Here is a 63,404-nt window from a genome sequence, read left to right on the forward strand (position 1 = left end):
TGGGAATCCCGGTTGGGGTTCGCAGGGTGAGTCCATTTCATGGTCAGCAGCGAGACCAGAAGCCCCAGCTGCAGTTGAAGAACCAGAAGATACAGTTCAAGAGAAGGGGAGGCCCCGTGGATTCGGGCTCTTCAAGGGAGGCGTCGCCTGCGTCGACTGATAGCTTCCCATTTGATGTTTATGAGAGAAAGAGGCCGAGGACGGCCAGGGAAATGAACATGAATATGAATATGAATATGAACTCGAATTTGAATTCGAACCCGGCAGTGAGAGATGGGGGAAGGGAAAAGAAGGGGTGGGGGAGTGCAGTTAAGGAGTTGACGCAGGCGATATTGAAGTTTGGGGAGGCTTACGAGCAGGCGGAGAGCTCAAAGTTGCAGCAGGTGGTGGAGATGGAGAAGCAGAGGATGAAGTTTGCCAAGGATTTGGAGCTGCAGAGGATGCAGTTCTTCATGAAGACACAGTTGGAGATTTCTCAGCTCAAGCATGGGAGAAGAGGAGGTGGGATTGGGAATGCCAGTAATCATCATAGTAACAACAATAACAATAATAGTGATAGCAGCAACTAAGGTTTTAGAACTGGCTCATTGGGGTTTGGTTTCTTTCTGTGATCTTAATGGTAGAAAAGAAAAGAAGGAAAAGAAATCCATGTTGGAGATAGTTGTATCATAACTCGAGGATCCAAATGTATTTGTCTCTTAACCCCAAATTTAATCACCATTTGATCGCCTCCTCTCCTTTTTTTTTTTCTTTTTTTTTTTTTTTTGCTAAACATTTTGAGTTTGTGAGATTAGTAGACGCTGACAGTAACTGCTTTGTGAGACACGATCTGCTTTCGCATATGCACTAATCTTTTTTGTATTATTCTTAGAATTTTTCTTAAGCAAATAAAATCTACCAACAAGAATCCGTTTTTTTTCACAAGGGTTGTTTAGTTGAGGGATTCGTATTCTGATTCGAATCATGGTTTATGGTTCGCTACAGTATTTTCTCTCACAAAAAATACATATAAATCGAAAATAGTTTTAATCTCATGATTCTAATACATGAACTAAACGTCTCTAAGTTTTTTCATTTTAGAGCTTTCTTTCACAAAAATTTAAATTTAACATTCTTACTGCAATGTTTTCCTCTATAAATTCACTTTTTAACTAAATTTTCTATCTCAAATAGTAAAAAAGAACAGCCTCAAGGCTTAAGCAAATAAAAGGTGGAATCTTAGAATTTTCTTAACGCTGCCTTCATGGACACGAAGCTTTGCTATACATGGAATCTAAACGAAGCCACTGGAAATTCTGAGACATAAATTTGCACTTAAAGCAGAGAATTTATCCGTCCGTCACTTTAGTAGTGCTGCCATCTTCTCCAAAATTCAAGTGTATGGATTCTTGTCGGGTAAGGGTACAGTTTACTATAAGCTAGAAGTAGAAATCTGCCTCGAAATCTATGTTCGTTTGAAATCTAACGCAAAGAATCACATCTCTTTCGGAAAGAAATTACATATAGAAAACTTTTGGAGAACCCACAGAAAGTAGCGTAATTCGATCGTTGAAATTGAAAAAAAACATCGATCGAATCTTTTGGCAATGAAGTTAACTTAAGCTATTACTTTATCAATTGGCTGTCTCTTTGTTGAACAACTCGAGCTTGAATCTGATGTTTTCGAAATGAAAAGTGTTGGGGACTAAAATCCGGACCAATTATGATTGAGTATTACTTCTCAATAAGTAAAGGTGGTCTATAAAGCAAGAAAAACAAAGGCTATGAATTCTTTATTCTTACTTCTTTACATTTGGTTACACACATTTGATTTTAATTCAAACTTTCAAACACTAATAACATAGATAGGTATCAGAACTTTCTTGCATTGAAAGCATCAAACCAGAAGATTTATCTGGAACTTAAGCAAATCATAATAAGTCACTTCCGCACAAGTCACAAGTCTAGCTAGTAGCTAGAATATAGAAAAGAAAAATAAAATGTGATCATCAGCGTAAAGCAAACTACACAATGCAAAAAAGCGCAGAGGGGAAAAAAAAAAAAAAAAAAAAAAAAAAAAGAAAAAGGTCACAGTCCCCAGCTCTGAAAAATCCAAGTTGAGTGATTTGGAATGTTGGAGAAGAGACGGCGAAATCATGATTTCTTGGTAGCAACTCAACAGACAACAGGGTCATGTTCTATCCTTTCGCTTGGACTGGCTACAATTTTCCATTCAATCGTATTATTTTGGATTTGATACTAATTTAAATTTTAATATTTGTGTATTAATTGATGTAGTATATGAATTTTTATTTTTATATTGATAAATGTTTAAAATATTGACATGTCAATTAATAATAAAATATTGTATTTATTAATAAAAAAATATGACAATATTCATGTTACATCAGTTAATACATAAAAATTTAAATTTAAATTGGTGTCTCTAACATTATTCTTTTAAATTTTTAAAAAAGCCTGTTAGCTTAACAAAATTGGAAGTTATCTAAAGTACACCTTATAGATCTAGCTAGAACCATGATCCATTAACGACAAACGACAACATGAAATAGTTAGCATCATATTGACTAAGCAGCAGAGATTGCCGCAATCATGTGCATGATGCATCCAAGCACGAAAAATCGGTGGCCAATTTAGGTTGGGTTGGTTGGACACTCGTTCACCTCGTAAAAAGAGTTTAGAGTTCAAGTTGCCTCGACCGTGTTGGTACAATTGTCTAGAAAATAATAAAAAATAGGCTAATATGAAAAGCTTAAGAAAGTATACAGGTTAATTTTTAGTTACAGAAATTAATAGGTTATAGCTTGTCAAGTTATGGTTCATAACCAGATAAGTTATTGATAAACTTATTAAGTTATGGTTCATAGGCAGACAAGTTATGGACAATTATGGACAATAACTTGTCAAGTTATGGTTCATAACCATATAAGTTGTGGACGAAAACAGTAATTTAGCATATTTATTAACTTATGTAAACTATTGGTCTATTAATTTTAATTCATCTCAAATCTTGACTTATTTCTCTTTTTCTCCCCAATTGTTTTCAGGGTGTCAATGGGCCCGTAAAACGACCAGAGGTTATCTAGGTTAACCTTCTAGTTTTCTTAGGGTTCACGGATTTGAGTTTTTAATTCGAGTTGAAATGTGATATTTTTTTAGAGCTTTTAACTGTAGCAAAAAATGTTAGATGTGACATTTTTTGAGAGTTTTTAACTATAAAAATTTAAAATTGAAAACTCAAATCGATAAAATAAACGAGACTTTAATGAAAAAAGCACAAAAAATGGGTTTCGTTTCATGCAAAAAGTACAATTCAAAAGTGTTTGCCTTTTTTTTTTTTCATATAAAGTACTTATAACTCGAACTTGAATGTTAAGATTTACTGCTTATAGCAAGATGATTATGTCTTATCACTAGACTACATTATTGTGAGCAAAGTATCCGTTGATTTCTTACGCGTATATTCTGGACACGTTGTCATCTATGTATATAAAGATTCATCACCAAATGCGATGAACAATATTATTGCTTCTAAAATTGCTGCTGCTAGAGTTCACATGACGGCATACGACAGCCAATATTCTAGGACAATTATTTGAGCTACAAGAATATCAGTTCCAACTAGTCTATAGTTGGCTTTGAATTTTGGTTCAACACCAGAAAAAAAAAAAAAAGAAAAAAAAGAAAAAAGAGAAACAATGTGGGAATGGCTCTCCTAAGTCAAACACCATATTACCATGCATGTTCTCTCCACCTAGGCACCACTGACTCTTGAAATGGTGTGCCACTACTACCATCTCTGAATTCAAATCTAAAATCAAACCCCCCAAAAAAGAAAAAGAAAAAAAAAAGTCCAATCTTCATACGTATCTAGGACCCTTGATCTGAATGATTTGCAAGGCCCAACAAATCCCCACACTTGATGGCACGTGTGGAGCCCACACACCGGCCATTTGCGTTTGACTAAAGTGGCTGGTGTGGTGAGTGCTGTTGTACGCTATTACTCACATGCGTTTATCACACCTTTCCTTTTCTTCTTCTGGGTTAACCTCAAAATCATCCAAAAGGGGTCACTTTTCCCATATTTTATTTTCTGTAATAAATCCAATCAGATGGTAATTAAACTTGTAATCATAATAATATAATTGCACATTCTTTAGTTAAAAATGGGGTAAAACCTTATTAACCTGGGCTCCCCATGGGGGGGAAAAAAAAAAAACAAAAAAGAGTGAGATTTTGGTTGCTTGTACACGTGGCCTAATGATTCAAAAATGGCTCTCAAACTTTGATGGTGAAACGTGTCTAAGAGGTATTGGTGAGGCAAAATTTGGCAACAACCGGGGCGGGGCTGATCCTGATGATCACATGGGTCCACTCAAATATTGGGACTTGTTTGGACCACTGATAGCCAATAGGACTGAAAATGAAAGTTCAAAAACGTTACCCAACAATAGACAAAGTTGCAGGTCAATTTTGAGTGACACATAGCGAGGAGGAAAAAAAAAAAAAAAAAAATTGCACTCTTGTTGTTTTTGCACTAGTGGCTTCAGACATCAATACTAGTACTACCCACCAACAGGTAGTGTTGCGAAAATCAAATGGCTTTGGTTTATTGTTTCATCACAACATTTGAGAGGTACAAACCTGAGTGCTATAATTCAATATTACAACAGTAGATAAGGCGATCTGAGTCAGGTCACCATGACTTAAAATTTAAACGGCGTTAATGAGTACATGTGTTATTTATAACAACATATATTATAAACGTGTTGTATTCGAATTAAAATTTTATGATACGTTAAGTGAGTTGTGTTCAATGGTTTATAATATGATTGGTTAATAAATTACCACAAATACGACTTATCAACACGATTTTCATTTCTGATCATAAGGACAATAGACATCTAAAATCTTGCTTATAACTTAATTTTGAATTACTTTACTTTCATGCAGTAATGCAAGTTACTTATGGGATTTGGTAGATTCTACTTTTTCAGTATATTATTAGAAGCAATATGTCACAATCCGTAAATTCTTGTCCCATTTTAAGTGTTAAAGGGTTGCAAGAAGACTCTAGGATTCTCTAGAATGTTCTACTATTGTCTACCATATGGAATATTCTAGATAATTCTAGAGAAGTATAGACTTTAGGAGAACCTTAGAGTTCTCTAGAACCTTGTGAATGATTCTTAATAGAGTAGTCATTTGTGGAATACTCTAGAAACTTGTAGATATGTCCACCTTGTGTATAATTCTTTAGAGAGTTCTAGACTAGATAGTGGTCTATAGAATTCTAGAATGTTCATAGAAGGGTCCCCTTGGCCTATAAATAAGGGGAACCTCCTCATTTGTGGACTAAGTTCCAAAATAGCCTTGTAAAGTTCTCTTCTAGTAATACAATTTTACTTGTCTACTCTTTGTCTGCCTTCGTGAGTTTGAGTAAATTAGGCTTTCTTAGCATTTAAGTGAGTGCTAAGGCCGCACGTTTACTTACTTGAAGAGTAAGAGCGTGACAAGTGGTATCAGAGCCACGTTCTGGACATGGCAAAGAACACCAAGGATCAAGTGATTGGATCCGACACCACCAACGTGGAGTCATCGCAACAAGGACGGGGTCGTGAGGAGCAACGTGACCCCACCTCGCCAAAACTACGGGGGAAGTCTAAGGACTTAGTCTCTAGCTTTGAGGTACGCTTGACTCGAGTGGAGGAAAGCATGGGCGACTTAGGTGCACGCATGGAGAACCTAGACCAACGAGTGGAAGGTCTAGAGGCGGACTTTGCCGAAATCCATGAGGAGGTGCGTGAAGCCCTAACCAAGCTAGGAGAGTTCAACAGGGCAGACTTGCAGGCCCTTCGAGACGAGTTTATGGCGGAAGTGACCCGTTTGCGAGACGTCCACCAGAGGGAACTCAACAGCGTGCTTACTCAGTTGGAAGAAGCACGAGGCGATCTTGCCTTGTGCAAGAAGGCAGTGGTTATAGGCGCACCTACACCTGCCATGGAACCACGCCGAATTGATATTCCGAAGCCAAAAAGTTTCGCAGGTACGCGTAATGCTCGAGAGGTAGACAACTTCTTGTGGGGGCTAGAACAATACTTTGGTGCCGTGGGCATTTTAGAAGATGAGACCAAAGTCAAGACTGCAGCTTTGTACCTCACGGACACTGCCATGCTCTGGTGGCGCCGAAGGCAAGAGGACATAAGGAGAGGTACGTGTTCCATCACTACCTTTGATACTTTTAAGAGTGAACTCAAAAAGCAATTCTACCCTGAGAATGCCGAGGAGGAAGCTCGTGGCCGCCTCCGAAGGCTAAAGCACTCGGGCAGCATTCGAGACTATGTGAAGGAATTCACCAACCTTGTGCTCGAGATCCCTGATTTGTCTGACAAAGACTCCCTCTTCTTCTTTATGGACGGTCTGCAGCATTGGGCTAAGACCGAGCTTAGGCGTCGTGGAGCACAAGACTTGGCCACCGCCATTGCCATAGTCGAAAGCTTCACGGACTACATGAACCAAAAAGAGATGCCCAAGCCTAAAGACAAGAAAGGGGGCGCCAACAAAGGTGGGGGAGAGCACAATCGAAGCAACCGCTAGGAAGACAACCAAAGCCGAAATCAAAACTCGTCAAAGCCAAAAGATAAAGGCAAGCAAGGCGAGAATTTTGATCGGTCCGTCCCTAGGCGAGGTTGCTTCTTGTGCGGCAGTCCTCATTGGACAAGAGATTGCCCGAAGACAAAGGCCCTCAATGCCTTGACTGCCAATCTGGAGGAACAAAGGTCAAGTGATGGCAAGGAGGATGCTCAAGTTGGTTCTTTACAACTTCTTAACGTCATCCAAAGTACTCCGAAGATTCAAGCCAAGGGACTTTTATTCGTGGATGCCACTATCAACGGGAAGGATACAAGGGCCTTAATCGATACATGTGCATCTCATAACTTCATCTCCATTGAAGAAGCTAAGAGACTAGGCCTTAAGGTAGTTGGCGGGGCTGGTTCTATGAAAGCTGTCAACTCCATGGCCAAGCCAATACAAGGCATAGCTCGGGGCGTGAAGACTACCCTCGGTGCATGGGTAGGACACTTAGATCTGACTGTGGTACCCTTGGACGACTTCAAAGTGGTTCTTGGGATGGAGTTCCTCGACCAAGTAAAGGCCTTCCCCATTCCATTTGCCAACACCATGTGTATCTTGGATGGAGAGAAGACTTGCGTAGTACCAACGGTGAGATCTACCAAGTCCGATACAAAGGTGTTGTCCGCCATGCAATTCGAAAAGGGGGGACGAGGAGAGCTATTTAGCCATCCTTAAGGAGTATGACGATGAGGAATCATCTCCTCAATTAATCATGCCCAAGCAAGTTCGAGACGCCATTGACGAGTTCAAGGATGTCATGCCGGAGGAGTTGCCCAAAAGGCTACCACCAAGGAGGGAGGTTGATCATCAAATCGAGTTAGAGCCCGGAGCCAAACCACCGGCTATGAGTCCCTACCGCATGGCACCACCGGAGTTAGCAGAGTTAAGAAAACAACTAAAGGGTTTAATTGATGCAGGGTTCATTAGGCCCTCCAAAGCCCCATTCGGTGCGCCGATTCTCTTCCAAAAGAAGAAGGATGGTTCTCTTCGTATGTGCATCGACTACCGAGCTCTCAACAAGGTCACTATCAAGAACAAGTATCCCATCCCGTTAGTCGCGGATCTATTTGATCAACTTGGTCATGCTCGGTACTTCACCAAGTTGGATCTTCGCTCGGGGTACTATCAAGTTCGCATTGCCGAAGGTGACGAGCCCAAGACCGCATGTGTAACAAGGTATGGCTCTTACGAGTTCTTAGTCATGCCTTTCGGTCTCACAAACGCACCAGCTACTTTTTGCACATTAATGAACAAGCTTTTCCACCCTTATCTCGACCAATTTGTAGTGGTCTATTTGGATGATATTGTGATATATAGCCGAACCATGGAGGAACATGAGGAACACTTGAGGAAAGTGTTTCAAGTCTTAAGAGACAATGAGCTATATGCCAAGAAAGAGAAGTGTTCCTTTGCCCAAGAAGAAGTATTGTTCTTGGGTCATAAGATAAAAGGTGGAAAGCTCATGATGGAGAATACCAAGGTGCAAACCATCCAAGAATGGGAGCCACCCACCAAAGTGCACGAGTTAAGGTCCTTTCTCGGCCTTGTGAACTACTATCGCCGCTTCATCAAGGGCTATTCAGCCCGAGCGGTACCTTTGACGGATCTTCTTAAGAAAAATCGACCATGGGAATGGAGCACGGAGTGTCAACATGCCTTTGAAGACCTAAAGAAGGCAGTTTGTGAAGATCCAGTCCTTAGCTTGCCTGATAACTCCAAGCCATTCGAAGTCCACACCGACGCCTCGAACTTTGCTATTGGAGGAGTACTTATGCAAGATGGCCATCCAATTGCTTACGAGAGCCGCAAGCTTAATGACACGGAGCGCCGCTATACCGTTCAAGAGAAGGAAATGACGGCAATTATCCATTGCCTCAGGGTATGGCGACACTACCTCTTAGGCTCAAGGTTTGTCATTATGACGGACAATGTGGCTACAAGCTATTTTCAGACTCAGAAGAAGCTTAGTCCAAAGCAAGCTCGGTGGCAAGACTTTCTTGCGGAGTTCGATTACACCTTGGAGTATAAGCCGGGGAAAGCCAACGTGGTAGCCGATGCTTTAAGGCTACAAGTTATTTTCAGACTCAGAAGAAGCTCAGTCCAAAGCAAGCTCGGTGGCAAGACTTTCTTGCGGAGTTCGATTACACCTTGGAGTATAAGCCGGGGAAAGCCAACGTTGTAGCCGATGCCTTAAGCCGCAAAGTGGAGTTAGCATCTATCAGTCGAGTTGATAGTCCCTTTCTTGGTCGCATCAAGGATGGCTTACAACTGGATCCCCTAGCCAAAAGTCTTATAGCACTTGTGGAAGAAGGCAAAACAAGGCGCTTTTGGCTAATCGAAGGCTTACTGTACACAAAGGGGAGTCGCCTCTTTGTGCCGAAGTGGGGAAATCTTCGACGGGAGTTGATCAATGAGTGCCACGACTCTAAGTGGGCTGGTCATCCAGGTATGAAACGTACCCTTGCTTTGTTGAAAACCACTTACTATTGACCTCAGATGCGGGACGAAGTGGAGTCCTACGTGAGGACTTGTCTTGTGTGCCAACAAGACAAAATTGAACAACAAACACCTGCGGGTTTGCTCGAGCCATTACCAATCCCAGAGAGGCCTTGGGAAAGTGTTTCCATGGACTTCATCACTTCCTTACCGAAGTCTGAAGGATTCGGAAGCATTATAGTGGTGGTCGATCGGTTCAGCGAGTATGCCACTTTTATTCCAGCACTAGCAGATTGCACTGCCGAAGAAACAGCTCGGTTATTCCTACGCCATGTGGTTAAACTTTGGGGAATCCCTTCTAACATAGTGAGTGATCGAGATCCTCGCTTTACGGGCCGATTCTGGACGGAGTTGTTCAAGTTGCTTGGCTCGGATCTAAACTTTTCCACTAGCTTCCATCCTCAAAGCGACGGTCAAACCGAACGCATGAATGCAATTTTGGAGCTATACTTAAGGCACTACGTGAGTGCCAACCAACGAGATTGGGCAAAGCTACTCGATGTAGCCCAATTCTCTTATAATCTCCAACGAAGTGAGACAACCAATCGAAGTCCTTTTGAAGTAATCATGGGACAGCAGCCTACAACACCTCTTGCGCTTACCACAAACTATGAAGGCAAGAGTCCAGCCGCGTTCAAGTTTGCTAAGTCATGGCATGAGCAAGCCGAATTGGCACGGGCCTACTTGAACAAAGCAACAAAGAGAATGAAGAAATGGGCAGACAAGAAGAGGAGGCCTTTAGAGTTCAAAGAAGCCGATCTTGTCATGGTAAAGATCCTTCTCCAACAATTCAAAACTTTCAGAAGAGTTCACAAGGGATTGATTAGAAGGTATGAAGGTCCCTTTCCAATGCTGAAACGTGTTGGGAAGGTCTCTTATAAACTCCAATTGCTTTCCAAACTCAAGATCCATCCAGTCTTTCATGTTAGTCTCCTGAAGCCATATCACGAAGACATGGAAGACCCCAGTCGAAGGAAGTCCAAACGAGCACCACCCGCCGCCGTGACATCTTTCGACAAGGAAGTCGAGAGTATACTTACATATCGTCACATTAGAAGGCGTGGTGTGCCAAGCTATCGAGAATACTTAATCAAGTGGAAGAACTTGCCGGAAAGTGAAGCAAGTTGGGAACATGAGGATGCCCTTTGGCAATTTCAAGACCATATTCGGCAATTCCACGAAGAAGACGCGATGAGGGCATCGCGAGCTTAGGTGGGGGAGAATGTCACAATCCGCAAATTCTTGCCCCATTTTAAGTGTTAAAGGGTTGCAAGAAGACTCTAGGATTCTCTAGAATGTTCTACTATTGTCTACCATATGGAATATTCTAGATAATCCTAGAGAAGTATAGACTTTAGGAGAACCTTGGAGTTCTCTAGAACCTTGCGAATGATTCTTAATAGAGTAGTCATTTGTGGAATACTCTAGAAACTTGTAGATATGTCCACCTTGTGTATAATTCTTTAGAGAGTTCTAGACTAGATAGTGGTCTATAGAATTCTAGAATGTTCATAGAAGTGGCCAAGGAGAGCCTCCTCATTTGTGGACTAAGTTCCAAAATAGCCTTGTAAAGTTCTCTTCTAGTAATACAACTTTACTTGTCTACTCTTTGCCTGCCTTCGTGAGTTTGAGTAAATTAGGCTTTCTTAGCATTTAAGTGAGTGCTAAGGCCACACGTTTGCTTACTTGAAGAGTAAGAGCGTGACAAATAGCTTTTGTAGTAGTAGTAGTACCAGAAGTGTTAGTTGGAGGTTACACACAAATAAGAGCAGAGTAGCAATCAGGACCACGTCATGCCTTTAATGGGAGGATTAAGACTATTTCTGCAACAAGAGCCACATTCCTGAAGGCTTTATCTCTATAATTGGAAACAGAAAGTGAAAGAGCCTTGTACTGCTTTTTCTAACCCCCTTTTGAATAACTTGGCAGATTGATCAGGACATTTTTAATGTTCTTCCAAGGAAAAGAAGGGGAAACTTAATGTTCTTCCAAGGAAAGAAGGGGAGAGGAAAAGAAGGGGAAACTAAAGTTATCGCTAAAACCACATTCTCTTTCGAATATAATTTCCAAGCTTGATCTTCAAGTTTTCGCTACCCAAAATTCTAATCACGAAGTTTATACTTTGAAGGAGAGAGTGCAATGTGAAATCTTGTGTTGTGTAGTCTTTCGATAAGTAAAACTTCATACGAATCATACTTGTGAAAACAAAGCAACATTCATGAGTTTGTCGGAGAAGTTAGGATGGTGCAAAAGAAAGGAAAAAAAAAGAAGAAACTCGAGCATTGACAGAATCGCCTAAAAAAGTTAATGCTATTTCATATCGATTATAGTTTGGTGTTTGAAACTGAATTGAACCAACCACTTATTTTCCTTTTCCAAAACTTATATAGTATATAAGGAAACAATGTGTCATTTCATTCCCCAAACGGTGTAGCTCATCTCATTCGGCCACTCTCTCAACTTACCATCTCCTGTCTAAAATTGAACGTAATTTACTAAAAATAACGGACCATTTTCAATCAACATTTAGAGATAGTTGTTCTAATTTGATTCCGGTCGGTTTTCAGACATTGATCGATGAAAACTTGCTATAAACTGACCGGCCAACAACCTAAAAGAAACAAAAATAAATGTATCATACTTCCATAGAACCATCTTTTCTAATAGTGTGAATATTATTTGTCTTCATTATATCTACAAAAATAACTATGGAGCCCATCTCTTTTATCAAAGAAAAAGTATTGAGCCCAATTTTGTGGTTACTGGGGTCAGGTTGGTCAAGTTTTGAGAATATACATAGCAGCTATTAACACCAACAAACGAGTTGTTGCAATATCATTATAATAACCCAACTTTAGGAAATATGTTGCAGAGACCATGCATCTGACATTAGTAAAGAGCAAATAAGTTAACCAAATACCAACTTCCTCATGATCATTTTGTCTAAAATGGTACGTGTTTTTTTTGTTTTTTTCTTCGTTTGGTAAATAAAGAAACAAAACAGAAGCAAGAGTACAATGAATGAGTCACGTTAAAAAAAAAAAAGACACTGCAGTGTAAAGTAAATAGCTCCAAAAAAAAAATCTAAAAAAAAGTTCCAAAAAAAGGAAAGGGGAATTAGTCCAATGGCTATGAAGTCAAGATCTCAATGTAGGCAGGTATATAGTGAAAGATTAAAAATATATATATGAAAAAGATGTTTAAATTGCTGAGAAGATTGGAAATAAATGACAATATCCAAAAAGGGAAGCAAGCGATCAAAGAACAAGGTTTATCTCTTTACACCTTTGACCACCTGAAAAGCAAAACAAATAGAATGGTTTAAAATCTGTTTAGATATTGACACAATTCCATTAGATAAATGCATTCACTTTGAACTCCCCCAATTAGATTGTTTTGTTCGAATGTAGCTCTTTGCCAAAGGGTAATAGGCTATGACTCATACCTAACAATTCAGTATTTTAATAAAAAGGAAAAAAAATAAAGTAATTTTTTTTTATGGAATAGTTAAAAAAAAAGGTAAGAAATTAACTTAAAGAATGAATAAAGTCCATATTCTTGTAGGAAATGTTTAAAAACAAAAGTTTATTATGGGAAAGAAATAAGTAAAAGCAATATGTAGTGATAACGACATTTACACATACTAACCCCAGAAAAGACGTTTATGCATATCATCTAGGATCAAGTAATATGCAGTGTGGTAGTTTTTTTTTTTTTTTTTTTTTTTTTTTTTTTTTTTTTTTTTTTGGTAAATTTATTTTTTAGCAGTGAACATTATTTCTGAGCCATGATGTGATAATAAGTTACGATTATCGCTAGTTAGTTCTGTTTACTGGGGGAAAAACAAAAAGACATTGCATATTAAAGGTTTATATGATGAAATAAAAAGGCCAAAAAAAGAGTGGAATAGGGAAAAAAATGTCTCATTATAGTTAAAAGTTGTTTTTATTAATTTAAATTTGTATGGAGGCAAGTTGGGGAAGAAGGTATTGTCAGTGTGATAATATTAATTTAAAGTTAAATTTTTATTAATTTAAATGTTGCCCAGTGATAATATAGCACGACAAGAAAGGTATTGTCAGTGTATAATTAAAACGGGTTTTTATGTATTTTGAGAAGTAAAAAATGAAAACGAAACGACGTTTATTTAATAAATATTTTAAAAATTAAAATAAAAACAGTGAGAATAATTTTTGTGAAAAAATTAAAAAATAATTAAAAGTTGTTTTTAATTTTTAGTACTTATTAATAATATTATAATATATTAATTAATAAACACGATTTTACTTTTTTATTATATTCAAAATAATCTCTTAAAAAATTAACTAGAGCCCGTTTGGTTCATGGATTAGAACCATGAGAGTAGAATCATTTTCGATTTACGTGTATTTTTTATGAGAAAAAATACTGTAGCGAACCATGAACCATAATTTGAATCAGAGAACGAATCTTTCAACCAAACGGGCTCTAAATGTAATTTCAAAATCGATCTCAGAATAATTCTCAAAATAATCTCTTTTTTATTTTTTATTAAAAATAAAATTATTTTAAAACCTGAACACACCCTGAATCAGAGAACGAATCTTTCAACCAAACGGGCTCTAAATGTAATTTCAAAATCGATCTCAAAATAATTCTCAAAATAATCTCATTTTTATTTTTTATTAAAAATAAAATTATTTTAAAACCTGAACACACCCATTATATATTTATTTAGTGAGTTTTCTTTAAAGGGTGATATGGGAAAGTAAATTTCACCGTCACTTTCAAACTTGTACTAATTTTGAAGGAACCGTTAAATTTAGAATCCGCCTTGATAGGTTACTCAACAGGAGCGGATATGTGAATAGTTGACCACGAAATCTTTCGTTAAGCGTGTAATTACAATAATGTCCCCATTTCATTGAATAGTGGACCATCATAACGTCCTACCTGTCGCCTGTGAATTCAGTCCTTGGACGATCATGCCCTTTCTAGAAGACATTTCAAAATGCCAACTATGTAGGCCTACTCACCGAAGAAAGTGACGATTGTATTTCTTTTTATTCTAGTGAAATTTTAAACGCAAAGTTAGAGTTAAGAATTTAGGACTCGATAATTTATTGATTCGAGTTTTTAATTTAAGTTGATATATAATTTTATGTGAGAGTTTTTTATTATAATTAAAAAGTTAAATGTGACTGTTTTTTAAAATTTTTTACTATAATAAAACTCGAATCGGTAAAATAAATGAGACCTTAATTTTCATATATAGCATAAATATTTAGGTTTCTAGCAGAAACAACCAAAATTTTCGACTCTTGCAGTTAGTTTGAAATCTTTTTTTCTTTAAAAGAATAAAAGTACATATTTCCTATCATATTATCATATTTTTAACGAATACTGTCATTTTAAAAAAAAAAAGAGTAATTTATCGTTAAGAAACTAAGAAACAGATGTGTGGAACTACACATATGTACAAATTTTTGATCTACTCTTTCTCCATGATATTCGAACTATTTAATCAAAAATTTATTGTCGGATAAAGTACCAAATTTTTTTACTATTTAGTATTTAACCCAATTTAAAAAGGGAAAAAAACTTGAATCGGAGGATGTCATAATTATCTCGTAGAAATAAAATGGACAATATGATAATTTGACGTCAACAGAGTGAAGCCCATTTTAGTAAAATCAACAAGGCCATTAAAGAGTCGTTTGTCTTTCAATTATCGTTTAAAGAAATTACAAAAACAAATTACAGACAAAATTTGTCTGAAGCCCAACAACACACAAAAAAAGCACACTCTCTTTCCTCTTCTTCCCTCCTCACTGTATTTTTTTTGGGACAGAGAGTGTAGAGAGAGAAAGCAAAGAAAAAGAGAAAATAAAAAAGAAAAGAAAAGTAACATACATTTGTGAAATGATTAAAGCAAAAACTATCTTGTCATTGTTGCTTGGTTTCTTAAGGCCTAATAGAGCAATATTTCGAAATTAACTTGCAAAAAAAAAAAAAAAATCCCAATAGGAAGAGCAAGGTTAATCGCAGAGACCCAGAAGGAGAAAAAGGGATATTTTTATATATATACAAGAGAGAGAAAGAGATATATATAGAGAGAGAAAGTGAGAGCGAAATGCTGGTACACATTTGAAACGCGAATCGGATAATCCGATTAAGCAATCGAAGATCTCGGAGATTTAGCTCTCAGGTACGTTGCTGATTTCGAGGATCGGTTTCACATTTGTCTCCAATTTGGGTGTGATTTGTTGGGTGTTTTTTTTTTTTTTTAAATATTTCTTGCACGCAAGCAACTTTCTTACTTGCGTGCATGTAAATGCGTGTTCGCTTTGGTATTTGCAGTTCTCTATCTGGGTTTGTTCGGATATGGATTGACATGAATTTGGTTTTATGGGTTTAAAGTGCATTTGTCTATTTTGGGTTTTGATTTGGCATTTGGGTTCTGATTATCTTGAATCAGATCTGGAACATATCTGATTTATATACCTTAATCATAAGTTTCTATTTTGGGATAAGTGCTTCAATTTCGGTGCATTTTTTCACTGAGAAGGGTTTTAGGATTGAGATCTAGTGGCTTATTGTTGGTGAGCATTTTGGTCCTAAATTAGTAGGTTTCAGCTACTTGGGCATCCACATTTCTTAAATTTATGATTAAACATTTACCAAATAGTTTCGTTGTTGGAAATGCGGATTACTCTACTGTGGCTTTCGTCACTAGTTCCGGATATTTAACATTTCGCTTCTTCTCTTTGAGTTCCCAAATTTGTGTGTATGTTGTGATTTATGTAGTTTTGTATAACTTGCGAAAAAGATAAAATGATTTTTGAGGCCCTTTTAATCTCGTTTTTCTTAACGTCCGGACTCTGCATTTGGCTTGATTAATCAGTATTGCAAGGATCTGGGGGCGTCCGAAATTACAATTGGGTAATGAAGAGCGCATATAAGATATAGAACTGCAGTTAAAAGTGAAGGGAAACGAGAAAATGAAATCGGATACGCTTCTTGATTATGCTGTATTCCAGTTGTCACCAAAGCGATCGCGGTGAGAGCAATGTCCTAGGTCTTTTGAGCTCTTATGTCATTCTGATGATGCCGTTTATTGGCGTTGTCATATAATCTTTTCCTTTCTTGCAGATGTGAATTGTTGGTCTCTAGTGGTGGATACACCGAGAAACTTGCATCTGGATCAGTTAAGCCCTTTCTGACTCATTTAAAGGTTGCGGAAGAGCAGGTTGCGCTCGCTGTTCAGTCAATTAAACTCGAAAGTGAGAAGTCTAAAAATGCCGAGACTTGGTTCACAAAAGGAACACTTGAAAGGTTTTAAGAATTTCAAATTTAAACGCGATTCCTCACTTCAATTATTTGTTTCCTTTAATGTGGTACTTTTCTGATTTCCATTTTTGTTAATGACTTGTTTTGCCCCTTACTTTTCCAGATTTGTGCGCTTTGTTAGTACACCAGAGGTCTTGGAACTGGTGAATACATTTGATGCAGAATTGTCTCAATTGGAAGCAGCTCGGAAAATATATTCTCAGGTGATTGTTGTCAGTTGGTCAAGTTCAGAACTTTATAATAACTGGATATGCGTTGTTTTGTTTTTCGCGCCTTTTCTTTTAGGGCTGAACCTAAACTTATTTGTATCAGGGAATGGGCGAAAAACCGCCTGGAGCATTGGGTAAGTTTTGTATCTTTCATTCAAATTTAACTAGTTGATTTCATCACTTGACTTTAGATTAGTATGAAAAAAAACACATTTCAATATGACTTTTATGTTGTAAAATGCATAAGTGTAGCCTTTTCCAGAGATGACCTGCTGAATATATGAGAGAAATAAAGGAGTACGAGACTTTATATTTAGCAATAATTGGACTTGAGGCAAAGCCAGATAAGGTTTTTATTTATTTATTTTTTGGGATGCTCGTAAGCATCAAATGTAATCGTCATGAAATATCTTTATGCTTGAACGCATGAGAAAGGTAAGGGGAAGCCATACTTTCTTCTTCTTTGAAGAATTGGAGGGGCACGATTTTTTGGTGGACACAAGTTTGTCTATTAGCCATTAGTATTTTTCTTACCAGGTGACGTGACTGAGGAGTGAAATGCTATTGCGATGGGTTTCAAAGTTGGTGAGTAGTTTGGAGCTGGTAATATCCCTGGTGAAATTTGTGACAAGTGGCTTTTTATGGGACTTTGGATTTGTTTCCTACCAGGTGACGTGACTGAGGAGTGAAAGGCTATTGCGATGGGTTTCGGAATTGGTGAAAGGAGTTTGGAGCTGGTAAGGTCCCTGGTGAAATTTGTGACAAGTGGCTTTTTATGGGTCCCTGGTGAAATTTGTGACAAGTGGCTTTTTATGGAACTTTGGATTTGTTTCCTTCTTGAAGATTGGGGTGGTCACAAGAAGCAAAGTAGATTCATTGGATTTTTGCCGACCTGTGAGGAATGTGAGTTTGCGGTCAAACACAACAACTTTTTGGTGTGCGTGCATTGGTGCACAAGGACAGAGGTCCAACATTTAGGGTTCATGACCCGGTCCATGAGTCTCTTTTTTAACCAGCATGTCACGCTAGCAAGCAGTGGATGTAACTGATGTTGGAAAATTACATTTCACAGTCGTGGTCCTCATGGATCAATAACAGGGGCATCCATGTTGGTCGTTTGGTTTGAAACTTGTTGCTGGGTGGCTTATGAGGTGGTTATTAAGGTTGTTGAGAGATGTTAATATCGGATTCTTGATTACATGATATGCGTAGAAATTTGGCAACTTTATGCAGAAAAACTCCATTTGAGATGTAACATTAGTGTCGGATTTTAAGTTGAATGAGCATATAACATTAGGCATTTTTCTCAAATTTCTTGATCATGCTTCTCTTCGCTGCTTCCCAATTATATTAATATGGTGATTCTGGTGTGGCTGGTCTTGGCTTTTCTATTTTAGGAATCTTTAGTGGTAGTTTCTACTTTCTGTGTTAACTTGACGAATTGTTGGTTTCTGTTTGTTTGGAGACTAATGTTAAAGCGTTTGGATGGCCCATAAAGATTTAACCAGGTGTTGGGTGTAGTTACGGCCTGCTTCTGTCTGATAAATCATTTTCTTGCTATATAGGTTGCTTGGAAAACTGAAATTAGATACTCTATTACTGCCAACGATGAAACCTATGAGAATTATTTACACTTTTTATTCGATGATATCTGCTAGAGATGTTATTCCTAATATCTTTGTAGAATGTACTGTCGCTAAATTCTTTGCTCAGACATTCAATATTCTCATAATCAGCTCTATTGATTAGAACAATTCAAAAGTCTTATCTTAGCATATTTATTGGATGATGGCTACTAATTTTTAAGTTCTCAGTAAAACACTTTTTTTGAGATATTTAAAAGGCCTTGCAAACTTGTCCTGAACAATGATAACAAAGAAAAGACATTTTGATATTTTATTTCATTTTTGTTAAGACAGTATGTTATTCTAATTTTCAGAGTCCGCTGCATTGAAAATGTTAATCTTACTTGGCATCTGGTCCTGCTGACTTGTTAATAAAGAAAATGTTAGTACATTAGTCTCGTTTCTCTGAAAATCTTTGAAGCTTTACAATGGTTTGACTATTGTGCCCATTCTAAGTTGGAACTTGGATTTTTTTTTTATTTAAAATTATTGATGCTTGATTTTGTTAGAACAATAACGAGATTTTTATATGCTTTACCTCAGGGGGGAACGGAGCTGGAATCACAGCAGCAGCAGATGCGACAAAGTAATATTTTTTCTTAACTTAGACTATTCTTTACTTATATTCTTCACTCTAAAATAATCTAATTTATCATTCGCACAGAAAGGAGCTTTTGAGAGCTATTGATGTACGGCTTACTGCAGTTAGGCAGGACTTAACCACAGCTTATGCTCGTGCATCTGCTGCTGGCTTCAATCCCGATACCATCTCTGATCTCCAAGTCTTCGCGGACCGATTTGGCGCCCATCGCTTGAAGTAAGAGCTCTGTGGAATCCCACTTCACGTAAATCTTATTTTAGGCCCCTACCCGCATTTCTCCTCTCTGTTTTCCTTAGTTTTACACATTCATATGCATATCTATTATCTACATTTCTTCGCACGTGGCTGATGGCATGTGTTCTGTACCACGTAAGCCTGCATGGTTGTGTATGATTCCCATTTTTTGGTACTACTACTACTACTACTACTACTACTAGGGAAGGAATGGTTGGTCTAATTGAATAGAAATGGCTAGGAACCCTTTCTACTAATCTCTTATTGAGAACCGTTGATCTGTTTTAGATTGATGTTATAGTAGCTCAGCGATTTAACCCAGGCTCCACAACGTCTACACATTAGCTACTGGGCTAAACTAAGATTGAGACATGTTGCCAGCCTACTGACGTATTACCTTCTTGATAGCTTGTGATTTTATCAATGCAAAAATTTGATAAATTATTAATCTTGCCGTATATTATTCCGAAGTTGGGCTTGATTTATCCTCGTTAAGGTGGAGCCCGAGGGAGTATTAACAAATTCTTGATTTGAGAATACGTCATCCCTTCATTTGGGTTATGGCGTCCCCCAGAAATTGTTGAGAAAACCCAAGTCTTTTAAAGGAAATAATTGGTTTAAAATTGGAAAAAAAGGAAAAAAAGTTAACAATTACCTGTCAAAAATCAAAATACTGCAGTGCGGCAGTTGAACAGGCCCTTTCACTGTGGTTCTCGCCAAAATACTTTTCAACTTCTTTTTTTTTTTTTTTAAATTTTATTTTTAAAAACGAAAGAGGGCCGAAATGCTTTCAACTAGAAATTTGGTTGTTCATTTCTTTGATGTTATCTTTGTTATTAATTTTATTTATTTGTTTTTGACTATTTGTGCAGCGAAGTTTGCGCCAAATTTACATCACTTTGTCAAAGAAGACCGGACCTGATCAACCAATGGAAGCCAAGTGTCGATGATGGTGCTGTGAGATCATCTTATGGATCTGACATGTCCATCGATGACCCCACAGAGGACCCTTCTGGACCCCACCACAGGCCCCAAAACAAGCGTGAGCAACAGCCTGAACAATCAAGACTCTCCACTTGTCAGCAGCCCAACTCCCTCATCCCCACCTCCTTTCCTACACTTCGAAACGTGAACGGAAAAAACGATGCTGAGGAAGAGTCCCCCAACGAGGCATCAGAGAAGGAGAAGAAGGAGGAGTCTCAGACTGAGTCCCGTTCTTCTTCAACTCTGGCGGGTCCACCCGCCAGGCGACTGAGTGTCCAGGACCGCATCAACCTTTTCGAGAATAAGCAGAAGGAGCAATCTAGCGCGGGCAGTGGTGGCAAACCCGTTGTTGGAAAGTCTGTGGAGCTCAGGAGGCTCTCCTCGGACGTGTCATCGGCAGCTGTCGGGGTCGAGAAGGCTGTTCTGCGAAGATGGAGCGGCGTGAGCGACATGAGCATTGATTTGAGCGCTGAGAAGGATACAGAGAGCCCCTTGTGTACGCCCTCTTCTGTTTCCTCTGTTTCTCATGCCAAGTCTAATAACGTAACAGGGGGTGGCTCTGAGGGTAAGGATCATAAGGGATTAAATGATTCAAACTTTTCATCAAAAGCTGAGACGAGGAGTGGTTCTCTACGGGTCGCTGGTGACAGCTTGAAAGACCAAGCTGAGGGGAAGACCCAAGTTGTGATTTCTTCTAGCAAAGACGAGGAGTCAGCATCAAAGTTGCGGGACAATTGGAAGGAGCAGGCTGCTTCACAGACCCAATTTAAGTTTTCCACTTCAAGAACAGCAGAACAGGTTAGCCCAAATGATCAAAAGGTTTCTCAAGAGGAGAAAAACTCTTTGAACAGCGAAGACAGAAGGGGTTGGTTTAAAGATCAGGCAAGTTCTGCAATGCAATCAAGAGGTTCAGAAGCTAAATCTCAAGTGACGAAAACCGGAAATTTTGCAAGCAAGGCTGGGGATGTTTCATCAGACGGTGGATTTGCATATAAAGTGGAGGATCATGAACAGGTTGATCAGCCAGTAAGTCAGTCACGTTCTAGGACTTTCCAGAGTCATTCCCGATCTTCATCAGGGCAGTTTGAATTTGGTGGGGGATTTAAACTGAAGGAAGCCTCCTCTGCTCAGCCCAAATGGGTTGATGATCAGCTGCCTCCTCATCCTCAATGGAAGTCCTTTACGGAAGGACTTGTCGGGGGTGACGTTGACTTAGCATCATCAGGTAAGCAACAAGCAAGAGCAGAAGATTCCGGATTCCAGAAAATGAAATTCCAGAAACCTGGTTCTTCCAGTCGGGAGCAGATTAAGAATTCACAGGTCAGGAGGGATGAAAGCAATGTGGCAAACCAAGATAGCAAGCTCGATTTTAATGTTAAAAAGGTTTCAGCAAATCAAGAGAGCTTAGCTACAATGTCAAAGCCGCCGGTTGAGCAGGTTCAGAGAACAAGGCAAACAAAGGGAAACCAGGAGCTCAATGATGAGCTCAAGATGAAGGCAAATGAGCTTGAAAAGCTTTTTGCGGAGCATAAGCTTCGGGTTCCGGGAGATCAGTCTAGTTCGGCTCGGAGAAATAAACTGGCAGACATGCAGATCGAATCAGGAGCAAGTACACAGTACAAAAAACCAGCACCGGAGGAGATTGTTCCTTCACAATTACCTGAAAAAAGCATGGTGATTGAATCATTCAGTGGGTATAGTAATACGACAGACTTCAGTACTCCTCCGCCGAAAAAGATAGCAGGTAACCAGGCTTCTGCTGATCTGAGGCAGAATTTCTCGGAGCTTGGTTTTTCAGATGATTCCAGGGGAAAATTTTATGAGAGATACATGCAGAAAAGGGATTCTAAACTAAGGGAAGAATGGGGTTCTAAAAGGGCAGAGAAGGAAGCCAAGTTAAAGGCAATGCAGGAAAGCCTCGAGCGAAGTAGAGCTGAGTTGAAGGCCAAGTTTTCAGGGTTAGCAGACAGACAGGATTCGGCATCTAACGCTCATTGGCGTGCAGAGAAACTCAGATCTTTTAATTTGCGTTCTAGTATAAAGAGGCAGCAGGTATTCCTAATTCCATTTGAGGAAAGTTGAGCCAAAAAACTGATGGCCAATAGAATTTCCACTCCCTCTCTCCTTCTAGTCTTTGGAATTGTTAAGAGATATATATAAATCCCTAATTACTAGTTGAATCTAACAATGTGAAGTTTTCCTCTGGATTACAGTCAATTGATTCAATTGCAAGCGAAGAGGATGAAGATCTTTCTGAATTTCCGGGACAGAAGTTCTATGGACAGGATAGATTTCTTAGTGAGGCATCTTCGGGAGATGGATCTGCCCGACCGACTCAAAACAAGAAACTTTTGCCCAACAGAAATTTGTCTTCATCCACCCCTCGAACCACAGGGGTGCCAGCTCCAAGGTCATCATACAAACTCTTGAACTCCAGTTCAGGGAAGCGAAGAACACAATCAGAAAATCCTCTGACACAGTCAGTTCCAAACTTCTCTGATTTCAGAAAAGAAAACACAAAGCCCATGTCTGGAGTCAGCAAAACAGCATCGCGCTCACAGGTACGAAGCTATGCCCGCAGCAAGAGTAGCAATGAAGATACACCAAACGTCAAGGAAGAGAAGCCACGACGGTCTCATTCCTTGAGGAAAAACTCGGCTAACCCTGTTGAGTTGACGGATTTGTCTACTTTGAAATCCGAAGGCATTATTTTGGCACCACTGAAATATGATACAGAACAAACCGATCATAGTCTATATGAAAAGTTCCCTAAAAGCATGGAGACAAAGTCTTTCCTCAGGAAGGGTAATGGCATAGGTCCGGGTTCTGGAGCTAGTATTGCCAAGTTGAAAGCTTCTGTGGCATTAGAGACTTTGCAAAATGAAGAATTTGATGAATCGGGCTTTGAGGAAGATGATTTTGTGGATATGTGTAAAGAGGAAGAAGAAGAGGAAGAACTAGAAACCATGGCAGTTGAAGATTGTGCTAACATGGATAATGGAAAATCAAGGCCCAGTAACGAGTCTGATAAATCTGGTAACTCTGGGTCTGACAATGGCGATTCCAGAAGATTCCTTTCTCAAGTAGATCCCGCTTCTGTTGCTGAATTACCCGCAGCCATGCCTTCATCATTTCATGCCATAGAGGCTCTCCAAGACTCACTGGGAGAAAGCCCTGTGTTGTGGAATTCTCGCAATCATCATCCGTTTTCTTATCCACATGAAACCTCAGATATCGATGCTTCTGTGGACTCTCCAATCGGGAGCCCTGCTTCTTGGAATTCGCATGGTCTTGCCCAAACAGAGGCAGATGCAGCTAGAATGAGGAAGAAATGGGGAAGCGCACAGAAGCCTGTTCTTGCTTCTAATTCATCCCATAATCAGTCCCGCAAGGACATGACTAAAGGATTTAAACGTTTATTAAAGTTTGGAAGAAAGAATCGTGGGACGGAGAGTTTGGTTGACTGGATCTCTGCTACAACTTCTGAAGGAGACGATGATACAGAAGACGGGCGAGATACTGCCAATCGCTCATCAGAAGACTTAAGGAAATCGAGAATGGCATTCTTTCAGGGGCCATCTGATGACAGCTTCAACGTAAGCGAGTTTAATGAACATGGTAATCTATATTTTCCCAGTACTTTGATAATTTCATTTCACCAGCTCCTCAACTAACTAAATGACCATCTTTTATTACAGTTCAATCGTTGCAAAGCTCTATCCCATCACCTCCAGTAAATTTTAGACTAAGGGATGATCATATGTCGGGAAGCTCATTAAAAGGTAACTCTGTAATTTGCCTTGTGTCATTTTATTTTGGAAGTTACAAAAAAAAAAAAAAAAAAAAACTCTACGATAGAGGAATTCTCAGATACTAGTCCTGCTTTTACATTGTTGCAAATGTGTAAATGCTCGATCTAATTTTCAGCTCAATCAAACGTTTCAGCTCCACGGTCATTCTTTTCGCTCTCCTCATTCAGAAGCAAGGGAGGTGACTCAAAGCTCAGATAATTACCATAAAAAAGTAGCAAGTGCTTGGGATCATCTTCAACGTCGGATGTAAAGGATGATATATGTATCAAACGCATGAGGTAGGCATGACACGGGCCATCGGTACAAGATCTTCGATGGGATTAATGTATATCTTGTTGGATTCACGATGCCTTCCTTACCATTTAGTTAGTCATATCTAATAGTTGGTGTTGAAATATGGTGTATATTTTTCTCAACAATGAGTCGCTTATTGGCGTAATGTAATTGTGATTTTTGGTAGTTCAGAGGCATTCTTTTCTTCTTCCCTCTAGTCCTGTGTGGTGTATATCCGACTCTTATTATTTAAAATTAGCATTGTTGACACTTTAAGAATGAGTGATGTTCTTGTCAGGAATAACAGATTGTAAAATTTGAACTACCCTTTTATCTCATCATTTTGTCTTTCTATTGCATGATTGCTATTTCGATAGCAGAGATTTTGCTTCGTTTCCACTTGGCCCCAAACTAGTTTCCATGTAAAAGTTAAAAGGATTATTACCACTGATGCCCTCTGAACTTCAAGGTCATTTTTAGTTTGCTCTCTCAATAATTTTCATTTTACCTTTTGAATTTTAAATTGTTTCGATTTAATCTTTGTATTACAATTTTTGTGAAAAACATATAGAAAAAAGAGAATAACGCAATCATGTGGTCTTTTTGTTTGGATTTTTGTTGAAAAGAAATTGATAAAAATTATATGACTACATTTAACTCTTTTTTTTTTTCATCTGATCTTAATAAAAATTACAAGAACAAGGGTTAAGTGAGAACAATTTAAAATTTAAGGGGTAAAATGAGAGTTTTTAAAGTTTAGGGAATAAACTGAGAATAATCTTTAAGTTTAGGGGTATCAGTGAAAATAATCTAAAAGTTAAAAAAGACTTGAATACTGCAAAGACGTGGCTTAAGCAAAGATTGAATATATATATTTGTATAAAGGCTTAATGGTATTGCATTTACGAGTAATACAGATCGGAGCACTCGTAATCTGAGCAGGTATTATGTTGGTTTCTTCGTTGTAATATTCCTTGGATTTCAGATAATTGTTGTATAGTTTTTGTGATTATTTGATTGTACTTTTCTGATTTTTGCCATTTCAAAGACTCATTGCTACAAGTATTAAATATGTACAAGTAGTGAGAGGAAAATTTCATATGGCTGCCGGATCCACTCAAATATTGAATTTTATTATTTTTATTTATTTTAGCATTCATTTGGGTTGACCTTGGTGTTCTGATCTCAAAGCACAAAAAAAAAAAAAAAAAAAAAAAAATCTAAATCAATTTTATTTTATCAGTCGAAATAATTTGCATTTTTGACTGGAAAGTCTTTCTGAAAAACATGATGATTTTGCTTTATGTACAGCGTATGATTCAGCTCGGAGATTTATTCGATGATCTAATGACAAATGGAGTAACATTGCTTGCGTTTATGATTCGATAGACATGCAAGTATAACGACAGATAGTGTTGTTTGTGATCTAAAAACATCCTACGTAAGAAACCACTACTAAGAAATTCATTCTCAAGGGAAAATATGATATTCAAACTAAGAATTCGCTAGTCAAGTTATTATATGCATAATATATATTAGCCGGCCTCATTGCCTGCACACACACACACACACACATATAAATAGAATAAAATAAAATAAAAAAGAAAATCCGGTAAAGCAACATATAATATAGTTTTGGTTTCTTCTGAACATGTACATCTGTTGTAATCAGAACAGCATGCTTAAATTTAATTGCTGTATATGATATGAGAACAAGAAGAAAGACACTTGAAATTTTGCATAATATATATTTAAGTAGATTAATGCTACAAATCTTCCATCAGTAAAACCAAAAATCTTTAGCTTGCCAAAGTCAATATAGCACAAGGCCTACTTCTGTACCATAATATATACATCTTAATAACACTAAAAAATGGCGGATCCAGCAAAGTTCTTTGAGACTTACTTAAAACCAACATGCTTTTGGACAACTGATCAAACGAAGTTGAACTTTGTTTTCTTCTCTTTAACCCCTTTATAGCCTATAGATCTTTTCCTTCTATTCCTTCCTCTTCTCCTGATTTCCATTCAATGGCTGATTCCTCCTTTGATCAGTTTCACCACCATTCTTCCGCTTCTAGCCACCGACACCGCCGTCCCAGCCGCCATCACCCGACACCCGCCAGCTCAAACTACCCTTCAGCCTCTTTCACACAGTTGAGCTCTCAGTACAGCCCGGCCTGGAGAAGGCACAATCACCACCCGAAAACACCGGCTGCCACGCCTTTTGCCTCCGACAACGACGTATCGTGGCAAGGCGAGGTGTCGTGGCAGTTTGAGCCAACCGGGTGGCAAGAAAGCCGCAACTTTGGTGCAGTCCTTAGTCCATGGACAATCACAACCGCCATTCCTTCCGAGAGTAATCGTTTGGCTAGTGACTACTATCTTTCTCGCACAAGTAACGGACAGTCGCGAACCTCCAACAATCCTTATCATGATCAGTCCTTCTCAGGCTATGGAGTCACAAACCAGGGAAGGATTGAGCTCCAGAGCTTTGTTGGCAGAGATAACAAGAATAGTTCTTTTCATGGTAAGTTTCATGCTCGTCATGGGCTACAAAAGTTGGTCAAAAAAGAAGAGCCTTTGGCCAACCAAGACGAGCTTAGTATAATAGATTACGATACACCAGAAGATGAAGGAGATCATCAACATCATCATCATCATTATAATCTGCATGGACATGATCATCATCGATACAACGATGCATGGCCTTCAAGTAGTCGTCAATATCATGGCGGTGATGATCCGTACTATAATGATGTGGATCGACGCTCTAAAACGCTCTTCTGAGAGTGGTGAAGAAGAAGAAGAAGATGATGATGGTGATGAAGATGAAGAAGCAACAAAGTCAGTTGGCTTGTTCAGCTTGTTTAAGTATTCTACGAAGTGGGATTTGGTTCTTATAGTATTGGGGTGTTTAGGGGCCCTCGTAAATGGAGGGTCTCTTCCCTGGTATTCTTATTTCTTTGGAAAGTTTGTCAATAAGATTGCGGTTGATTTTTCCCGCTCTGATAAGACCCAGTTGATGAAAGATGTACAGCAGGTATGTCATTTTTCTTTCCCACTCTCTCTTTCTCTCTTTCTAGGCAATGCTTTGGATTGCGGGTTCGAAATTTGGTGGTTTAATTTTTTTTTTTTATTTGAACTATAAAATTAAAAGCATGCTTAATTGTGACCTTTATTTTAAAATATAATTGAATGGATGTAACTACTGCTACTCTTTGGTTGAAAACTGAACAAACTCAGTATAGCTGTTTGATGGTTTTATTTCATGAAATTATTAACAAGAGCCTGAGTTGTATTCCCTTCCCGTGCTACCTATGGTCATAATAGATCCGAAAGGTAACAAGCGCGAGGATACCGCTATTTTTTATTTTTATTTAATGTTAAAGTATAGAGACATGAATTTGTTCAGGTGTTTTTGGATATCTATTTATTGTGAATAAGACTGGTTTCCTTAATATACTATCGCCTTTTGTTTTCAGGTATGCCTGCTTATGTCTGCACTAGCAGCGATAGTGTTGATCGGAGCATATCTGGGTAAGAGGAAGTTTTCATTTTGTTCTTTTCATTGATTTCTTTTCTCACTATTTTTAGGCTTGAACATGTGAAAGAAGACCATTGCTTACATTCAAATAACATGATATAAGTGCTTTTCTGATAACTAAATTGGCAGAGATTACCTGTTGGAGATTGGTTGGGGAACGGTCAGCTCAAAGAATAAGAACAGAATACTTACGAGCAGTTTTACGACAAGATGTCGGCTTTTTCGATACACAAATCAGTACTGGTGATATAATGCATGGAATCTCAAGTGACGTTGCTCAAATCCAAGAAGTTATGGGAGAGAAGGTTCAGTACCCTTTTCATCATTTCCAAATGAAGTCCTACGTTTAGTATACCAATCACTTACTACCTTAAGGCCAAAAGTATACCAGTCATGTTTTCAAAAGCATTAATGAATTTGGGATGTTTTTCAATGCAGATGGCACTCTTTATTCACAATGTATTCACATTCATCTGTGGATACATAGTTGGGTTTATAGGGTCATGGAAAGTGTCTCTAGTAGTCTTCTCTGTCATCCCCTTGATGATGTTCTGTGGTATCGCTTACAAGGCCGTTTATGTCGGCCTAACGGCAAAAGAAGAGGTAATTTTAAAAAGAAAAGTGAACAACATAAACAACATATTATATCCCAATCATCATTTTCTCCAAATTTTATCATTATTCCAATTTCTGTTTCTGTTATTTTCTCTTCAAGGTTTTATACAGAAGAGCCGGAAGTGTAGCAGAACAGGCTATCAGTTCAATTAGAACTGTATTCTCATTTGTGGCAGAGGATCATTTGGCTGCGAGATATGCTGAATTGTTAGCCAAATCTGTCCCTTTTGGAGCAAAGATAGGATTTGCTAAAGGTGCAGGCATGGGAGTTATCTATTTGGTTACTTATTCGACATGGGCATTAGCTTTCTGGTACGGCGCAATCTTGGTTTTTAGAAAAGAGATTTCTGGAGGTGCTGCCATTGCTTGCTTCTTTGGTGTCAATGTAGGGGGGAGGTAAATAATACTTTTCATTTGAATCCTAAGAAATTACGATAGATTAAAAGGTACAGTATTTGGAGTTTAATAACCATCCTTGTTGTTGCAACTGAATTTACTTTCCAAACTTGTTGCTACTTGTAGGGGCTTGGCATTGTCACTTTCATACTTTGCGCAGTTCGCGCAAGGTACTGTGGCTGCAAGCCGGGTTTTTGAAGTTATAGAGAGAGTTCCAGAGATAGATCCATACAGTCCAGTGGGAAGAGCCCTCTCCAATGTTCGAGGAAGGATTGAGTTCAAAAGCGTTAGCTTTTCGTATCCGTCACGACCTGAAGCTCAAGTTCTGAATTCCCTCAACCTGGTGATCCCTTCTTCCAAGACTACTGCATTGGTTGGTTCTAGTGGAGGTGGCAAGTCTACCATTTTTGCTCTCATTGAGAGGTTTTATGACCCTAACAAAGGTAAACTAATCTTCTTCTTTGGACTTGTACTGTTTTTATATAAGACAAGGAAATAATTATGTGGTGGAATGGAATGATACGTTTGAGAACTAAAGTGCTTTGTCCAAATGTAATGGCAGGTACAATCACCCTAGATGGTCATGACTTGAGAACATTGCAAGTAAAGTGGCTAAGAGGTCAGATAGGCATGGTTGGGCAAGAGCCTGTTCTCTTTGGCACAACCATACTGGAAAATGTGATGATGGGAAAGGAGAATGCCACCAAGAAAGACGCAATTGCGGCCTGTGTAGCTGCCAATGCTCACAGCTTCATCTCTAGCCTTCCACAAGGCTTTGACACACAGGTTCAACAACTCAAACTCTTAAATCTTCTAGCAAATATCATAATTAAAAAAAAAAAACACATGGGATCTGTTCGAAAATATTGGTTTTTTTCCCACTTAAAATGCACATTTGTGGCAGCTTGGAGATAGAGGAACCCAACTCTCGGGTGGTCAGAAGCAACGAATAGCGTTGGCTCGAGCCATGATCAAAGACCCCAAAATCCTTCTCTTGGACGAACCTACCAGCGCACTAGATCCTGAGTCGGAGTCTGTAGTCCAACAGGCCATTGACAAGATTTCCTCTGGTAGAACAACCATTGTCATTGCTCATAGACTAGCAACCGTGAGAAACTCCGACACCATTGCTGTTCTTGAGCGTGGATCCATCGTTGAGATCGGCAACCACCGTCAGCTAATGGAGAAATACGGAGCCTACTATAACCTCATCAAGCTTGCTTCTGAAGCAGTCTCAAAAACTTCAACAGAAAAAGATGCTCTAGAGGCTGTTCATTCGTCTGCTTATGAGAGATATTCAGCAAATGATGTGTCAAGATCAAAGTATTACACGAATGACATATCAAGGTCAAAGTACTTCAAGTCAACACAGGAGGAAAAGCAAGCTAATGATGAAGAAGAAAAACCAAAAGTAAGAAAGTTTAAGCTTTCGGAGATATGGAAGTTACAGAGACCAGAGATTGTAATACTTTTGTTGGGATTCATCTTGGGCATGCATGCAGGTGCTATTCTATCAGCTTTCCCTTTAGTTCTTGGCCTAGCCCTTGAAATTTACTTTAAGGACACTTCCAAGATCAAGAAAGAAGTTGGGAAGCTTTGTTTGGTGCTTGTTGGGCTTGGTATTGGGTGTATACTCTCCATGACTGGACAACAAGGTTTGTGCGGTTGGGCCGGAACAAAGCTCACTTTGAGGGTCAGAGACCTCTTGTTCCGATCTATATTGAAGCAAGAGCCTGGTTGGTTTGACTTTGAAGAGAACTCCACTGGAGTACTTGTGTCTAGGCTGTCCATTGATTGCGTAAGCTTTCGATCAGTCCTTGGTGATCGGCTTTCGGTCTTGTTGATGGGATTGAGCTCAGCTATGGTTGGACTCGGAGTGTGTTTCTTTCTTGAGTGGAGACTGACCCTTTTGGCTGCTGCTGTTACTCCTTTTACTCTCGGCGCAAGCTACTTAAATTTGATCATCAATATTGGACCAAGACTTGACAACAATGCGTATGCCAAAGCTAGTAATATTGCTTCTGGGGCGGTGTCAAACATAAGAACAGTCACAACATTTTCAGCTCAAGAACAGTTAGTCAAGTCCTTTGATCGAGCTTTATCCGAGCCGAAGAGAAAATCAGTGAAAAGGTCACAGATTTTAGGACTAACACTTGGGTTCTCTCAAGCTGCCATGTATGGAGCATATACTTTAACTCTATGGTTTGGTGCATATCTTATGAAGGAAAACAAGGCAAGCTTTGGTGATGTGTACAAGATTTTCCTCATTCTTGTTCTGAGCTCATTTTCTGTGGGACAATTGGCTGGTCTTGCACCAGACACTTCCATGGCTGCATCAGCAATCCCAGCTGTTTTTGATGTCATAAACCGCAAGCCATTGATCGGCAACGATCAAGAAAAAGGTAGGAAGATCGAACGGTCGAAAGCATGGGACATTGAGCTGAAAAAAGTCACATTTGCATATCCATCTAGGCCTGAGGTGATTGTGTTGAGGGACTTCTGTTTAAAGGTCAAAGGAGGTAGTATGGTGGCATTGGTTGGAGGAAGTGGGTCAGGAAAGTCAACGGTGATATGGTTGATACAGAGGTTTTATGATCCAAACCAAGGGAAGGTGATGATTGGGGGTGTGGATTTGAGGGAGATTGATGTGAAATGGTTGAGGAGGCAAACAGCTTTAGTGGGTCAAGAGCCTGCTTTATTCTCTGGGAGTATTAGAGAGAATATTGCAATTGGGAATCCAACTTCTTCATGGGCTGAGATTGAAGATGCTGCAAGGGAAGCCTACATTCACAAGTTCATCAGTGGCCTCCCTCAAGGCTATGAAACTAAGGTATACACCAAATTTTGGAAATTGTTGGTGCTTATATTTGGTACATGAAAAATTATGTTAGATCAGCGCCACTTAATCCATTCTAATACTTTGAGAGTTCTAGGTCATGTATAAAATAAAAAATCTACAGATAGTAAATGTTTTCAAATTGTTAAATTTACATATTGTTTAATTAGGATATGATAGCTCTCGCTATATGATGCGTTTATCATGTGACATGTCGGATTGTTCATTTCTCAAATTCTTTTCCTTTTTTTGTTAGGTTGGAGAGAGTGGGGTCCAGCTATCAGGCGGTCAAAAGCAAAGGATTGCCATAGCAAGAGCCATACTAAAGAAATCAAGAATACTACTCCTAGATGAAGCAAGCAGTGCATTGGACTTGGAATCAGAGAGGCATGTTCAAGAGGCCCTCAAAATGGTTTCCAAGCGAGCCACGACGATTGTAGTGGCCCACCGGCTTTCCACCATTAGAGAGGCTGATACGATAGCAGTCGTGAGCAATGGTACGGTTTCTGAGTATGGAAGCCATGACACACTTATGGCTTCCCATCTCAATGGTGTGTATGCTAGATTGGTTCGTGCTGAAACCGAAGCCAATGCATTTTCTTGAGCAACTCATGTTGCAAACATGTACTATTCATCATTATATCTAATATTGTAAAGCTGGCTCCCTAATGAACTTTCTTGTGGGGAATATTTGAAATTTGCTTATAGAGAAAGGTAATATGTTGCTTTAACTTCATAATCATTTGTTCCACTTTGTAGGCAAACATTTTATTTATAGTATAGTATATGCCTAAATATTAGGGATTAGTTGCTAATGACGAATGTGGGCCAGACGTAAAATTGGAGAGAGGCTTAGATGTCTTATCTAAGGTGAATCTTCAAGAAAACGAGCCATTTTATTTTTAGGAGAATTCTATGGTAGAGTATGAGAAAAAAAAAAAAAACTTGTAAGAAAAAGTTTTGAATTGCAAAATTACATTAAAATTAACAGAACTTGATGAAAATGTGCCTGTCGAGAGGACTAGAGAAACTCTTCATTTACATGCCTCAAGTTTATCCAAAATGTCATGGGCTTATTAACCAAAATACTAGTGGTGGTACTACTCGTAATGATAACAATAGAAAAAGAGAAAGGCATGAATGCGACACTTTTCTGAATTTCTTGTGTATGTTTCACGTGACAGAACTTTGGTCAATGTATTTATGGAATAATTTAATCCGCCATGCTCATACCTTTCTCAATAGCTCCACTTGCTCTTAACTGAAAAGAAAAAGGCAACTAGAAAAAGACCCACAAACGAATTTATCTATAATTAGAATATATATAAGAAGGGTGATCAATCACATTACTCTTAAAGGTAAGCCATATTCTTTATTCCCAATCACACGAAAAGAGCCAAAAAAAGATTGTTAGAGGGCATTGTTTTCTCTTGGCTTTAAAGCAAAGAGAAGATGATGTTTACGTGCCTGGCATGCCAAGTTATAGAGGTGTTGTTCTACTTTAGCCAATGGCATACAACCTTTTTCAGGCACAGTAAGTTTTGAAGCTAAAGTTTGTCCCTCATCTCTATATGCGTTCAGATTTCTTTTTGTTTACTAAGAAGAGCTTCTTTGAATTTTCTTTCGGATCTTTATGCTCCCTCTTGCACAGGTATCTTTCATCTTTCTGTTTAATGTTAACACATTTGGTTTTTCTTAACGTGAGATTTTCATCAAATGCTGTTATAATTGTTATTGAAGCTAGCCTTTAACATCTTATCATTTTCTCTTTTGAGATTTAAGACTAGGATGAACAACAACTTTGAAGGGGCAAATAATTTTGCTTTAAGTGCATATTAATTGATTACTGCATAAGATATTTGGGTTAATCAAGATTTTAGGAAAACTATGCCCCTAAAACTAGTGGTAAGATTTCTGCTAAAAAAAGAGCACCCAGTCCTTTGGAAGAGGAACATATTCTGTCTATAGTACATGGTACTAGAGACAAAAAATCATGATTTTAATGAAACATTCCGGAAAACTTATTCTGCAGATTTGGGTAATCAGACAAGAAGGATTAAAAAATGGCATCCCTTACACCAGGAGTACTACTAAAGCTCCTTCAGAGCATGAACTCCAATGTAAAGGTTCGCGGAGACTACCGGTCAGTCCTTTTGCAAGTGATCAGCATTGTGCCCGCCATAACTGGCTCAGAACTGTGGCCTGACCATGGTTTCTTCCTTAAAGTCTCTGATTCCTCTCACTCAACCTACCTCTCCCTTTCAAAGGAAGACAATGAGCTTATATTGAACAATAAGTTGCAGCTTGGCCAATTCTTCTACGTTGATAGGGTGGAGGCAGGAAGGCCAGTTCCTATTCTTGTTGGGGTCAGACCGGTCCTGGGGCGACACGCTTTTGTGGGGAACCCCAAGGATTTGATGCAGATATTGGAGCCATCAGAGAGCCCAGTTCAGGCTGATCATCATGAAGGAAACAATGGTTCAAAAACGAAGGAGTTAATGGAAGTGAAAGAGGAAAACAGCAGACAAAAGATTGTCATCAAAGAGGAAAAGTCGGTTGTTGCATCTAGGTACATGCAAGGTGTTACCACATCCAATTCAAAAGCAAGTGGGCAAGACAGTAATGGATCAGTTGGGAAGAGCAATGACAATGAGAATGGTGTTAAAAGGACTGGCTTCATGAAAGGAAAGCAACATGAGCTTAATGGTCAGGTACATTTCTTGCTAGCAAAATATTCCATTTTACAGTACGACAATGTATAAATGCTTCACATTCAAATAACCAAATAACTACAACTTTGTTCTTTCAGAGAACCTAATAAAAACAATGATTTAGTTAAAAAAGTTTTGTGATATGGTCATTTCTGCTAGTATTAATCCAGGCACGCCCAGTGACTCCTTCCAGGAATCGACCTGATCACGCACTCTCATCAAGGCCAGAGTTCTCAGTATCTAGCACCAAGGATACTGTTTTGCCTTCTAAGAGCACTCCTGCAAAACGTATGTCAAGCAAGCAGGAAAATTTGAACTTGAACTTATCATCAAACAACAAAGAAAGAAATAGTTTGCCGGAGGCACTTCTCTGGTCTTCTTTGCCTCCTAACCTTCTAAAGCCCGGAAAGGTACTTTTCCTAGTGTCTACTGTTTCATTAATCTCTTGATGCTGAGTTCTGAACCAAACTTCTTTAAGCCGTATTATACCTATATCTTGATCAATTTGTCAATGCATTTATTCACTAGCAATTTAAATAATCTCGTCTATCATTGCTGCAAAAAGTGAAGAGTGCTCTATTGAATTAAGATGATGTTAGGCACATCTTGAAAAGTAAGGATCTCACAAATTCTTGCAGTATTGATAACGTTGCATTATGATTCTTTTTCTCATCTTTTGTTATACTCTTACAAGGGAATGCTTAGAAGGAGGAACTTAGCTTCTTCGGTTGCAACAGAAGCTCAGAAAGAGGCTTCCAGAGCTGCAAATCTTGTCAAGTGTCTCAGGTACTACATAGCCTGACAAAAGAATGTATTATGTTTCTAAAAAATAGTGTAACTATTTATGAGTTAGAATTGCGTTAGTATTAGATTCATTTTACCCTTCTAGCTTTTCTTCAATGCTCTTCTTTGATGACTTTTTCAGTATGTTTGCTGATCTTTGCTCATCTGCTTCACCGGAGAATCCCCACCTCTCTTTTACTACATTCTTCAAACTTGACCAGATCATTGATCAACCAAACGAGACCAGTCCCTTGAAGAATAAATCACTTCCTTTAACTACAATCTCTTCTCCTCCAAATGTTGAAAAACCCATCAAGAAGACAGGTTCAGATCATAGTAAAATTATACCGAGGTTGGGAAAGACGCATGTGGAGTTAAGTGGAGGAGAGAAACTAGAATGGGCTAAAGGGGATGGTGCAAAAGAGATCAAAGAACTGAGAGAACTTCTCTTGAATGAAACAAGATCATGGTTTCTAAAGTTCTTGGAAGCAGCTTTGGATGTTGGCTTTCGCCTGAATGGCCAGGAGAAGAAAGGTAAGAACAGCACAGGACGGCGAACTGAGCCTGACAACCACATTGCCATCACATTATCACAGCTTAAGAATGCAAATGAGTGGTTGGAAAAACTTAAAAGCAACTCAAGCTTCGAGAATGATGAGTTATCAGAGACTATTGATCGGTTGAAGCAAAAAGTATATTCTTGTTTGCTTGTTCATGTGGAGTCTGCTGCATCCGCCCTTGAGAACAGATCTTGATCGCGGTTGACTGAGCTGCATGGAATGGTTTTTTGGAACTTTTCTTTTTCTTCTGATATTTATGAATAAATTATCCCACTTAAGGCGATTCTAATTACTTATAAAGCCTGATTTGAGCTTGACATACTTATCTAATACGTTCAACAAGTATAACTTATTTGTGTAATGATCGCGTGTATAATAACAATAAAGTTGATGTAAGGTCCATATCAATGTAACTGCTGAGATTTTATACTGCGTTCCTTGTCTGTTCCCCGCAGCAATGTAATAACACAGATTTTATACTGCGTTCCTTGTCTGTTCCCCGCAGCAATGTAATAACACAGATTTTATACTGCGTTCCTTGTCTGTTCCCCGCAGCAATGTAATAACACAGATTTTATACTGCGTTCCTTGTCTGTTCCCCGCAGCAATGTAATAACACATATGGAAAAAGATACAACGTGTAAAAATGTAGCACTTCTAATAATATTGTGAGAGTGGAACTTTGCAATACCTTGAAACATTATTCTATATAAGCACCAGAGAACATATGAACTATTTAGTAAAAAAACCTCTTTTTTAGTTGTCCTTGCATAGGCAAAGGATCCAAGCTGGAGGGCTAGGGCACATGCAAAATTCTCAGGCTTTTAAAGCTGATATATCTAGCGTGTGCCCTGCTTCTCCAGCTTGGCTCACCCTTATTCCTGTCACCCTTTATGTTGGTTTAGTTTGGTTCTGCAATAAATAGCACAGAGAGTTCAACCAACCGAAGAAAGGGTAGGAAAAAATTTTGAATTTTAAAAAACCCAGTTAAGATAATTTTATGACGATGTGAGTTGTAAGGGAATTAAAGCAAACAGGACTTACATGGGTCAAAACTAATGCAGCTTAAGTTTGGCTAATAAGCTTTTTTACATGGATCTCGCCTATACAAGTTGCCAATCATTTTGTTGGTGGGACTTGGGAGGATGGTTGGACTCATGGGCTTGCTTGTAAAATAAGTATGTCTTCTTTTCTCCTTGTTGTTTAAGAAAAACAATTGGCCTGTTGAACCAACCAACGAGAGTCTTGTTTAAGTGACTGTTGAAGTTTGGCTGCCAAGAAGTGAAGAATCTTGTGAAGTGGGCAGAGCAGAACAAAGCCATGGAAATTTCATGGAAATTGAGGTTGTACCAAATGTCAACATAAATTAGCCTGAAGGTATTGTAGGAGATCTGAAAACAACTGCTCTAAGAGACCCTTAAAGGATCCATATATGCATTGTCAAATAAACTAGAAGTGAACATGTGTCAGATTCTTAAGTCCTGGCTAATATTGTTTGTCTACCAGGGTTCAAAGTTTCCTTCGAAAGGAAATCAAATTAGTATAGTTTTTGCTTATTTACCCTGTGTTAGGTTTCTCTATGGAATAAGCAAGACATAATTTTAAACATGTTAACGAGCTGACGTTGAAATAGTGAAACAGTTTTAGCCGACCACTGTAGAATCTAAAATCAAGCAATATTGAATGAAAATATAGGAACCAAAAGAATCAAAAGAAATCATCTTGCTTGCTTATACTTTCTAACAAGTAACAACCAAAGAGCTGTAATACTCATAATCCTTATCAAAAAAAAAAAAAAAAAACCCAGGATGATCCGTCTTAAAATTACCTTCTTTAGAGAGAGAGAGCTAAGACTATAAACAAGCCCACCTTAATATGAACATAAACTGTCAATTACATAACTGGAGATGAAGTAAAACTAGACGTGTACAAAAAGTACAAAAAACGGTTCTACTGAACCCTTTCCATCAACAACCTGTTTTCAAGCACTGCTAGAAAAAGTAATAACAAGACGTGGATTTTCAATACTGTCTAAAAGTAAGGTTCACCCGGCCAGGGCGGAGATCTGTTTGCTCCAGTAGGGTTTTAGGGGCGGTGTTTGTGTGGATAGTAGTAACACCGTGAAAAACATATCTAGCGTCCCCGCCGAATATCAATACATCTCCTGATTCCAGCATAACCTCCTTTGCCGTGTCGACGTCCCTTTGATCACCGTACTTAAAATCTGCAGCATCTCCAATGGAAAAGGAGACAACAGGTAATCCTTTTCTTATACTTTCATGACTTTCATCACGATCCTGCACAGGAGGCAATGTTGTCAGATGCATCAAAATTATATGAACATTCATGCAAATAGCTGACACAAGTTTTGCAAGTTCAACCCTCTTCATAAAAACCCGTTCCCAGTTTCTTTTTCTCACGTTAAAGTTAAGAAGCCTCGTAGTATGTTTAAGAGTTGATACAAAGATATCTGGTCAATGCTGTTACTGAAAAGATTCGCATTCAGGAAATGTATAGCAACTATTTAACATGTTTACAAATGAGTAGGAAAGTCTCAGTACACACCTGATGAAGGCCTAGTCGACCATTTGTTGAATAAAAGTTTACTAAACAAATGTCTGGTGTCATCCGGGGAAGTATTTGTTCTGCATTACCAGCTTCAGATTCTTTCCTTATAAGGACATGGGAATCCTCGATTGCTTTCATAACCAACTCATAGAACTCCTTAGGAATAGGGGGTGGTTTAGCACCATCAGTTGGCCGGTAATCACCATATTTGCTTGTTTGGGGGTCCCAATTTTTACCAAGGCACATCATATTTAAATGCAGTTTTGCTCCATCACGGTAGCCGGGTTGGTAGAAACCTCCAGGGCCTAATCCCAAGTGACGGCATCGCTTCACTATTTTGGTCTATGATAGCATTGAAGGACACAACAGATGTAAATAACCACAAAAAGACCGCACTAAATCCAAAGGTTTATTCTTTACACATTCAAACACCGACACTAATATGGACACAGATAGAAAAATAACAGATTAATATAAACATTCAGTACCATTTCAGCACCAAACTTAACTTTGTTCCTCATTTCCGTGTGTGTGTGGTGTGTGAGAGAGCATAAAGCAGTACCTGAGTACTTATAGAAATGTAACTCTTGAGAAGAACCATGCCAGGTCTTAAAATCCTCCCATTTAGACCTTCTGTGGTGCGTTTTGTTTCGTTCCGTCTTTCTCGATTCGTAGCAAGCAGAGAAGGTTTTAACTTGACAGCGCTTGTTTTGGGCAGGCATATATCAAAAGGTTCAAAAACTTCTGAGCTCTCAGAATTCTCAAACTTTCGGTCACTTGCTGGAGTTTTCAGACTCTTAATCGACAAAGGCACATCCTCATCACCATGTTTCGGAGGCAAACAATTCTCAACTTGTTGGCTTATTTCAATCTGGGTTTTTTCTTCACCCGTAGATAAAGAAGGCCCAAGAGGAGAAGTCAATGGAGGACTATTCCCATTGTGGGGCAAATCAGAAGCAATCACAGAATTAACTTCTGAGACGCCATTCACTGCCTCTGATGAATTTTGACCTTCCTGAGTTTTTGCAACATACACAGCTTGAAATTTCTCTCTCCTTACACGTGAATACACTCTTTGTTGCTGCATCAATCATCAACACACACAAATTTAAATTGCTATTAAACAATTGAAAAGGTGATATTCCAGTTGGGTTTCTGAGTTTGGGTTCTAATTAGTGAGCAATTGAAACATAATAGGTTTAAAATGCTTATGAAGGGAATGTCTCGTTTCAAATCCTTTGTCAAAAAATTACTTGAACAATTCACAACAAGAAGAAAAGGACAAAAATTTCATCTTCTGTGCTCCACGCAAACAATCTAAACTAAACTACCATAGCTAGATCCTAATTTTTCCACACGATAAGAAGAAATGAACAAAACCCATTATTTTATATTATACTAGAAATACTAAAACAAACAAAAGAAAACAAATTGGATAAATAAATAAATAAATAAATAAGCAAATAAAAATTTACGGGATCATGACGACGGTGAGATTGAGCGCCGGAGCCCATAAATTGTCGTCCACCTGAGCGGTTCGGAGCGCCTCGTGGGCTTCCTCGACCTCGACCGCGATCGAAACCGCCATCCATGTTTACTGGAAGGCGCGAGGTAGCCGATGAATTTGACGGGAAAAGAAGAAGAAGAATAAGAAGTGATGAGTGAGAAAGGTTAAGACTTGGAAGAAAGAGAAAGTAGTAGTGGAGAGAAAGTAACGTAGTTCTAAAGCCAAATGGAATTCCAGAAGTTCCGGTTTTTTTTCCTGGTAAAGGAAATGCCTTTTTGATTCTTCAATGAATTCTCTGCAATAGTGCAACGCCAGTTCATTTCGCTGACACCTTTTTACACTTTTTTTTAATACATTTCTTAATTTATGTGAATTTTTTGTGAGAGAAAATACTGTAACAAATCATGAATTATAATTTGAATCAGGGAATAAATCCCTCTACTAAACATCCATGTTTCTAACTCTTTTTATATTATTTATTTTGTTTTTGGTATGAAAAATAATTATTATTGTTACTCTCATTATAATATTTTTTTTATAAAAAATACATGTAAATTAAAAATAATTTTAAATTATAATTATGAATTCATGAATTAATAGTCTGTTTGGTTCATGAATTAGAACCACGTGATTAGAACTATTTTTGATTTACATGTATTTTTTATGAGAAAAAATACTATAACGAACTACGAATCATGATTCGAATCAGGGAACGAATTCCTTTACCAAACGGGCTCTAAATGATTCTTTTAAAAAAATATATTAGATCAATGAAATTTATGAGAATTAAAAATTAATAGAAGCCAAATATGCAACCAATTTATCAAAAAAAAAAAAAGAAGTCCCCCTTTTTTGTAGTCGGGTCGTGATAAATCTCGAACAATGCTCGTTGTTTCTATTAGGGAACTTCTACATGAACCGACATGTCGTATATAAGCTACAAACAAACATCGGCATGTCACCTTTCCAATAGAAACGACACCAGTCCACACTTTTGCTGTAGAAAACGACATGTCGTTTTCTACAAGCAAGGTGTTTTCCCAACTATGAATTCTGAATTTTCTACTAGTTTCTTTTAAAATAAGAAATCCCGACTAATTTCTATTAAACATTTCGCAACTTTTCGTTTTCTTTCTTATATATTCGCATGAATAAAAATTGTGTAGGCTTCTCATTTTACAATATCACCACTAGATCATTTACAATGTGGGTAGGAATTTTGTGCGAAACAGGTTCACTTGTAAGGTGCAAAGACAATGGAGGAGTTCTGTCCGCCAAATGCAAATGTGTTAGACAATGCTATCTTTATGTCCAAACGCTCCTTCTTGGTGCCCACAAGAACATTCATGTCCTGATCAGATGAATAGAATACACGATCACATCTACATACGTATGTACGTACATACGTGTATATGTATCTATGTATGTATGTATTAGATATGGGAACCTTACCATGCCTTCATCAGGATTCTCAAGATTGATGTTTGGATGCACCCACCCAGTTTGTATTGCCTATTATATTTTGAGAACAAAAATCCAATAAAGACACAAACATGACATATGTATTTGCCTATGGCCTCATTCGCTTGTATTGCCTACGGCCTCGTTCGATTCGTGGATTCGAGTTTTTAATTCGAACTGAAATGTGATTCGAGTTTTCAATTCGAATTGAAATGTGATATTTTCTTTAAGATTTTAATTGTAAAAACTTATAACTGAAAATTCGAATCAATGAAATGAACGAGACCGTAGAAAGAAAAAAAAAAAAAAAACTCAAAAAATGGCAAAAGTGGACCAAACTCTAGTCATAAACTAAAAGATGAAACTCAAGTACCTTGACCGTTGCAACGGCTTCTACAGCTCCTGAGGCTCCAAGAAGATGACCAATCATGGATTTTGTAGAGTTCACTCTTAGCTAAAAACATCCAAAAATATCAATCACCACAAAGTGAAAATCTAACTGTTTTATGACTAAAGAAACACGCATTAACAATTTCCGCCTCACATTCGGATTATTGCCGAAACAACGGGTTATAGCTTGGTACTCTTTTAGATCAGCAATTGGTGTTGAAGCAGCGTGTGCGTTTATATAGTTTACGTCTTCTCGAGCTACCCCAGATAGAGCCAAGGCCTTTTCTATGCAAAGAGCAATGCCCGTCCCTGGTTTAGAGACAAAATTTTTTATTTTTATTTTTAAATGTCATAAAACACAAAACCATGTAATAAAAGAGCTTATATTATGTGTTGCGGTTGGTTATACTTGTTTACCATCAGAATGAGGCTCGGTGTAGATATCAGTATTACAAGTGAAGCTTCCCCCTAGAAACTCTGCATAGATCTTGGCGCCTCTCTTCTGTGATATAAAGATCAAGATTGGAAGAAGAGTTTAAGATATCACTGAAATTAAATACGAGACATTGATTTACTAATTACTTAAACCTTAGCATGCTCTAGCTCTTCCAAGAGCAGAACTCCAGCTCCTTCTCCCACAACAAATCCGTCGCGATTCTGCGAATGAAAATTTGGTGACAAGCCATAACAAAACCACATACATATGTCTTATTTTTGGCCTAAAGTATATATATACATATATATTAAGCTTGCTGCCAATTTGAGCAGCATTAGTCCAAGTAAAGTTCCCAATTAAAGGTCCTTAGTGCTAAAAATTTGCTTTGGAAATATAAAGTAGGCGTGGAATAAGAAGATATTAGAATGTAATACGATATCCCAAGGGCGTGAAGCTTTAGTTGGTTCCTCATTCCTTTGTGAAAGTACTCTGCATGACATAAAACCTCCCAAGGCTGCAATTTAAACGTTCAAACTTGAGAATTATGTAACAAAGTTACAAGATTGAATCACATCAACAATGAAAATGACTGGTCTTCATACCTATGGGTATAATCCCCGCATCAGATCCACCACAAAGCATTACATCCTGCATTTTTTTTTTCCCTTTCAAACTTGATTAGAGGATTTAACAAGAATCAGAATATTAGTGACAATAGTAATATGCTAAAGTACAAGCTTACCGCGTCACCCCTGAGAATATGGTAGGCTGCGTTCAGTATACAAAAGTTGCTTGTTGCACAAGCTGTGGATATTGAGTAGTTTGGCCCCATCCATCCCTGAAATTTCAGCAACTCTATTAGTGGGCACAAAGTTGGTCTTAAATGCATAAAATTATCCCGACGTTAACGGCTTTTTAACTTTTTTTTTTTAATACCGAGTTAAGTGGTAACGAATTGTTATCTTTCCATTAGTAGATCCAATATTTTAAAGTTAATTGACAGTCACATTTTTTTACACTTTATAGTAAAAGAAGGACAACTCGTATGTCACGGTAGAAGACACTGCATCATTTTTAGAAGAAACACTTGCTTCTGACTAGTTACCAAGTCAATTGCTAGTATGGCTGAACCCATATTGGACGTTGCGAAAGGTATACCAAAGGGATGCATCTTCTTGTAAGAAACTCTAAGTGCTTCTATTGCTTCAGTAGCCACCTGATCATGAAATTATACTATAGGTTAAAATAAAGTAGAAGAAAATTATAAATCCATAATTTGGAAGTAAAAGTAATTGGATTAGGCTCTAGACTTAACTGACATGCCTCCCAGTGCCGAGCCAATTAAGACACCACATCTCTTCTTGTCTAGTTCCCCCATTACTTCTTCTGTAATCCCACCATCTATCAATGCCTTCTTCCCTGCTCTGAGCAAGTAAAGCATGAATTTGTCTGCTCTCTTAGAAACCTTTGGCGAGACCAGTCCATCCGCCGAGAAAGACTTGATTTCTCCACCGATCCTCTGTTAGGAAGCAAGCCAAGAGTGAATTCTCATAATTCATGAATAAGTTGTCACCAAAAGACTAAGCACCAAAAGAGATATTATACCGTGGGAAATTGAGAACAATCAAAAGCCTCTATCGCGCTTATACCGCTGATACCTTCAAGAAGATTGTTGTAGAAGACATCCGGACCATGGCCGATCGGGCTCACCACACCCAAACCTGTCACAACGACCTTCCTTTGCTTTGTTTGAGAGTTCTTTCCTTCTTCCTCTGTAGACCCCACGGAAGCATCCGCATTTTTGCCTAAAATATGATAGAGAACCAAACCTTATGCTTTAAATTAGGCAGACTAATAGTGACAACTCTACCAATAATAAGCACATATTTACATATATGATGGCATGGATATTGGAGAGGAAAATACCACAATTAGCATCACAATTCATGAGCCTATTAGGCCTTGTAGCAGTCTTTGAACCAAAAGGTGATAATGCATTATCACCAAAAATGGTTAAAGTTCCACACACTCCTTGGAGTTTGCTGTGTTTTGGAATGAGCTTCTTTGCTCGCGTCCAATGACTCGGTCTCTTCGAAGACTGGAATAAAGAGGACATTATTTGGTGGTCTTTCTCATAACGCGCGGACGTAAAAGAATCTACGAGCAATGTGTGTAGAGGAGAGACTATAGAGGAAGCCGCCATTGATGAAATGAGATTAATGAAGAAGTAACAGATGAAAATTTGTGGTGATTCAGACACTAAAAACAATTCTGAGGCTGAGAAAGTAAAACAAGTAAACAAAATGACCCCGGTCCAGGATATAAAGAGCTGAGAAGAGAAATGACATTGAATTTGGAGGGAAAATGTGTAGTAATTCAAGTGAAAAAAGAAAAAAAAGTGAAGTAGCTTTTATGTATGGAACTTCTTGGTGTCTGGACCGTGTAGGCAAAATCTTACATGCCAGTTTCCTTAATTCTCTCTTCACACGAAAATTATTTCCTCTTCATACAATAAGCATTTCTTAGTCCCCATGAAGAAAGGAACTAGTAGAGCATAACCAGATGAGCTATATTCATACAGTAAACTTTCAAAGGACCAGCGCTTTATACAAACATTATCTGGTTCTAATTTTAAGTCAAAGAAAATTAAAAGCAGCATTTTAAAAGAAATAAAAATTACATGTGGGATTATGCCTTTTGGGTTAGAAGAAATGTTAAGTCAGGTCCTGTAACTGCAACTCGAAGAGAAACAGAAGAGACTTCTGTTACGCAACAAAGGAATAACGACTTGAAAAGATATGTACACAAGTTTTATGTTTTACTTGGTCTGTTTGGTTTTTGTAAAAGTTTTTTTGTTTCATTCAGAGCATTAAGGAGCACCTAGAGCAAGTATTGGCTATGACGTTGAATAACCAATAACCATGCGTCTCCAAATGCAATTTCTTCATTTTTCCCCTCTAAAACTTCGTTAATAAAAAAAAAAAAAAAAAAACTTTTTAAGGGTGATATGAACGTTTTTTAATTAAAGACGACATTTTTGAAATTATTTTAGTTCAAAGCTATTTTGATCAGATAATTTAAACATTTTTTTTTTAAAGTTTAAGAGATCTTAAACTAAAAAACATATCTTTAGGGTTTGAAATTAATGTAATATTTTTTTCCCCGCACAATATGAATAAACTTTTAAGGCATGAATTCATATTACTTATATAAAGAACCAAATCTACATTTTGACTTTTTAGCATTATCCTGGTTTAGCAAATTGCTTCTAAACTTTTAATTTATTAAATTTAAGATATTAAAAATTAAAGAATTGAAAGATTTGTGTTATATTTAAATTGTGATGTTTAAACTTTTTTTTTCATAAACGTATTTTTTCAATACTAATTTAATATAATTATCATTAAAATAAAATATATTATAATAATTTTATAAGTTGAGAGGCATTTATTAAAATTAAAAATTTAAGATAAGTTGCTAAAATCGTACAAATTTAAAGGGTATAATATCCGTACGTTTTAGGCATCCCTAAATTTGGTCTAGAATTGGTCCATTATCGTCGGGGTTTGAGCAACGATCAACGATTATGCTTGTTCTTTTGATGTTTTTGAGTTAGGTAATTTGAATGTAAATTTTAAGTTGAGTTTGAGTTATAACTTGAGTTGAAGTTATAATTTGAGTTTATGTTTGGTTGTGTACATTTGAGTTATGGTTTGAGATAAAATCTTTTTGAGTTTGTGTTTGAGTAAGTCAAAACTTGAATTTGTATTTAGATAGTATTTTAATAAAAACTCAATACTGATGAAAAATTTTAATAGGGTATATGGGTGAGGTTTTATTCGTCTTTTCGTTGTCAACGCATAGAAAAAAATCATCTCAATCAGAATTAAAACGAAAAAATTATAACATTTTTTAGAATAAAAAAATACTGTTCATTAATTTGAGTTTGAGTTTCTGAATTCGAATTAAAGAAAAAATTTAAACTCAAATTTTAATCATAAACTCAAATTTAAACTCAAATTCAAATAAATTCAAATAAAATTACAAAATTATAACTTGAGTTACATTTTTTGAGTTTTTCACTCAAAAATACCCTAGCCGAACAGCCATTTTTGAAATGGTTTAAAGAGAGAAAAACACTGTCTTTGATATTATCATATTAATTACTGGCTGATTGTATTCCACTGCAAAACTCAAGTGGTCTTGTTGGAGCAAACAGATACTAGAGTGAAAACCCATCAATGGAAATCGGAAAGGAAGAGGAAGATTTGTACGGAACTGCCGAATCCGGCTCCGAATACAGTTCCGACGATTCAGGCAATGACCCGATTTACAGCATTCTCGAAGAAACCCATTCCAAGCTTTCAAAGCTCTCGATTAAGAACAAGAAAGCGAAGGCCAGGTTGGTGTCTGTTTTTTGTAATTTTGATTTTGAGGTTAATCATCTTATGTTCTACAGTGGTTAAGTTGAAATGGGTATTTTTTTAATTTGCAGCATTGTCGAAGCTATTGATCTCGCCGACGAGGCGGAATCGGATGGGAGAGATCTTGTTTTGCCGGAACTTGATGAAATAGACGAGAAAAGTTTTGAGCAAGTCCAACGGATAATCAGAGGTTGGCTTATGAAAGTTTTTCCCTTTTCTTTTCCATTCTTCTATTAGCCCTGGAAAGATTTAATTTTTGGGCTTCTCCGAATGAATCGCATTCACAACTCACTTAGCTCTTGTTACTGTTCCTTCCTCTTTGTTGATGTGACACTAATTACAATTTCATAAATGCACTATGAACTATTGATTTTAAGTAATTTTCCCCAAATTATAGAATTTTGTGTCAACTTGCGTCAATTCGGGGCGTTTTGAATGATTTTATATGGTCTAGGAGGTGAAATGGATCTTTTCAAAATTCAGGTGGCATGTTGAGCTAAGGAATATATTTCAGGGGGTGTTTGTGAAACTAATCTTATAAATGGCACGCTTAGTGTAAACTTTTGTTTGTTTTGTTTTGTTTTGTTTTGTTTTTTTTTTTTTTTTGTTTTAATTTTATCTTTACGGCAGCTGGCCAGATTGAGAAGTTGAAAGTGGACCAATGTAAGGTTTACCTGAGAAAGAATGGATTGAGACTGACAGGCAACAAAGGCACACTCATTCAGCGGATTAAGGAGCATCTTGAGTAATTTTATTAACTGACGTGTTGGCTATGACGTTGATAAACATTGGTTTCAGCTCTTAATGTTGTTGTTTATTGTTCATGTTCTTCAGGATTTTGAATGGCGGAGGGGAGAAGATGTACCCTGTATCTAGCTTTGAATTGAATTGTAAAGGTAAAGATGCACATGATATTATCTGTAATAGTTTCTCATTTTTCCGAGGCACACCAAGAAAGGTGTCTGTTTTAATGCAGGTGATGCTTGCACTGGCGATGTAGTTCTGTTCGAGCAAAATGTTTACGACATGTAATTTCTTCTCTCTCTCTCTCTCTCTCTCTCTCTCTCTTTTCTCTCTCTTTTTGTCCTGTTGTACATTGAAAAATTGTGATTCCTTGTTTTATTTGTCTGACAAGTAGATAAGCAGAGTGCAGTGTTCTTCTTTTACAAGTGTAAAATATTATTAGGAATGCGATTGAAGTAGTCTAGCTGATAAGTTTTGAGGCACACACTACGTCTATGCCAGGCCACTAATGTACATTGCTGCATCATAATTGTCCGGGACTATTCCTTGCAGGTTCAATATTGCATCACGGAGTGCTAACGGCGGTCCTTGTGGCACAAGGATTGTTGCAGGCCGTATTGTGAAAGAAAGCTATGGTGCGGCCAAGCAGCAACATACATTTACGGTGAGTTGGTCATAAAAGATTATATTTGACAAGTGCTGCAAATGGATTTCATTCTTTTACTTCTTTCTCCTGATGAACTGTCAAATTAATAATTAGATGAACTGATGACATGATGCCTGTACTAACATTCGTAGGTGCAGTTGTGACGCTCAAAGCATTATTGCTACCCGATGCGTAATAAATTGAATGCATGATGGAGTTTTCTGTGATTTTTAAGTTTACTTAATTACTTTTTTTGTGGGGGGTGGTAAACTCAATTCATTATTACAGTCGTTAAAATGCAGTTTCTCTGTTATTTTCACCAGGTGGAAGTGCTATGGAGCAAAGGGGAGAAACCACTCCCTCCACTTCATCCCCTCTTAATCAAAGGTCGGAATCTTTACAGACTGAAAACTTTGAGACAGGTCTGTTTGGCAAAGGATTTTTGTTCCTCTTTCTTGAGGCTTGATCATGAGTGTTAGATATTAATTTACTCTTTTGTAAATTTTAGAGATGGGTAGATGAAGGCGATAGGCAGAAAATTTTGACAGAAAAGCATTTGAGAGGATCTCTTGCTAGGTCTGGTAGAGAAGAGAGGATCCAAGAGAAGGAAAAGAGAAAACTTCTCAAGGCTAGCAGGTAGGCAATATGCTCGATATGGAGAGTACTATTTGTTTATGTTGATCGAATCAGTCTTATCTCAGTCTCATTTGTCATTAATAGATCACTACATGATCAAGTTTTCTGTGCTTCAGGATCTCAAGAAAGGAGGTTGACATAAACCAGTCTCATTCTGACTCAACGTCGGTACCAAAGCCCTTTCTTCGACCTCAAACTTTCGGCATATCGGTTAATTCAGTAAACAAAGAAAAGCCAGCAATTGGGCCTCAGCAGTTGGGAATTTCCCAACCGGGTTTGGCCGCTACTTCCACAAGAATGGCAACTCAACATCAAGCTGAAGCTAAAAACTCAGGCTTATGTGTTGATTATGAGAAAGTGACAGCTAAATGGGGATTGGAGAAGACAACGATACAAGACAAGTATATCAACCAAGTCTCCCAGAACTTGGTTCGGTATAGCAGCTCAAGTTGTAATGACTGAGAAAATTTTAGACCTTAAATAATACAATTCATGTATTTTTAAGCTAAGGATTTTCTTAGAAAATATTATGTTATATTGTGAATGGAGGATTTATGAAATTAATATATGTATTCCTAAATTCTATAGCAAATTTCATGTTAAGTTCATGTTTCGATCAAGTAAATTCGATCGATAAATTGTCGCCGTATTTTAAGGCGGAATAATTTTCAGTACAAGTATAGTTTGAGAATCTTAATTTCAAGAATCTCTAAGCACAGCACGATGTTAGCGGCATATAAAAAAAACGCACTGACATTTTAAAAGAAGAAAAAAATCCTTAATTGCCAAACAGTTAGGTTAAAGTCACAAGATAAATACCTATAGTAGATGGATACAATATGAGCTCGGGAGTTGACACTGTCAGAAACGTCATTCTCGGGATAGAATACAGAAAATTAAAATTTAGAATTTGTTCAGTCTAAAATTAATTTTAAGACTTGAAACAGTTTGAAATATTACGCGAGTAAGAATATAAAACAATATTGAATTATTCAGAAATTGATATTGGACTGTAAGTAGTAGATTAACTTACGTGAGCTAAACTAATTACCTCTAATCAGTATAAATTTAATCTGTTTAGAGGAAATAATTGAGGATAAGATCAGGCACGTAATCTTACCTTAATCAGATACTTTATATAGCGAAATTTTTAGGGTTCTTGCACTTTTTTTTCTCTTATTCTCGCTCATTCTCTCTCTCCTCTCACGTTCTCTCTCACACAAACCATCAATGGCCAAATACCCAAGTTCAGATTCCAACCTCTGTTTTTGACACCGACGGTGTCAATAGAAAGATCTCGACGAGCTGAGTTCAACGACATGCGGCACGCCCTCCAACCCCGCCGGAATCAGCCGCAATCGCCGGCGGAAGTTAAAAAAACTTTTAAAGAGCATTTGAAATAAGAGTTCAAATGCTGCTCTGTTTGAAAGATATTTTTAGAACGTTTTATCTTAACTGAAATTAAGAAAAGCTTTAAGAAATTTAGTGATTCACTTATTTGAAATTATTGTTACAAATTATGAAAGTATCTTTCTTATATTAAAAAAAAAAAAAAAAATGTTCCGCAAATTTTAAGAAACCCCAGTAAGTAGACAAGTATATCAACCAAGTCTCCCAGAACTTGGTTCGGTATAGCAGCTCAAGTAACATAGAAAGAATAAACCATGACATTCATGAAGTTCAGCACATGAATAATCGTCCTCATTTGAACTACAGAGGGCCTAACTCCTATTCGAGTGAGCAGATATATTGGCCAAAGGAATTCCCAATGAAGGCTACTCAAAGACCGCCATTGAGAAGCGTGAACAATTATCGTTACATGAGTCCAACAAGGAGACAATACAACGTACAACAAAACTTGTGCCGACATTATGCTCAAGGCCGGTGTTACTATGGAGACAGGTGTAAATATTCTCATGATATGAGAGAGTGCGGCCAAAGGAGGGAAGAAAGGTGGCCGTGAAACCAAGTTTGATATAATGCCCACATTACTTTACATTTCTTGCATGGTAATAGGATGAAATTTTGGTGATTCTTAAGGAAGGAAATGACGGGTTTCTTCTGCAGTTTGCTGGGAATTTTCTTATCATGTTTTGAGGTAGTTAGGTGCTTTGAGATTTGATTCAAACGATAATTGTAATTTTTCTTATTATTTATAAAGTGGATTTTCTGGGTGTAGATTGACGAAAGAGTATGAGTTATGTCATATGAGAACCAAGTAATTTTTTCTACTTTGACGCATTTCATTCAAGCAAAATTTTTTTATGAATGTATTAGTTGTATTAGATTTGAGATTAGTAAAAATGTCATTTACGCATATTTTACTAATGGAGTTGTTTTAATACTATTGTAAGGGTATTTTATAAATTTTGAGAAATTCTAAGTATTAGAAAGGAACTATTCCCTTAACTTTTAAGTTACAGCGGTATAATATACCGTTGATATCAGTTGGCATTCGAGGTCTAGTTTCTTGTGTTTTGTATTTGTCCCAGTATTAGACTGCATTTGTTTTTCTGCATGGTTCAATTCAGATTTTTAGTTTTGCTACAATATTTTTTTCTTATAAAAAATTTGAATTTCAAACGTCAAAATTATAAATTATAGTTTGAATATGAACTAAATAGATTCTTTGATTGCATTTCTCTAATTTACAACACAATTTTCTCTTAAAAAGAAAAAGAATTGAATCTGTCAAAAAAAAAAGTGACAGGGGTGTCATTGTAAGAGTTTTCAAGTCAATAATGTCACGGTAATTAAAAGAGGTTAAGGGGGTGTAAAATGCTTTGACAAATGATCTTTCAGTAAAGTTTTCCAAAGACATCGTAGATTTCTCCCACGCCCTGTACTTTTAACAGTACTTTCGTGATCAGATAATATACCAGTTTAATTTCTGAAATTAAACTGATTTTGTTTAATTTCCAAGGATAGGCTGTTTAATTTCATTAACGTAAACTGATTTTGTTTTTTCTTGGGAAATTAAACAGCCTATCTTTTTCTTTATTTTACTCTCTGTGGAAAGTTATGATTGAGAGATGATTTTAATGCTTCCAGGCTGAAAATGGCAGCTGAACCAGTCAACGTGAATGAGTTCCAAGAATTGGCGAGGCAAGTTCTTCCCAAAATGTACTATGATTACTATTCTGGAGGAGCAGAGGACCAATTCACTTTAAAGGAGAATCTCGAGGCTTTTCAAAGGATCAAGTAACTGTAATATATATATATATATATATATATCTCTATCTATATTTATGCATCAGTAATTTTTTTATTTCTTTAGTTTTTGGGTAATGGATTTCCAGGCTACGGCCAAGAGTTCTGGTAGATGTTAGCAGAATAGATATGTCAACAACGGTATTGGGTTTCAAAATCTCTGCACCTACGTGACTTTTCTAAAGTTCAAACAATGCTTTGAGATTGAATGGCTCTGTGATATCAGAATTACCACTCCACATTAGCTTCGCAAATTGCTTGTAGGCTTTCTCGGTCGGATGATAAGAGTCAAAGAAGAAGTAATCATTCACATCATCACACAACTCAAGTTCTTTCACTCCTCTTTTCCCTCCACAGCTATAAACTCCTCTGTAAAGACCGCTTCCACAACATCCTATGTCCGCTTCCTTAAAACCTTCACAAACCAATCAAATTAGTTGAACAGAAATTCAAAATTTTTATGAGAAAAAACGCTGTAGTAAAAAGGTTTGAACGGTAGTTCAAACAGATGAAACAAATAGGTCAATTATTGTTTATTCCAATCTTTACCGCATTTTAAGGGGTTCTCCATTCTTCTACTAAAAGAAGTGTACAAATCGTGCTTTGAAATATATGAAACCTTTGAGCTGACTCTGTATTGAAGGGCTTTAGGAAGTTCTGTGTTGTGTAGTTTCGTGAGTGAAGTAACTTCTTTAAAGCAGGAACCTGTATTTCCGGGTTGAAGAATTTTAGTCCCTGGAAGACAACCTAAAGGTAGTAAACTCCCAAGCCCAAATTTCCTTCCTCCAATTTTGTATATTCCCTGATCACCCATCAAACTTGCACAAGAAAAAATCACAAATTAAATTGACAAAAAAATAAAATACAATAAAATGTAAACATTAAAAACTCATCCATATATTATAGCATGGGATCAATCATTACTTTGATAACTTGGGCGAGATTTCCAAGCACCATGGCAACGTATTCTTTCTTAGAAAATTTGTCATATAAACTGGAGTTAAACATCAACGGGGAAAGATAATCATTGCCTCCCACACTGAACAAGTAAACAGCTGAAGATATCAATTCCTTAGCTTCTCGCACACTTTGCTCCTTAACTGCTTTTTCACTTTCTTGAAATAACTCAGCTGAGTTTTAAGGGTTAAAACATTCAAAATGCAGAATGGCTTTTTACTCATAATAAATTGTACGTGTAACTAATCATAACAAGTGATAAAGATCACTTACAAAACCTTCATGAGTTTCGACAAGAGCACCAGCCCCACCAGAAGCAAAGTTCACCCCATGCTCACAGTTTTTGAACCCCAGGCTTTAAATACGGCGGAATCAATGGTAATTTTGCAGACTCACCTACGATTATTTTAAAACATAAGCAAAACAAGAAAACAGAAAATGATTTGCATATATGTTTAATTATATTATGATTTATGTCTTACTTATAACATCAGGAATCAGGCGGCCATCGGAGAAGCTACCGGTGGGAAAACGGAAAAAGGTTTCTCCATAAGACCAGAAATTTTCTTGGTATTCAGTGGTGGTGTTGATGTAGTTGTTGTTTCCCGGATCATAAAATGAGTTACCGAACACGAAGAGCGCCGCATATTTTTCTGGTGGCCTAAAGTGGACGGCGCCGATGATTACAGTGTTGAGGATGATCAGACAAACAGCCGGTAAATGCACGCCGGAAAACCTCAAAGTCATTGCCATATCCTTAACCTGATTCACTACTTTTATGCTCTCGTCTTTTCTTTAGCTTGAAACGCTCTTTATAAGGGTCTTTGGATGGTTTAGCTATTAGCGGTAAAAAAGCCAAAGTCTAAATGCAGAGTATGGACAAAAGACAAAAGACAAAAGCCAAAAGCCAAGTCCACGTAGACGGTTTTGAGACATAACTCATTGTAAAAAATATGGGCCGCATATTTACGTTAAAAATTAAAAGAGAAAAGGCCGTTTAGGTCGTTGATTAGATTTTTTAATTTAAGTTGAGATATAATTTTATATGAAAATTTTTTACTGTAGTAAAAAAGTTAGAAGTGACTTTTTGTGAAGGTTTTTTATTGTAGCAAAACTAGAATTCTAAATTCGAATCAGCGAAATGAACGGGACTAAAGTCAGGGAGGGAGAAGAAGAAGAGACAGTACTGAAAACGGTGTTAATTTTAGATCTAACTGTTTATAGTTAGTTCACGCATAAAAAAAGAAAGAAAAGTAGATGATATAAATATAGGTCTTTTCTCATTTATTTTGCATCCTAAAAATTAAGAGTTTCTCCATTTTGTAATTTTATAGGAAATTTGTTAAAATTTTAATTTGTGGGCTTTTGTAATTTCTACTCAATTTATAATCTTTTTTTTTTAAGTAAATAGAGTGGTCCACAATGCCCGAAGACATAAACAATATTTGACCGAACTTTGTTATTAATTATGATGTTTTTTATTTATTTATTTTCAGTATTCAATAGTTCTGTCAGTTTTGTCTGCTGCGTATATTACTGTTCATCTGTATGATACTATTCGCATGTACTGCATAATAAAGTTATTTTTAAGTAAGAAATACCCGATTTTTTCAACAAAAATAATAGAGTTGACATTTTTTTTAAAATCAACTTTTGTGTTTTGAGAAAAATTGGTTCTTTACAGTTTAAAATGCGTGGGATGTTAAAAAAAAAAAAAACTCCGACATAATAATTTTAAAAACAAATTAAGAATTCTAACGACAAAGTACAATCATTTTAGCCGCCGGAAAGGATAAATCTGCGCTTAGCAATATATTATTAAAGTTGATCGACAATCATTTTTGAAAAAAATAAAAGCAATAAAGAGTTGTTATTTTGTAACGAAATTCAGAAAAAATTTGAACTCGAGTTACAATTTTATTTAAATTCATATTCTTTTATAAAATTTGAGTTTAAACCCGAGTTTAGGGCTAAACTCGAGTTTAAGTTTCTTCTTCAACTCGAGTTTATAAACTCGAACTCAAGTTAATGAACAATAATTTTTCTATTCTTAAAAATATCATAACTTTTTTATTTTAATTCTGATTGAGATGATTTTTTTTTCTATACATTTACAATGAAAAGACGAATAAAACTCCACCTATATACCCTATTAAAATTTTTCATCACCATTGAGTTTTTATTAAAATACTATCTAAATATAAATTTAAATTTTGACATACCCAAATATAAATTCAAAAAGATTCTCAATTCAAATCATAACTCAAATATTACACATCTAAAAACAAGAGACAAGAAAATAAACAACAACTTGCCTAAGAGAGGGGGGTTCTGGTGCGGTGGGGTAGAGTTTGAGGGGAGATTGTAAGTTCAGAAAAAAAATAAACAACTTTTGTCCTCAGTTACCTGCTTTGAATTAGGAGCCTGAAGGCCTTCTTCCTTTGCAATTACAGAACTACTGCGTAAAAGCTAATGAAGATTTGTGATGAGGAAAAATGCTTGGGGGCGCAATTACCACAAGCACCATTGATAGAGAGTAACTCTTGTTTATGGATCATACGCTGTGGAATCCGTTTATTATGGCTAGTTAATATATATTTTTATTATATTATTAGTATTTATATGAGGAAATTAATATAAAGATTTGATAGTATTGTAACTTGTATTTATTTAAAGAATCATTGCACAGTACTGCTCCTTATGAATCTTATGATAATAAATTCTCTCTCTTTTTATAGTCTTATGATTCATGTAAACATACTATCGAACCACCTCAAATTCTGTCTTTTCTTCCTTTGTTTATTTTCTTTTTTAATTATATTGTTACATTTCTCTCTTAGTATACAGTGTTGAATGATGTGTTTTAAGTATTGTTCTGTGTTATAAGGTGTTTTATGAAAGACATATTAACAAATAAAATGATGAGATGCAAGAATTAAGAAATTGTTTTAAAATTATGAAAAAAAGTTTTTCTCTACATATATATTTGTCTAGTCGTTTTAATACGCCAAACTGAGGCCCCATGCGGTAGAGATATTTGAACTCATGATTCTGATTTTACTAAAATGTTTGGTTTTCTCATAAATAATTTGAATATGAATTAGAATTATTAACTTGAATACGTAAACTAAACGGGACTGGATGTAAAACCGATTAATAAAAAGCTATCTCTATCTCACGATGATCAAAACCAACTAACATTCAAGAATTCAAGGGAAAAAAAATAAAAACTAACTAACAATTCAAAAATGATAAACGATTAGTTGATTTAATTTGAAATATCTGAATTGATGGGTTTTCCTAAATTGTCAGTTGTTTTAACAGCCCTGCCAACAGAAAAACAATAAAGTAGAAAATCTTGCACATAATTAGCAAACGACAACACTTACAATACAGAGCAGTGTGGAAACCAAAACATAATGGAATAGGGGGAAGAAAACTGAAATAAACATCAAGAAAGAAAACGACAACAAAGTGAGAAATTAAACCCACAGCAAAGATTTTTTTTCCCCCCCTTGAAAATCACAGTAATGAGTTTTACAATGGAAAAATGATAACTATACTTCCATAAACGAAACAAATAATAATAAAATAAACACCATCGAAAGCAACCGCAGTCCATCACATGATGATCAATAGACAAACACAACACAAGTAACAAATTGCAAAATGACAAGTTCTCTTGTAAAAAGCTACATGCATTTGCAGTAGAAGATGAGAACATGTAAAAAAAAAAAAAAAGTGAGAGAGAGAGAGAGAGAGAGAACGAAAAAAACAGATAACTTTTTAAGATATTGAAAGCTTCATATAGGCATTAGCTCGTCAATTTTTCGTAGTCGAAGGAACATACTCACAACATCGTAACTTTTTTTTTTTTTCCACATTTAGGCAGCATCATAACTTGTGTCTTTAATGCCAAAATAGACATGACTTTTCTCAAGTTCAAATAATGCTTTGAGATTGAGAGGCTTTGTGATATCAGACTCACCACTCCAGATGAGTTCTGCAAGTTGCTTGTAGGCTTTCTCGGTCGAATGAAGAGAGTCAAAAAATAAGAAATCACTCACATCATCACACAATTCAAACTCTTTCACTTCTCTTTTCCCTCCACAGCTATAAACTCCTCTGTACGGACCGGTCCCACAACATGCCACGTTCACTTCCTTAAAACCTTCACAAAACCATCAACAACTTAAATCGTTTTTATGTCACAAGATAATTATTGGTGTTAAAATATAATTGTAACATAATACAATCTTACCATATTTCAATGGGTTCTCCAATCTTTCACTAAAAGAAGTATACAAATCGTGCACTGAATAGATGAAACCTTTGAGCTGCCTCTGAATCAGTTGGAGGACTTTAAGAAGTTCTCTGTTGTGCAGTTTCGCCAGTGAATTAACTTTTTCAACGCAAGAACCAGTATTTCCCGGTTGAACAATTTTAACCGCTGGAAGACAACCCATAGGTACCATATTTAAGAACCCAAATTTCCTTCCTCCTATTTTGTATATTCCCTGATCACCCATCAAACTTGCATATATAAGAAAAATCACAAACTAAATGGACCAAAAAGAGAATTGAAACATATACACACACCCACATATAACATCGCACGCAATCTATCATTACTTCAACAACTTGGGTCAAATTGCCAAGCACCATGCCAATGTATTCTTTGTTAGAATATTTGTCATATAAACTGGAGTTAAACGTGAAAGGGGAAAGATAATCATTGCCTCCCACACTGAACAAGTAAACAGCTGAAGATATCAATTCCTTAGCTTTTCGGACACCAAGTTTTCTCCTTAACTGCTTCTCCACTTTCTTGAAATAACTCAGCTGAGTTTTAAGGTCTACCACCTAAAACCCAAAAACGACAATAAGTTTCTAGAGTTAAAAACACTCAATACGCAGAATATCAGTTTACTAATAGAATACATTGAGTTAATTATGACAAAGATCACTTACAAAACCTTGATGAGTTTCAACAAGAGCACCAGCCCCGCCAGAAGCAAAGTTCACCCCATATTCATAGTTGTGAACCCCGGGATTTAAATACGGTGGAATCAATGGTAATTTTGCATACTCACCTACAATTAAAATGCATTTAAACAACCTAGTAGTTAAAGCGAACTAAACGTAACTTACATATAACTTGAAGTATATTAGGATTAAGATCTCACTTATAAAATCAGGAATTAGGCGGCCGTCGGAGAATCTTCCGGTGGGAATACCAACAAATGTTTCCCCATAAGGCCAGAAATTTGCTTTGTACTCGGCAGTGGTGTTGATATAGTTGTTGTTTCCTGGATCATGCAATGAGTCGCCGAACACGAAGAGCGCCGTGTGTTTTTCCGGTGACCTGAACTGGGCATCACCGATGATTACAGTGTTGAGGATGATCAGACTAACAGCTGACAGATACAAGCTGGAAAACCTCACAGCAATTGCCATGATTCAGTACTTTTATGCTCTTCTTGTTTCTGATGGTTTTAAGATGCCGGCAGATACTTCCTAGCTATAGCTAGCTGTTGGGTTCCGCCCCATTTGTGGGCCGGAACAAAGAATGGGCCTTAAGCCCAAATGCCAAAAAAAAAAAAAGCCATGCTGCGTGGGCAGCACACCAGGAAAAAATAGAAAAGAAAATAAGAAGGAGAATCGGGAGAGCAGAGAGTACAGCCGAGAACACCAGAGGAAAAGAAAAGGAGGGAGAGAGAAAGAGAAAAGGGGTAGGATTTTGGTGTTTGTGTAAGATGACTGAGTGGCGAAACGTCGGTTTCGGCTCAAATTTGACGTGAAGAATTGAGCTCTTTCAATTTATTAGACTTGATTTCTCATTTAACATCTCTTTAGTACTCTCTTGAGTACTCTTAATTTAGTGAGACATAAACTTTTCTTTAGTGTTATTGTTGTTATCCATCTTTGATGATGATGTCTCTATTGTTGGTGAACCAAGAATAGTATTTCTTGATGATATTATTGTTGTGAGCCTCTAGTTTGATTCTAGAGAGAAACTTTATAATCTCATTGTTAATATAGTGGAAGAAATTTAAGTGGCCTAAAAGTTCCGTAATTTTTACTCTCAATTTAAGAAGTTTTTTACGCTAAAAATTAGTGTTTCATTTATAGTTGATTGTTTTGATTAATTGGTGCATTAATTATTTGACTTTGTTAACATTTTATTTAAGATCCTATTTTAACATACAAAAAGAGAAAATTTTATTCCGTAATTGTTTGTTAGTTTTCTCAACACTAGCCATCATTTTCTATGTGAGAAAGAAATAATAGAGCTTAGATCATACTAGGATATTTTTTCTTTTTTTTTTCTTTTTTTTTTTTTACAATTGTTTTTTGAAATTATATAGTTGGTGCTTTATATTTTTACAACGTGTCCCTGATGTTTCGAGACGTAACTTCTAGATATTTTTTTTTCGGAATTAAGAAATATCGTGTTTATCCTTTAAGTTAATTAACTCTGACATAATAATTATAAAGGTTTCCTCAAAAAAGACCAAAAAAAAAAAAAGAACAATATGGGTTATTAGCATCATTATACCCTTAATTAGGAGTATTATGTCAGTTTTGTCCTCGATCGAGTTCTTTTTCTTGATAGATAATATTACTCCTTGAAATTTGATTTTTTGACAGTTTTATAATCTATGACCTTTAGATTGATAATGGATTTCTGAAATTTAACAAATATAATCACATCTTATCTCCTGATACCAACTGAAATTGGTTAATTTATAGAATGCAATTATAGTTCATGCACTGAAAGTGCCAATACCCCAACTTAAAAAAAAAAAAAAAAAAAAATTCTAATTAGAGACTCTAAAATAATCCATTATCCTCAAACTCCAAGAAGCCCTCGTTGCCTTTCTCGCAGTCCAACTATCATCATCGGCCACCACAAAAATCTAGATTTAACACATAATTAATACTAAACAAAATCTAGAAAGGATTTAGTTTGGAGACATGATGTGCTATGATGCTTCATTATGAAGCCACTATATATGCTGCTACTGTTGAGGATGAAATATTAGCTTTTCCAGAAAAAGGAACAATCTGGGCTCATCTATGAACTATATTAAAGTCGACCAACAGAACTCCCGTAAATTTCTCTACAAGGCCCACAACACAACGAGTCAAGAGCCATGTTATGACTGGGGTATTTACTAATTGAAGCAATAATATGAAGTTGGCGGGCACTTGTGGTACTAGTAACTTTTTTAAAACTTTATTTAACTGGGTTTTTTTTTTTTTGTTTTGGTGGTATACGAGAAGAGTTTATGAAGTATTTGAAAAGAAAATGCATCAACATTGCGATTTACCATATATGATCACTGGGGTTTCCAGTCAATGCTCGCTTTGCAAACTGCTGGTAATATTTTCGGTGCGACGAAAGATTTAGAAATTAGAAGAACACATGAACACACCGGCCTTAGATCGAACACTATGCAATCAAGAATGCTTTGGAACATAAATTAACAAGCCAAGAAAATGAGCAAAACACCAGTGCGACCAGTTGTCTCCAATATAATTCACTATTACAAACAATCAGCAAATTACACACTCGAGCACCTAATTTGTGCTTCTGAAATGAAATTGTCTCTCTGTACATGAAAACAATGATCTCACGAGGGAGAAAAAGGAACTTCTCTCTCTGGATCTCTAACCTGGAGTCCCCAGTTACACCCTTTTGATCAGTCGTCACAATAACAGGCTTACACACCGTGCCTTTTTATAATATACAACAATAAATCAGAATACAAAAGGAACTAACCAATCTGATTACAACCTTGAATTCAGACTAATAACTGATTATTAACTAATTGATTTTGATATTAGATAGAAAAATGCTTAGGAGCACCACCTGTGTTAAGTACCATCGCTAATAAAAGGTGAGTCTCACCTATAGATCTCACGCTACGAGAACCACCTTCTATTAGTGGATCGTGCTCGGTGCATTATATCATTGCTCTATTAGATAACTCAGCTGATGAGTTACGCTGGCACTGTAACAATGCCATATTCGATAACTCGGCTGATGTGTCACGCTGACTAAGGAAGATACATACACTAGCATTAACATCAACAGTTGTTATTCCTAGTAAAGGGATTTTGTTATTTTATCCAAAAAGGATAATTTCTCAAATAGATGACGAGAATACATGAAGAGAAAGGAAGCGGACGAATATTTGCGGTTTTGAATTTTTGAGGATTGTGGTTCGTGATTCTTCTGCTCCTTGTTCCTGTTCTCCTTATGAAGCCAAAGTCCCACGTTGATCCCTTTTAGGGATCTAAAGTATGTAACGACTGAGAAAATCCTAGACCTTAAATAATACAATTTATGTATTTAAGCCAAGAATTTTCTTAGACAAATATTATGTGACTGAAGGATTTATGGAATTAATATATGTATTCCTGAATTCTGTAGCAGATTTCATGTTAAGTTCATGTTTTCGATCAAGTAAATTCGATCGATAAATTCTCGCCGTACTTTAAGGAGGAATAATTTCAGTACAAGTATAGTTTTGAGAATCTTAATTTCAAGAATCTCCAAACAAAGCATGATGTTAGCAGCGTATAAAAGAAAACGCACTGACATTTTAAAAGAAGAGAAAATCCTTAATTGCCAGACAGCTAGGTTAAAGTCAGAAGATAAATACCCATAGTAGAAGGGTACAATGTGAACTTGGGAGTTGACACCGTCAGAAACAACGTCATTTCCGAAAATTAACGCAGGAAAGTTAAATTTAGAATTTGTTCAGTCTAGAATTAATTTCAAGACTGTAAACAGTTCAAGATATTACGCGAATAAGAATTTAATGTGATATCCAAAGCAGTCAAGAATTTAACATTTAACTGTAAATAAGCAGTAGAAAAAGGAACCGTCAGAAATGGAAACGAATTCCTGTCAGCTAAGTTACTCTCTTATAGTCAGTATAATTTTTATCAGTTTCAAAGGAAAACTTAAGAAAGTGGACAAGAGTACAATGGGGTAGGTGAGATTTTTTTCTCTCTCTTCCTCCACTTGGCCGGCATGCATGAAAAAATAGAGCCAAACCTTTGGCTAGTGGAGTGTGCTAGAGGACTTTATGTTAAGGTGATGTGATGTTAGTGGTTGAAGGGGAATTAATGGCAAAGTTGCTTCTTCTTTTCTCCTTCCAAAACCGGCCAAGAAAGGGGGATTTGAACCAAAAATTTGGTTGAATGATGGAGTGGAATTGGTGTTAAAAAAAATAATTTCCAAGTGCCTATAAAAGGAACCAACATAGGATAAGCTTCATTTTTTTTCTCCTAGCTTTTTCCCCACTCAAAAATCCGGCCACACACTCTCCATTTCCTCTCAAATATTTTCTCCCACTCTCCAAAACTTGAGCCCCTAGCACACCATAGAAGAAGAAGAAGGAGATTAAGGGATTCTAGGAGGAGACTAGTCAAGCATTCCTCTAAGGGTAAAGAAACTCTAAATCCTCTCTTTTTCATGTTTTGGGAAAGTTTGAAATAGAGAAGGTAAGTTCTTAAACTCTTCTCCATTAATTTCTAGCCAACTTTAAGCTTGAATTTATGGATGTAAATTTGTGGTTCTTGAGGAAGATGTGTTGTAATAAGGGTGTGGGAGTTTTATGTTAGTTTTGTGAGTTATGAGGTTAGTTTAATGTAGTATGATTATGCTTGATTTAAGTTTGCTTATTTCCGGGTAGAGGAAAAATTTCCGGTTACTTCGAACGCGAAAATAAGAACCCTAGAGCGAGATTTTTCAATGTTTCAAAGCTTGAACTTATAGCCCTCGATGTTTTGAACATTTTCTATGACTATGACAAAACCTAATTTTAACTCTAAAAGCAAGTTTGAAGCCAGTTTGTAAAAATAGACGGGCTGTCAAACACAGTTTCAGAAATAAAAAAAAAGGGGTGATTGCTACAGCATTGCTATAGCAATCCTACAACATTTTTAAAAGAAGATTTGCTGCAGTATCCTACAGCATTTTAAAAGAGATTGCTACAGCAATCCTAAAACCTTTTCAAAAAGATTGCTACAACAATATTAGAAGATTGCTACAGCAATTCTATAACATTTTTAAAAGGATTGCTACAGCAAAAAAAAAAAAAACAGCAGCCACTGTTTTTAGCCAAACGAGGCCTTTAGAGGCTGAATTTTAACTTTATCCAAAAATGACAATTTTAGATCTCGACGAGTCGAAGAATTGTTGTGAAGGACAGATTTTCAAAATCTAACTCCAAGATGCAGATTTCAGAAACTACACAGTTTTAACAAAACGAAACTAAAACAGTGATGTTTTTAACAAAAGGTTATCAAAGAATCCAAGATGTGATTTCAGTAAAATAATATGGTTTTAGACCTCACTTTAATGAGGAATAGCCATGAAGAAAGATTTCAAGAAAAAAAGAGTTTCTAATATAGTTTCACGGTGGTTTACAAGTCAACCGTAAAACGACTTGGGGAATAGTTTTTAAAAGTCGATATTCGAAAAGAGATTTTACAACGGGACTTTAGTGCTTGTAACTAAATGAGTGAGTTATCGTTTCATAAAAATTGAATGATAGTTCTTTTAAAAAGCTTAATAGTTTTCGAGCAAAACATCCCGACGGGCACTTACAAGCCCAACACGATAGGTCCTTAGAATTTTGAGGATTTGATGTGGGTCCAACGCCCGCATTAATTTAAGAAACTCCGTTAGAGTTTAAATTTCAATGGCCTAAGAGCTAGAATGCCGTGAATAAGTTTCTAGGCCGAATTGGGCCTTAATA

At 37.0% G+C, this 63,404-nt stretch overlaps 8 protein-coding genes across 12 annotated transcripts in view; 5 read left to right on the plus strand and 3 right to left on the minus strand.

Moving 5' to 3' along the window:
* The window catches only part of LOC21388520 (trihelix transcription factor ASIL2), a 1,964-nt gene extending 1,234 nt beyond the window's left edge, over positions 1-730 (plus strand). For both annotated transcript variants that reach the window (XM_024170932.1, XM_024170930.1), the window contains exon 3: positions 1-730. This exon is cut by the window's left edge and continues 401 nt beyond it. In XM_024170932.1, coding sequence (XP_024026700.1) covers positions 1-569 — 569 coding nt within the window. In that variant the 3' untranslated portion in view covers positions 570-730.
* Positions 731-14,961: 14,231 nt separating this feature from the next.
* LOC112093105 lies at positions 14,962-24,556 on the plus strand. Of its 4 annotated transcripts, none has more exons than XM_024170920.1 (11): positions 14,962-15,319; positions 16,016-16,171; positions 16,264-16,446; positions 16,565-16,664; positions 16,774-16,804; positions 18,839-18,881; positions 18,960-19,112; positions 20,003-22,166; positions 22,328-23,732; positions 23,813-23,896; positions 24,042-24,556. In XM_024170920.1, exons 2-11 carry the CDS (start codon positions 16,113-16,115, stop codon positions 24,122-24,124), a joined length of 4,305 nt encoding a protein of 1,434 aa, XP_024026688.1. In that variant the 5' UTR covers positions 14,962-15,319; positions 16,016-16,112; the 3' UTR covers positions 24,125-24,556. The 4 variants fall into 4 exon arrangements, with proteins under 4 accessions (XP_024026688.1, XP_024026689.1, XP_024026690.1 ...); XM_024170921.1 differs by having other exon boundaries at positions 24,060-24,556; XM_024170922.1 differs by having other exon boundaries at positions 22,328-23,710; positions 24,060-24,141.
* Positions 24,557-27,209: 2,653 nt separating this feature from the next.
* Positions 27,210-32,197, plus strand: LOC21388521 (ABC transporter B family member 12). Its single transcript, XM_024170934.1, has 9 exons — positions 27,210-27,242; positions 27,685-27,739; positions 27,876-28,051; positions 28,185-28,349; positions 28,462-28,757; positions 28,884-29,200; positions 29,320-29,543; positions 29,662-31,587; positions 31,850-32,197. The coding sequence occupies exons 1-9, from the start codon at positions 27,225-27,227 to the stop codon at positions 32,195-32,197; spliced, it is 3,525 nt and encodes a 1,174-aa protein (XP_024026702.1). The 5' UTR covers positions 27,210-27,224.
* A 971-nt stretch (positions 32,198-33,168) lies between these two features.
* Positions 33,169-36,267, plus strand: LOC21388522. The gene is made up of 5 exons (XM_010106305.2): positions 33,169-33,244; positions 33,626-34,304; positions 34,475-34,714; positions 34,999-35,090; positions 35,230-36,267. The coding sequence occupies exons 2-5, from the start codon at positions 33,657-33,659 to the stop codon at positions 35,840-35,842; spliced, it is 1,593 nt and encodes a 530-aa protein (XP_010104607.1). The 5' UTR covers positions 33,169-33,244; positions 33,626-33,656; the 3' UTR covers positions 35,843-36,267.
* A 1,110-nt stretch (positions 36,268-37,377) lies between these two features.
* Positions 37,378-40,014, minus strand: LOC21388523. Its single transcript, XM_024170933.1, has 4 exons — positions 39,691-40,014; positions 38,778-39,296; positions 38,213-38,557; positions 37,378-37,944 (listed from the first exon to the last, which is right to left on the minus strand). Exons 1-4 carry the CDS (start codon positions 39,805-39,807, stop codon positions 37,669-37,671), a joined length of 1,257 nt encoding a protein of 418 aa, XP_024026701.1. The 5' UTR covers positions 39,808-40,014; the 3' UTR covers positions 37,378-37,668.
* A 942-nt stretch (positions 40,015-40,956) lies between these two features.
* Positions 40,957-44,212, minus strand: LOC21388524 (3-oxoacyl-[acyl-carrier-protein] synthase II, chloroplastic). The gene is made up of 13 exons (XM_024170926.1): positions 43,936-44,212; positions 43,615-43,814; positions 43,325-43,528; positions 43,115-43,225; positions 42,752-42,847; positions 42,612-42,657; positions 42,444-42,523; positions 42,162-42,230; positions 41,991-42,075; positions 41,728-41,882; positions 41,557-41,637; positions 41,175-41,234; positions 40,957-41,073 (listed from the first exon to the last, which is right to left on the minus strand). The coding sequence occupies exons 1-13, from the start codon at positions 44,210-44,212 to the stop codon at positions 40,957-40,959; spliced, it is 1,581 nt and encodes a 526-aa protein (XP_024026694.1).
* Positions 44,213-46,173: 1,961 nt separating this feature from the next.
* On the plus strand, positions 46,174-48,934 carry LOC21388525 (zinc finger CCCH domain-containing protein 62). The gene is made up of 9 exons (XM_010106308.2): positions 46,174-46,411; positions 46,505-46,623; positions 47,064-47,178; positions 47,268-47,329; positions 47,410-47,461; positions 47,730-47,841; positions 48,147-48,245; positions 48,332-48,459; positions 48,576-48,934. The coding sequence occupies exons 1-9, from the start codon at positions 46,251-46,253 to the stop codon at positions 48,919-48,921; spliced, it is 1,194 nt and encodes a 397-aa protein (XP_010104610.1). The 5' UTR covers positions 46,174-46,250; the 3' UTR covers positions 48,922-48,934.
* Positions 48,935-51,741: 2,807 nt separating this feature from the next.
* On the minus strand, positions 51,742-58,120 carry LOC21388528. The gene is given in 13 exon segments (XM_024170927.1): positions 51,742-52,084; positions 52,219-52,471; positions 52,594-52,754; positions 52,757-52,838; positions 52,900-52,977; positions 52,979-53,022; positions 53,109-53,388; positions 55,033-55,095; positions 56,517-56,797; positions 56,888-57,143; positions 57,226-57,489; positions 57,598-57,719; positions 57,813-58,120. Coding segments are annotated over 13 exon segments (2,391 nt in total). The 5' UTR covers positions 58,084-58,120; the 3' UTR covers positions 51,742-51,848.
* Between the last annotated feature and the right edge of the window lie 5,284 nt (positions 58,121-63,404).

Source organism: Morus notabilis, unplaced genomic scaffold, assembly GCF_000414095.1.
Source record: "Morus notabilis unplaced genomic scaffold, ASM41409v2 Scaffold774, whole genome shotgun sequence".
In the NCBI taxonomy this organism is placed as follows: domain Eukaryota; kingdom Viridiplantae; phylum Streptophyta; class Magnoliopsida; order Rosales; family Moraceae; genus Morus; species Morus notabilis.

Excerpts from the sequence above, each read along its gene's own strand:
- LOC21388522 (XM_010106305.2), top strand. The coding sequence starts at position 33,657 with ATGGCATCCCTTACACCAGGAGTACTACTAAAGCTCCTTCAGAGCATG. Across the intron at positions 34,715-34,998 it reads ACCTTCTAAAGCCCGGAAAG|GGAATGCTTAGAAGGAGGAA; the intron begins GTACTTTTCCTA and ends TACTCTTACAAG. Across the intron at positions 35,091-35,229 it reads AATCTTGTCAAGTGTCTCAG|TATGTTTGCTGATCTTTGCT; the intron begins GTACTACATAGC and ends TGACTTTTTCAG.
- LOC112093105 (XM_024170920.1), top strand. The coding sequence starts at position 16,113 with ATGAAATCGGATACGCTTCTTGATTATGCTGTATTCCAGTTGTCACCA. Across the intron at positions 16,805-18,838 it reads AAAACCGCCTGGAGCATTGG|GGGGGAACGGAGCTGGAATC; the intron begins GTAAGTTTTGTA and ends GCTTTACCTCAG. Across the intron at positions 23,733-23,812 it reads AAGCGAGTTTAATGAACATG|TTCAATCGTTGCAAAGCTCT; the intron begins GTAATCTATATT and ends CTTTTATTACAG.
- LOC21388525 (XM_010106308.2), top strand. The coding sequence starts at position 46,251 with ATGGAAATCGGAAAGGAAGAGGAAGATTTGTACGGAACTGCCGAATCC. Across the intron at positions 46,624-47,063 it reads AGTCCAACGGATAATCAGAG|CTGGCCAGATTGAGAAGTTG; the intron begins GTTGGCTTATGA and ends TCTTTACGGCAG. Across the intron at positions 48,246-48,331 it reads GACTGAAAACTTTGAGACAG|AGATGGGTAGATGAAGGCGA; the intron begins GTCTGTTTGGCA and ends TGTAAATTTTAG.
- LOC21388524 (XM_024170926.1), bottom strand. The coding sequence starts at position 44,212 with ATGGCGGCTTCCTCTATAGTCTCTCCTCTACACACATTGCTCGTAGAT. Across the intron at positions 42,658-42,751 it reads ATATTCTCAGGGGTGACGCG|GATGTAATGCTTTGTGGTGG; the intron begins GTAAGCTTGTAC and ends AAAAAAATGCAG. Across the intron at positions 42,076-42,161 it reads AAGAGCTAGAGCATGCTAAG|AAGAGAGGCGCCAAGATCTA; the intron begins GTTTAAGTAATT and ends TTTATATCACAG.
- LOC21388523 (XM_024170933.1), bottom strand. The coding sequence starts at position 39,807 with ATGGATGGCGGTTTCGATCGCGGTCGAGGTCGAGGAAGCCCACGAGGC. Across the intron at positions 39,297-39,690 it reads CTCACCGTCGTCATGATCCC|CAACAAAGAGTGTATTCACG; the intron begins GTAAATTTTTAT and ends TGATTGATGCAG. Across the intron at positions 37,945-38,212 it reads GTCGACTAGGCCTTCATCAG|GATCGTGATGAAAGTCATGA; the intron begins GTGTGTACTGAG and ends CCTCCTGTGCAG.
- LOC21388521 (XM_024170934.1), top strand. Across the intron at positions 27,740-27,875 it reads GTTGATCGGAGCATATCTGG|AGATTACCTGTTGGAGATTG; the intron begins GTAAGAGGAAGT and ends CTAAATTGGCAG. Across the intron at positions 28,758-28,883 it reads GGTGTCAATGTAGGGGGGAG|GGGCTTGGCATTGTCACTTT; the intron begins GTAAATAATACT and ends TGCTACTTGTAG.